This window comes from Danio rerio, chromosome 11, assembly GCF_052040795.2.
Source record: "Danio rerio strain M-AB ecotype USA chromosome 11, GRCz13ab, whole genome shotgun sequence".
NCBI lineage: Eukaryota > Metazoa > Chordata > Actinopteri > Cypriniformes > Danionidae > Danio > Danio rerio.
In genome coordinates this window covers 17,479,310-17,545,000 of record NC_141031.1, presented here as the reverse complement: position 1 = coordinate 17,545,000, position 65,691 = coordinate 17,479,310, and the positions used below count along the sequence as shown (strand labels likewise).

The 65,691-nt window shown below is 40.4% G+C and overlaps 3 long non-coding RNA genes and 1 pseudogene across 4 annotated transcripts in view; 1 reads left to right on the top strand and 3 right to left on the bottom strand.

Annotated features, from left to right (window-relative positions):
- Positions 1-7,645: 7,645 nt before the first annotated feature.
- On the bottom strand, positions 7,646-45,403 carry LOC147841721 (uncharacterized; annotated as a pseudogene). Its single transcript, XR_015502187.2, has 4 exons — positions 44,560-45,403; positions 43,472-44,476; positions 11,141-12,304; positions 7,646-10,293 (listed from the first exon to the last, which is right to left on the bottom strand). The product of XR_015502187.2 is annotated as an uncharacterized LOC147841721 (transcript).
- LOC147834773 (uncharacterized) lies at positions 20,804-22,138 on the bottom strand. The gene is made up of 2 exons (XR_015502573.1): positions 21,240-22,138; positions 20,804-21,132 (listed from the first exon to the last, which is right to left on the bottom strand). It is a non-coding gene; the product is annotated as an uncharacterized LOC147834773 (long non-coding RNA).
- A 10,403-nt stretch (positions 45,404-55,806) lies between the features above and the next one.
- LOC148679628 (uncharacterized) lies at positions 55,807-57,615 on the bottom strand. The gene is made up of 2 exons (XR_015944892.1): positions 57,419-57,615; positions 55,807-57,332 (listed from the first exon to the last, which is right to left on the bottom strand). It is a non-coding gene; the product is annotated as an uncharacterized LOC148679628 (long non-coding RNA).
- A 4,387-nt stretch (positions 57,616-62,002) lies between these two features.
- The window catches only part of LOC147841720 (uncharacterized), a 7,336-nt gene continuing 3,647 nt past the window's right edge, over positions 62,003-65,691 (top strand). The window contains exons 1-2 of the long non-coding RNA XR_015502501.1: positions 62,003-65,261; positions 65,451-65,691. The exon at positions 65,451-65,691 is cut by the window's right edge and continues 1,396 nt beyond it. This is a non-coding gene — a long non-coding RNA (uncharacterized LOC147841720). The remainder of the gene's footprint in view (positions 65,262-65,450) is intronic.

Genomic DNA, 65,691 nt, shown 5'->3' with positions numbered 1-65,691 from the left:
CAATGATCAAAATTTAACTAATCTTTTGACGTACTGCAGCCCAAAACCTCTGGATTACCCTGGAATACCAAAAACAACGAGCAAGATCCCCCTCTTCTATTTTACCTTTTGGACACAACGAAGTGTGGTCTTTTCTAAATGTGTCTCTGTGAAGTGGAAAAATATGAGCTCTGTGTATTATTTTTAGCTGTAATGCTTAGATTTAATTTCATATACTCAAGTTTTTGCATTCATCCAAGCGTTCTCTCATTCATCATTTATGATTTGTATGTTAAGAGAACTTTCCCGTTTCTCTTTCTGATGTTTTGTCTGAAGTACCACATTCCTTTAGCGTTCCATAAAAAAAAGCTTATAGCTTTGTTTCGATACAGAAAAAGCCTCTCCACAGCTGATGTCCGCTGATTCATGAACAAAATAGTGTCTCTCCTTATAAAGTCTCTTAATAGTAGGTAGCAAAGGAAATCTTGCCATGGGATGTTGTATTTTCTGCTACCTGATCAAACGCCATAAAAATGTGCCCATCAAATAGTTGTGACCATCAAATAGTTCTTGCAATGTTGTGAGGCCTTTAATTGTCCATGTTCAAAAGGCTGTGTTAGCAATCCCTGGTAAGAAATCAGCATTATCACATATAGGGGTGAAAACTGAGGTGAGTCCAGGTTTACCTTCCATCTGTCTGATATACTACCATGCCCTTACAGTACCAATTGTAATTGGGCTGCTACGGGCCATCTTTACAGATGTAAACCTTTTGAAAAACAATAAATTTAGTAACGGACATTTGCTTAATGAGCTTTCTAAATCAAACCATACCGGTTTGCATCCATTATGTATTCACTTAGCAATAACACTTAAATGGACACTAAGCTGGTATTTCAGTATATATCTGAAAGGTTAAGCCCATTCACTGAAGAAAGAAGTGATAGAGTAGAAAGCTTAAAATGTGTTTTGTTTTGTTTGCTTTTTTTTTTTTTGCCCATATAAAAGTGCTAAACCATGCATTATTTTTTATGGTTTTCTGTGTAAAATGTATCCGGATCATCTGAATGGGGTACAGTATTTTTGGAAATATATTAATTTTCAAAAGAGAGATTAGACCCAACCAGGATATAGGAAGGACATTCCACCTTTTCAAATCCATTCGGATAAGTTTAAAATAGGGATAAAATTAGCCCTGTATATCTGTTCATAAGAAGGGGTCACATTTGTGCCCAAGTAAATAAAACCGTAAACGGGAGAATGACATGCAATTATACAAATTTACAAATATAAAAGAATAAACCGACTACACCAACCTGGTATAAAAGTGAAAATAAATGAAAACAAAACACTGCCCCAAAAGGCTCAACTTAAAAGAAAACTCACTTCTCATTGGCCCCGCTTCCGATCATGCAGCTGGCAGAAGTGTTGTAAAGGAAACAAATCATCCAGCGGTCGGTCGGCACAGCATCTCCTTCAAGAGTGACAGTTAAACAGGAAGAGTTTCAAGCATATGCTTTGGTCGAGGCATCAAACAAACACTCACCTGCGAGCAGTTAAGCATTAGCATGTACACAACGGCGTCCCGTCTTGAAGCATGAAGGCGTCCACTACACACAAAGCCACCCAACCCGTCACTCTGCCACGAGAACGCAGCAAGACAGAAAGGTCACCAGTGCCCGGATATAAACAACAACTGAAAGCACGACCACTCCAAACAACCTGCTGCACACTGGAGCGCAACACTCAGCAAAGCCGCAATGCTTTGTGGATACTATAAGCTTAAGGCAATTACTCACTCCCTTGGTTACATGCACAATTTCTCCAGTCTCCTGGTCCACAATTTCCTTAGTATGGTTTGAAGCTCAGTGCAACGGCGTTTTATATGCTTCAAAAGTAATTAAAGGGGCACACCCCCTAATCTCGCAACACCCCCTAATCACCACATTTCACCCAGCCCCAACAGTCATCGTAGTCCCGACGATGAAAGTAGTAGCTTCAATTCCCATTAGACCCATGGCCTAAACCAGGGCTGTGTATTGAATGGCCCAGGAGTGAGTGTACTTGAGGTAGTCCATTGCCCACAGTTTGCGGTAAACTGTTAGGATTAGAATGCTGACCTGCCGCTTGACGGGTTAATCGCAGCAGCACCCCACTGACATATTGGGTTGACCAGCCATACTGCCTTCAGAATCTCTATCGGCTGTTTCTGCAACAGATAAATGAGGATGTTGAATCACCACAGGTTGAGCACCGTGCCCTTGTGGGTGGTGTTTGTATACAGGTAAGCTCTCAACCAACACATACCCTGGATCGCCTTCCTCTACATCCCCCAGTACACTAGAAGTTTGCAGCCCTGTATGAGCCCAGTTCTCAGGGGGTTCGGAGAAGGCAGGCATTACTTGAACGTGAGGTTTTAAAGAAACACGGTGAACACGACGGATCTTACTTAAACCCCACCATCCAGGGGAGCCTGAACAACCTGGTAAGTCTGAGAACTCCAGGGGCCTCATGTACGAAGACTTGCGTGGAAATCTTACTAAAACATTCAGATGTATGAAACACTGCGTACGCCGAATCCCACGCATATTCTTTTGTACATCAGAATGAACGTGAAACTGAGCGCAACATGCACGAGCACAAAACCCCTCCCTGCCTCCTCCCCCGTATGAATATGCTAATGACTCTACTTTGGCAAAACCCAACGAAAAAAAATTGGCAAAAGCAAGCAAAAAGAGAAACTTTGAACAGAATGTGAATTGGAGGTGCTGCTTTCGGAGGTAGACCGGAGAAAGGCTGTGTTATGTTTTCAAGTCTGTTCTCCGAAATTAAAAACAAAATAAAAAAATACAGTGGGAGAGTTTAGCTGATGCGGTTAACACCGTTGGGTCTGAACATCCCACTGAGTGGATTAAAAAAGAAATAGTGTGGTTTATAGGTGTAAAATGTTGCAGTACCCATAACTGTCTCAGTGGCGCAGCTCGTAAGACGCATGTCAACATGTTTTGACACGTTCGAGCCTGAACATTAACTCTTTCTTCCACCGCTACATATCAGATTTTGCCTACTATTTATTATGAGAAAGACAAGTAGGAATCATTAATAAGTTTGTGCATCATATTTTATTTGCACATTTATTGAGTGGAAATGTTTCTGATTCACGCATGCAAATTCAGATAGTGTCTTTATAGCAATGTGCAGTAGCTCAGATTACATTGGGAAAACAGGCGACCGCTGCAAATTGTGCTTTAATGTTTAGCTGGTCAAATGTATGGTATGGAAACCTTATATACCTGCTAGATGAACCCGTCTCATACAGCTGCCATTGCAAGGCTCAGACACTTTGTAGAGAGGAATTTAACACAACTGCCTCTAGGAGTCGCCAATGGAAATAAAACAGACACGCACAAAAAATGTGCGTATGCCAGCCATAAAGCTGGCGTGGAGCTGCGCATATTCCCACGTTCAGTTCATTGTTAGTAAATCCAAACGTGAGCGATTCTGAGCGTGAAACCTGGCGTACGCAAAGTTTTTGTGCATATGCAGCGTTGATACATGAGGCCCCAGGTCTTGGATCTTGTGCCTACCCACAAATCCACTTCACACAAGTAAACTAGCTGACCCTCCTTCAGAGTTTGTTCCCGTACTCGCTGGTCATGCCAGGCCTTACCGCCCTGGGCAGCAGTTTTCAACATTTTTCGAGGACTTTTAAAGGCCATCTCTAGCAAGGTTATAACAGTTTTGGATTTTTCATTAGTTTTAGTTTCTATTTTGTTTTGAATTTTTGTTTTCAAATTCAGTTAGTTTTAATTAGTTTTAGAGGTGGATTTTTTTTTTTTTTTTAGTTTTTATTAGTTTCTGTATTCTAAAAATGTCTTTGTTTTAGTTTATTTTTTATTAGTTTCAGTTTTTTTTCTAAGTAAGGATATTTGTTAAGTGCAAGATTCAAAATCAACAGGATATTGCATAAAAAACTCAGCCACACATTTTTTGAAACATGTATTCAGAGAACACATGAACACTATCATCTACCACAACCATCTACCCATCCTCAAGTTAAACACACAGTAGTAATGGACAGGGCCGGATTTACCAATGGGCATTATGGGCACAGGCCCAGGGGCCCGTCCGCACTTAGATTTTGCCTACTTTTCATCAAGAGGAATACAATTGGGAATTATTAATAAGTTTGTGTATTACGGAGGACTCAAATTCCTAGAACTGGATTGGAGAGGTGTTATCCAAACATGTGCATAATAAGTTTGTAGAAGTTATACATGATGAGTGATGGTGAACTTCCCATGGTGATGGGAAGTTCAGATTTTTAACGCAGATGTTAGTTCTCAACATTTTGTAGTCAGCAATAGTAGTCAGCAATAGTAATTTAACTCAATTAAAATGATCTGAAAAATGTCTTACAGTAAAGTTTTGCAACCCAACTGAGACATGATTCACTTATTTAAATTCCATTACGATTGTCTGTTATGAAATAAACGTGTTTTTTTACCAGTTCCTTTCATTTAAGCCCTCAGTTTACCTGCGCTGCAGAGTTCAGTTCTGTGGTTCAGTTCAGTCACACAGCAGGCTGAGGGCTGAACTATTTTTTTTATTTTTATTTTTTCAATGACTCACCCATGCCATTATTAACGGTTCACCGCTTCTCAAAGTAACGTTGCTGTTCTAAAAACTGAATGAGAGTAATGGATTATTTAGAGTCAGAGTGGGTATTAGGTGTAACAGAAATTAGCTCATTTTATGGATATTAATAATCAACAATAAGAGTTTATTCTTAATTATTAATATTCAGGCTTAAGCTTCAGTCAATCTGGTCAAACAAACACATGATTGTATCCGATCCTACCCGCTCAACCGAGCGGACTCTCAGATTATGAATATTAATTATCAACAATAACGAATTATTATTAATCATTAATATTCTGGATCAATTTATTGTTAACTTGACCAAACAAACATAACTAGAGCCGCCGCTCTTCCGAGCGGACACGGTAATGATCTATTCATTTAGAAAAAGGGAATTGAATTACTACTTCTTGTGAAGTAAATTAATCATTCATAAGTTTTAAACAGCTTATAATAGCTAGGCAGGGGAATCTGTATTTCAGTGACAATTTCTCGTGAGGCAAACAATACAATTCACTTGATTATAATGGAATTTATTGACTAGTCAGACAAATAACAAACAAACGCACAAATATACATTAAACACAGAACAAAGGTAAAACACGTGGAGATATCGGGTCTATAGAACGTGTAACAACAAAGAGAAATAGTAAAGCGAGGAAATAGAGATTTCAGATAAAAGAGTGACAAAACTTTCAATTCCACACGCACCATTAGGGATCACCAAGATTATAAAAAACACCTTTTTGATAAAAGGGGCACAGCTTATTCGCATAACTAAAATACCTGGACTTTCATGTCTGGAGGTCTCTCTCTTTATGCGGGTCTCTTCCTGATAAAACTCCTTTGATGTCCTTCTTGATGGGTTGAGTTTGTAATACAGTTCGGACGAACACGATCGCAAACTTTAAACTGAGTTTACTTTGCCGGAAAATAAGAAAGCGTGGCGATAAAAGTCCATGCGGCTTAGAAAGCCGCGTGGCCCTCCAAAAGGGCCACCTTTTGGTGATGTTCTTTGTTCGGACTACTCTCTGCAGGATGTTTGGGGAGAAGTCTGGTTATACCTGCGGGTCACGTGACAACCCGTTCAGCATTCTGACCAATGATTTCAGGGGAAAGTTTGAGCGCGAATCCTGAGATACAAAGTTTGCAAACATAACATTGTAGTTCTGTGCTGGTCCCTGGTTTCTCAGTCGATTTTTCTTTAGACTAGTGTCCTTTGGGTGTGGGGGGAGTTGAGTGTGTGTGTAAGAAAAGAATGTCTTTGAAGATCTAGGCTTACCTGTCCAGTCTCCCTTGATCACGTAAGTCTGTCGGGTGTACCCAGACTTGTGGAGCCAGGAGTCGTAAACCATCCTGTCGACTGAACCCAGACCAGAGTGTTTACCTCCAGCATATATGTTACAATATACATGTTACAGTCCCCCTCTTCCCAGACAACGTGGTTCGGAGAAAACCCGGTTGGTTGGGATCTAACTTAACTTGTTGGTTGGGCTGGAGGTGAGGGTCCCTCGATGTCCGTTCCTGAGTCAGCTGGACGGAGTTTCATTTTGATCAGCGTGGGTGCAGCTCCTTGGCGTTCCTTTCCTTTCCCAGCTTTCCGCTGAAAGGCTTGTGGAAGTGCAGCGGTGCACTTGTTTACTGATTCCAGTATCTTATTGAATGGCAAAGCCCTTGTTAATGTGTGCTTCCCTGCTGTCGGGAGGCATGGAGTGATATAGATGAGTATAGTTGTGAGGTTGCAGTGGTCCTCTGGTGAGACTGAGATACAGGATCGTGGCTGTATCCTGTGTAGAGAAGGAAGAGAGAGAAAGGGACCAGGGGAGAGAGTAGGTGGTGTCTGTGATGACTGTGTTTGGTCCAAGTTGTTTACATCATCAGAAGATATGCCATGGTCTGGGCTGTGTCATCGGTGCTGAGAGACACTGTACCCACTTGGTGTACTGGCATATGAGTTCAAGGGGAAGAAAAAGTGAAGGAGAGAGAAACAAACACAAAAAATAAATAAATTGTTGCTCCTTGTGAGCCCATGGAAGTGTCCCGCCCGATCCATCTGGGTGTCTGATCATGAGAGGATGGTTTCTCTGTATTGCTGTGGTGTTTGGTGAATCAGCGCCCTGGTCATGTATGCTGTGTGCTGGGTCAGTACATTAGCATTTCCCCCCTCTGGCTCTGAGGCAGCACAAACTGTGGTGGTGTGGGATCTTCAGGGACAACCCAAAAATGATTCACACGCACCTGTTTTTTAGGACGTAGGAGGTGTTGAGTGACATCTGCTATGAAGCTTAGGTCAGACAGAAGGATCGGGTGGTAGGTGGGGGGTGAGTGGAGGTGAAAACAAAACAAGAGACAACGTAAAAGTAAAAATAAACCTGGTCTGACTTGAGGAGTCAGACGCCTACGTGTTCGCAATGTTGTTTGTCGACATTTGTCGGGCTGGTGTGATTGGATGTGGCAGCTGTGTTCGGTTAGGCAGGGTTGTAGGCTGCCGGTTACAGCTGCCAGATCTCGGGGTTTTGGTTGGGTGGTGACCATGGTCCACCGTGTGATGCGCCTTCTTGGTAAGGGCATCTGTCTGGTCATTCAGGTCCTTGTCAGTGCCTGAAAGTTTGAAATGTTCGTATCTTTTTTCCGTAGACAACCATGATGTGGTTGTCAATGTTGTGGTCGCCTACTTGGGAAAAAGAAAAAGCGTTGATGTTTCACAGGCTTGTGGTGGGCAGTTCTGACGCCCTTTGTTTCCACCCTGGGAGGTGGAACGTGAAACAGAGTCTAGCGAGTTGGAGTCTGTGCAGCTAAGTGCACTCTGATGTCATGGGCTGCTGTGCTTTTAATGGTTACAATTGTGGCGCGAAGGGGGGGGGATAAGGCTTTTTGTTGGTAGCCAGACCAATACAATAGCTGGCACACTGCGGCCGAATTAACACAACCTATTGCAATTAGAGCTCGATTACGCCACCCAGTACATTACCTGGGACACAAAACACAGGTTCGTATCTCTGACAATAAGGGAATGAGATGTGGATGTAGAAAAATAGAGTTCCTTTTATTACAATGCACTTCTCATTGGACTACAAATATTAAAATGACAGGCACATGTGCTTTAAAAAGGCAGTAGAAGGCGGTTACAAAATACAAAAAACAAATCCTCATCCAACCACAGGAGCTGGGGCTTACCAAGTCGGGCAGGCTAGGCACTGGGCCCGAGAATGACCCTCAAATTTACACGTGCACACTCTTAGATTCCACAAACACCACACAGTGAACTTCAATGCACACAAGTGAGCAAAAGACTAATTCATCAAAAGAGCCACGCCACACAGCAGCCCGACTGCCCGTACTAGACACCCCCAGCTCCTAGGGAGAGAAGAAAACCACAATTAGGAAGGAAATAAAACATTTAAGAAAACACAATATTAAATGGGCTCAAAGGGGTATCAAAAACAGACTACTTGAGCAGCTACCAGCCGCCCAGGGGCACGGAGGTGACAGGCCCCTGCTAAAAAGAATCCCAAATAGTATGTAGTAAAAGTTAGAGCACAAGGTCACAATATTGGAACAGGACAACGCACCAGAATGCAGGTATATAAGCAAAGCCAAGCAGTCAGTTAGACAACACTTGTTTTAGGTGTTCCCATTTTTGTAAATGTAGAAAAAAACAATCAAAACATATGCAAAACAACAACAAAAAACACTGATACAAAAGCACCGAAAATAAATAAACGACAAAACAAAAAGCAAAACAAAAAACAATTAACAGAAACAAAAGAAACAAAACAGAATCAAAACTGAATTAACAGAAACAAAAGAAACAAAACAGAATCAAAACTGAATTAACAGAAACAAAAGAAACAAAAGAGAATCAAAACTGAATTAACAGAAACAAAACAGAATCAAAACTAAATTAACAGAAACAAAAGAAACAAAAGAGAATCAAAACTGAATTAACAGAAACAAAAGAATTAACAGAAACAAAACAGCAGCATCCAGCAAGTGTCAAGGGCAGGTGAAGACGCTCAATCCACAGTGCAATCGCTACACGAGATGCCAGTCATCCCTCCGGCAAAGCCAGGCGTCCGTACTAATAACTAACTAGAAAATATAACAGAAATCAGTTTCTACTCCTAGTAGTTTGATGTGCACAGAATGTACGAGCGGTAGCGCCCTACTTACCGATTGGGAAGACAGCAGTCACGGGAACGCACATAAGTGTCAACAGAATCACGAGGGAGAGTTCAGCTCTAGGAAACGTGACTTCTCAAAGCTCACAACGCCCCACAGTAGCCACTCTATGGTGCAACAGCAACCGAACAGACACCAGCCTTCCAGAGCAAGAAAAACTGAATCAAACCCAACACAAATTGAAACGAAAGCGAAAATAAGGCTTAAACAGCCACTACATACCAAACGCACGGCAGTGACACACCCACCACAGGGAGTCAGCTGGACAATGACGCAACTTCCACTATTCTCCGACAGGCTTTTATACACCTCTTAACAACCCGCAGTTAGTAATGGGCGTACACCAAGGCTTAATGCAAAACATCTGCTACAATCTACCCCCCACTTTTGAATCACCGACCCGGTGATTACACCAGAAAAAGAGGAAACATGCCGAAGTCACTTCCAGGGCCTAAAGATAGCAGTAATGCAGTTGGACACTGAATTAGACTGCAGGGAAGCTCCTGCCGGGCGAGGAAGGCGGTGAAGATTGGAATGGCAACCAGCAGTGGTTCTATCAGTCCGGCGTGGCATCACCTCGGACACTTCTCCCGGCTCTATTGAAGAACCCAGTCCAGTTTCAAGGCACAGCTCACTACCTTCTGCCCCCACTGCAACCAAATGTGAGGACTCCCCAGAAAGGTTAGGAGTACCTCGTGTCAAGGTAGCTGAGGATCCCTGGTCAACACTCAATCTCTCTGCACCTTGTGCCTGCACCACCCTAACCAAATCAAGCTCTTCCTCTTCAACATCCCCAGGCGACAGTGGTAGTTCCACAACTGCATCAGTTGACACACCAGAAAAGTCTTTCTGTATTCGATTTTTAAGCAATGACCGATGAACCGTAATCGCCTTACTCAGGTCCTCCACTGGTGCAATAGTATACACTGCACCACCATCTCTTGGGGCTCGCACCACTTGATAAACCACCGGACTCCACATGTCCTGGATCTTATGGCGACCTTAATAACTACAGTGACGAAGGAATACCAGCTGGCCCTCTATGAGTGGGGCATCACGAACTTGCCTGTCATGGGTTAATTTCCGCCTATCAGCAGCCGCTTGTAACCGTTCACGTGCCCCCTGAAAAGCTACACTTAAACGGCTCTGATGCTCCTCGACCCAGTCATGAACACTGCCTGCCACGGGTTCCTGGACTCTCCCCAACATGAAATCCACTGGTAGCTGTGGTTTCTGCCCAAACATCAAAAAGTAGGGTGACTCCCCAGTCGCTTGATGCGGGGTTGTGTTATAGCAAAAGACAACCTGCGGTAAACACGCTACCCAGTCCCTTTTCTTGGAAACTGGCAAGGCCCGTAATAGATTGTGCAACGTACGGTTGAAACGCTCGCACTGGCCGTTTCCAGCTGGATGATATGGTGTTGTGCGAGACTTCTTCACACCGTACAGATCACAAAGCTGCCGGATCAACAGAGATTCAAAATTACGGTCCTGGTCCGAATGCAAGCGGCTTGGAATGCCAAACTTGAAGAACCATTCGTTGACCAGGGCCTGAGCTACAGTTTCCGCCTTTTGGTCTCTAGTGAGGATAGCCAAGGTATATTTGCTAAATACATCAGTTACCACAAGAACATTCTCAATGCCTGATCTTGACGGCTCCAATACAGTAAAATCCATTGCCACGATTTCATTTGGACGAGAGGCCAGAAGATGACCCATAAAACTTTGAGCTAATGGCCTAGTGTCCTTAGCAGCCTGGCATCTCTCACACTCCAAGCTCCAGCGAGACACATCAGCCGAAAGACCTGGCCAATAGCACCGTTGTTGGACAAGCTCAGTTGTCCGTTCTATGCCCTGATGGCCATGTTGCTGGTGTAACTGCATGACCACTTCAGACTTCAAAACAGCTGGAAGAATTAACTGTAGGGTCTCTTCCCCCCCATCCGAACAGCACACGCCGATAGAGAACCCCATCCTTCACCACCAAGCGGTCCCATTGACAGAGCAATGTCAAAGCCAGAGATGACATTTGTTGGCGCTCATCTCGCCCTGGGCGGATCTTCCGCCTCCAAAATGGCAGTTCTTCCGCAATCACAGGATCCACTGACTGGAGTGATCCCAAATCTGACAAAGAATAACCTGGCATAGTAGATATCATAGACTGTTGTACATCAACTATTGGCGCCCCCTCCAAGGCTTGTCTTAAAGGTGCGGGCACTACCGTTCCTGGTACCAGGCCTCCCATCACTGGACTCTCAGAAGAATTCTGACGAGAAAGAGCATCTGCATTCAAGTTACTTTTTCCAGAGCGATAACGAATCTCAAAGTTGAATGCAGCTAACTGTGCTGCCCACCGCTGCTCAGCCGCCCCGAGTTTCGCACTCAACAGGTGACTAAGTGGATTGTTATCCGTAAAGACGACACACCGACTGCCCAACAAATACTCCCTAAACTTCTCCGTCATGGCCCACTTGAGCGCAACAAACTCCAACTTCATAGAACTGTAGTTAGACATATTGCGCTCCGTGGGCCTCAGACTACGACTCGCATACGCAATAGGGCGAACTCGCCCCTCCTGCTCTTGAGAGAGGACTGCCCCCAAGCCCCCATGGCTGGCATCCACCTCCAGAATGAATGGCTTTGAAAAATCTGCATATGCGAGTACAGGGGCAGTGGTGAGTCGTACCTTTAACTCAGCAAAACTATTCTCACACTGATCACTCCAGGCGTCCCCAAACCCTGCCCCAGAATGTTTTGACTTGCGCTTACCAGAAAACTCAGCTGCCAGTCGGTGCAGGGGGGCTGCAATCTTTGCAAACCCCTCTACGAACCGACGATAATAACTGGCAAAGCCGAGAAAAGAACGCAGGCCAGTGGCACTAGACGGACGAGGCCACTGAGCAACTGCCTGGGTCTTGTTCGGGTCAGTGGAGACACCCTTTGCTGAGATGACATGGCCTAGATAACCAACCTCTGGCCTCAAAAACGCACACTTGTCCAGCCTAGCCTTCAGCCCCTCCCTTTTTAGACGACCTAGAACAACCACCAACCGCTCTAGATGCTGCTCTACAGAGGAAGAGAACACAATTATGTCATCTAAATATAGCAATAAGGACTGACATTGATCCCCGAACAAACGCTGCATTAGCCGCTGGAACGTACTAGGAGCATTGCACAGTCCAAAGGGCATCCGATTCCATTCAAATAACCCAAATGGGGTGCAAAAAGCAGTCTTATACCTGTCCTCTTCGGTGACCGGGACTTGGTTGTACCCACTGGCTAAATCCATTGTGGAAAACCAGTGGGCCCTCGACAGGAGATCCAATGACTCCTCAATACGAGGCAGGGGAAACGCATCCTTCCTCGTTTTGGCATTTAATTGACGGTAGTCTACACACAGGCGTAGACTGCCATCCTTTTTCTTCACCAGAACTATAGGAGAGGCATAGGGACTGCAACTCTCACAAATCACCTGTGTCTCTAGCACTTGGTTTATATGAGTTCACACCACATCATATTCGGTGGGAGGTATGCGTCTGTACCGCTGCCGGACAGGGATGTCATCTAGTTGCGGGATATCATGTGAGATCATGTCAGTGCACCCTAAATCACTTTCGCATGCAGCAAAGACAGTCTGATACTTCCCCAGCAAAGCCCTCACCTTATCCTGCTCTTCCCTGGAGAGTAATGATAAATCAACCGCATCTATCCCTTCGGGCACCCGAGGAGAATCTGCCTTGGCACTAATGGCGCACGTGGTGCCAGTTAAGGGCCCAGTCCCCGCTAGAGACCTAGTTTCAATGACTCCTGGGGAGGAAGAAACAATGTACACACTAGTTAATGTACCAATCACCCTGCGAGGGAATAACAAGCCATCGGAGGTCTCAACATTTACAATAGGGACATGTACAGTACCTCTGATAACTTGAACCAGGGCAGGAGAAGCTAGTAGCCCTGCTGGAAGTCCAGTCTCCAACGGCTCAAACAGGGCCACACCGCTAGAAAATTTCTCAGAACAAGTAGCCACTACCATCTTAATCCTACTCCCTGGAACACGACTTACTTGAGGGCCACGCACCCGTACCTTTCCTATCCCCTCTGTCGGCATCTGTAATCTTGCCTGAATACAGTGTTGTAAAGCCTGGAACACCTTCCTTGAAGCACTTGACACTGGGGGAGAATCAAAAAGAGAAGATCCATATTGTCCAAAGAGCTCCTGGTAGCACCGGCCCAAAATGTTCATACCCACCACACCAGGGGCTTGGGCACTGATGCCACCAGGAGGATCCCGGACAACCAACACACCATATTTTGGAACTGCCTCACCACACAGTTCTACATCTAGTTCGATGTACCCTGTATAAGGAATAGACAACCCATTAGCAGCCCTAAACTGCAACCACTGACAGGATTTGAGCCGTTCCTGGTCCCATGGCTCAAAACATTCACGGAAACAAGTTTCCGTGATGGTAGACACCATTGAGCCAGTGTCCACCAGGCACGGCACAGACACCCCACCCATAACTACCACCAAATGGGGACAAGACAGCATTAAGTTTGGTATAGAACCATCCCTACACAACACCGAGTCTACATCTCTCCCACCTGTGCTGCGACTCAACAACACGGCGGGAGCTAGTTTTCCGACACCGGACGTGGGTTTAACTGCCTATTCTCTGGAACTCTGGTGTCTATTCGGTCTGGTGGAGGAGGGCGCGAAGGAACACGCTCCCCCTCACACTCCCTTGCAAAGTGACCACGTTTTTGACATCTTCTACATATTACAGAATCATTACGACCCAACAGAGGACCACGAGGGGGTTCATGCAGCAGAGCGATACTCCTAGTAAGCTGGTTCAGCTGCTCTTGCTGTGATTTTAAAATCTCCCTCAAATCACTTATTTCAGTCTGTTGGGCATTGCCCGGTGAATGAGCACCACCCCTAACTCCATATTGGAACCCATAGGCTAATGGAACAGAATGACTGCGGCCCCTAACACCCCCAGGCATACCCTCCCTCTCCCACCTGATAGCCTTATAGGTACTTTCATTAAGGATGTCATCAACGTAGATGAGGTTGCCTCTAACATAAACATAGGGATATGCTTTGTTCAGGAGGGTGTTGGTTTCAGCTGGTGAGTTGGCCTAGCCGACGGGCACCTCATGATCCTGGTCATTTGGATGTACAGGTATCGTCCAGAAGGCGGGGACCACATCAAGCGTTGAGAAGATGGTTGGTCCTTGAATTCTGGGCACTTCCTGTTCCAGGGGTGTCATTTGCCCTCGTGACAATGGCATTTGCTGATTTAGCTTTCTATAGCTAGGCACCCTTTGACGTTTGGCTTGAGGACGGGCCAGATGGGTGCAGAGTAGGTGTTGTTGTATTGACAGATGTCCTTTTTCCACCATGGAGTTGGGTATTTAAATATGAAGGTCAGTGGGACTTGCAGTCTAAAGAGTCTTTAGTGAGGGCACCGTTGTAGTCATACAGGATGTGCTGACGTTTGTCGGTTGGCATCATCCTGCGTGGCCTCAGCATGTCTGTTCTGTTGAGGAAAGTGCCCTGTCTTCATCCATGTTAGTGATGGGGTGACAAGTGGCTGGGCACACGGCAAGGAGTTAGTCCTCGGTGAGCTCACTTCTGCCTACCTGTTCTTTGTTTACTGGTAAGACAGACGTGAGTGTGGCGAGCTTGAATGGAACAGTATAGTCTGTGTTTCCTACGCTCCCCACTGGTGTCGTTGCATGTAGGGTGAGGCCACTAAACGGCACCAAGAGTTCAAAGTCATGGAACTCATAGCTGACCAAATCATCCCAGTCGGTAGTTTTTGGGGATTTTTATGTCAGTTGCCATGCAGCTCTTAAACAAGACATATACTGTTCATGAGGACAGTTCAATTAAGCGTGTGGCTTCCAGGTTGAGGCCCAGTTTTATGCCTTTTGTAGTTGGTTGGAAGAACACCTTAATATGTGGTTTAGAGTTCGGCCTTTTGTATGGAGAGCCATATAGGACACCTGTTTGTATAGGCTGGCACCACAGAGTCTTGTTTGCTGATGACGGAGCAGACCTCTGGCATGGTCTGGCCTGAGTGGGGCTTCTTGAGGGTGACAGCCATCATTGTTGGCTTTGAGAAGTGTGGGTGAGACCCACATGGCAAATTTGAATGGATCTTAGCATTGTGCTATATTATTAGTCTGACCGGGTTGTCAGCTAGGGGGTATGTGCCGGCTAGATGTTGGTCCTTCTAAGGATCCACTGGGGGCTGGACAACTCGGATGTCGAATTGGGGTGGCTATATAATAGTTGATATCTACGTACTGGCCTCAAGGCTTTTAGTCATGCGCCAGGCTGTACAAATTATCGATCAATTATTTAGATCACCCTGGTGGTTCTCAATAGTGTGGTATCTGAGCAGGTCAAAGTAAAAAAAATAATTAAGTAAATAAAAATAACAGTAACCCAAAAAAAAAAATAAATAAATAAATAATAAGTTAGACAAAATGGCGCCTCGCTCGGATGAACGAATGTACAGAGAAAGAAAAATGAAAGAAAGTAATACTAATAATGGATATCAGTAAACATGAATTAAAATATAAATAAAAGACAGACAAGGATGAGAAGAGAGAGAGAGAATAGCAAAACCTATGGGCATGTCTAAAACATTCGTTTTATAGTCCTGTAGTGGGCTAAGTTTAGACTAGGTTTACATGCTATTTACACTTGGTGGTGAGTGAAAGGCATTCAGATGAAGATCGCAAGAGCGTGCTATCTGGCTAGACTTTCCCCAACTCCTACTGCAGTCTAGTCTAGATCACTTGCCCATAATGTAACTCGGTTGTGAACTCACACAGCGTAGGCTTTTAGCACAATACTTAGCACTCAAGGAAGTCACTGACCGCCTGGCATGATTCAAAATTGGGTTTCGCCTGATGATTCCAGTGCCGCTCTAGGCCTATAGAATGAGGTGGCCAATCTCACTCAGGCGGGCACGTGTATGGAATCATGACAGGGTAATTAACCAAGATTGACCGTATGCCAGTTGACACGGACGGTGCTTCTTGAAGTACGATTGATGATGCCACTGTGATCCACACAAGCCGGAGTGACAAAACGCCAAGGTATCTAACGCATTCTTCAGCAGGGGTCAGTTATGTCAGACAGATGAACCCAATCTTTTGATCTGCAACCTGGATAACCTGTACGCTTAACCACACAAGCACAGAGGACTCGGGTCCGGATACGGGTAGTGAAGAAGATTTTATTCTCTCTGTATGAAGTATTTTCTAAGTGTAAAGCAGTTAATTTTCTCTTCACAAAATGTATGTAGTGTTTGCAGCAAACATGCCAGCCTGTGTTAAAAATACAGTGATATGTCTGTGTAAGATGAGTATGCCTGCACAGGAGCAACACTGGGAGAAGGCTGAGTCACTGATTGTGTAGAATAACTGAACATGCAAAGCACTGATCATATATGTATGAAGCTATATGTGTCAGAAGTTAGAATGAGTAACATATTATCAAGTTATTATTCTATCATAACAATGTATGTAAACACTTAGTTCCTTTGCATAAGTTGCATCTATACTTTGCTGACACAGACCTGTAACAACTCTGTTTACATGAGCTAGTGGGCTGAGAGCCAAGAATAGCAGGACCCCTTAGACTAAAAACCTATTCAAAAATGGTCAAGAGTTAAAAAGAGACACAAAGGGGTGTGTCATAAAAACATGTATAAAGATTTTGGAACGTTTAGAAGGAGCAGGAGGAGAATGCTATGAGGTCTGCTCGGCTCTTTCTCGGCTTTATTATGGAGAATAAAGTCTATTTTCTGATATTCAAAACCTCCGGTCTGATCATTTCTAATTAATAAGAAGTCCAATTTATGACAAATGGCGCCCAAAATTGTGGGGCTGGAAAGAGATGGACAGGTGACACTGGACATGCTGGGGCTTGGAGGAAAAACACAAATATGTGGCCACGATAAAAACGGTAAGCAATTTTCGCTTATACGTTTGTGTTTTTTCTACCAAGGACCTGCTTGTAACGGTAAAAAGTCACTTGAACTGTTTCTCCAGCTTTAACGAACTACAAGTAAAACTAAAAAAGTAAAAGTAAACATAAAAAAGGAAACAAAGAGGTTTTGAATACCAGAAGAAAATAACGATTTGCATGCAAATGATCTGTGTTTTCCTAAGAGGGCCTTGACGGATAGGATAAACGTTACCTAGTAACTGTTACTCATGTTTGGGAAATTTTTAATGATGAAGAATATGCCTAGAGCATTTTTAAGTTTTAAGAGGAAGTTCTTAAAGGGTGATGACAATTAATAAGTTAAAACAGATTAATAAAGTAGAAAGAAGCGCGCAAAGGCCTCGGAGTACCCGTTCTGTTTTAATAATAATAAATGTTATTATTCAGGAGGCTGGGGGGAAAAAGGCAAAAATCCTGTGAAATGCTATTTTTACTGTAGAACAGGAAAAACTGGAGCAGAAGTAACAGGTCACTCAAGAGGAGTGTAGTGGAGAATTCTGTGGTTACCGCTCTTAGGTTAGAGGCTGCTCGGACAGGTCACTCAAGAGGAGTGTAGTGTATTTATGTAATTGTAAGTATTTGTGTATTTGTCTGTGTTGGACAGAAGAAAAAAAAATGTGTATGCTGGGGTGCTTAGAAGCTACCACCTTTGATTTAGAGCAGTGGTCACCAAACTTGTTCTTGGAGGGCCAGTGTCCTGCAGATTTTAGCTCCAACCCTAATCAAACCCACCTGAACAAGCTAATCAAGGTCTTACTAGGTATACTTGAAACACCCAGGCAGGTGTGTTGAGGCAAGTTGGAGCTAAAGCCTGCAGGGACACCGGCCCTCTAGGACCAGGATTGGTGACCCCTGATCTAGAGAGACTAGAATAGAGGTGAGGTTCAGGTTACACAGTGTAAGAGATGAGTTAGGATGAGTGAGAAGTATGATTGTGTTTAGAAGTATGGTTGCAATAAGAGTGAGTTTAAAAGAATTATCATTTTATATTATAATATAAAAGAAAGACTGCATATGTTGTGTGATTTAAGAACAATAAGATAGAGAGTGATGCAGTTTAGGGAAGATATTGTGATACAAAGGAGGATTAAGCCTCATAAAATTAATTGAGATCATATTGCATTTGAAAGACTTGGACTGAAAAGAAGAATATACTAGTTAAACATTTTTCTGAATAATCTCTGTGTGTTTGAAGTGTTATGAGTATAAACTAGGCAGAGAGGTGACTGAAATTCCTGACATGTCGACAGTCTGGAAGAAGGTCTGCTTCAGGAGTGGTAAGAATCTGTCTATTTTAAGACAAAAACAAAAGTTTCACAGGACAGATAGAATCTAAAGAATAAAGATATATTATAAGGTATTAAATAAATAGAAATATTATAAAGTAATGTAATAAGATAAATTAAATAAGAAAATATCCATGATAGAATAAGATTTAATAAATAAAAAGTGTTAATAAAAATGCAACTAGAAGCTATACTAATAAATGTTAAGAAATAAAAAATTGAAGCATAGAAATAACTACATATGGATATAAATTGTTATATTAATAAGGAAATAAATTTTATTCATTTGTGTAAGGAAAATATGTTTAAAGAAAAATTAATAAGGTTAGGAGAAAAATAAGTAAAGCACAAGCTGAATTCAAATAAATCAATTATAAGAACATTTAACAAATTGAAAATTAGGCATATTTACATATGATAAAAATGATTGAGAATTAGAGAAAATAAGTCATTAAACAGCAAAAGAAAAAAAATTGATAAAAGGAGTCTTCATTTGATGAAAGAAAAATTGGGAAAGAGTAAAAAAAAGAAAAGATTTATTAAGTCATGAGCAAAATTCTATATATATTAATTAAGAGGACATATGGATGAACTTTGGGGGACTGTAGTCTCTACCTACCAGACATCTCTGAGTGCACTGGCAAATGGAAAGGTGTTTGGAAAAACACAAAGAGCAAAATGGTTGTGGACACTTGTGACATGAACTTTTATGCCCTGGATTTACTGAGGGCTGACCAAGCTACATTTGTTCAAAGACATTCAAAAGAGACACTAACAAGAGACTGATCAAAGAGAAAAAACGCTCCACCAGAACTATACATCAGATGAGTCAAAGAAAGAAAAATTTGGAGAATAAATAAGAATGGAATTAAGTATTTAAGTTAAAACTAAGTAAAGAAAATATCTTAGCATAATCTTATTGTGAATGGCCCAAATCAAGATGGGATATTGAAAACTGGAAAGGGATTCAAATCTAGAAAAATGATTTATAGTTAAAGGGAAGATTGAAATAACAATTTGAAATAAATTCATAGGACATAAGGTCAGAAAGTAACAGTTCTAAATTGCTATAAAAAAATTGAAAGAGAAAAGTGTTTAATATGGAAGTTTTTTCCTAACAAAATTAAAATGAAAATTCAAATGCTTAAAAGATCAAATGATAAATCAAATGCTCAAACTATAAATCAAATGCTCAAACCGACATTGCAAATGATAAATTACATCCTCAAACTGACTCTGCAAATGATAAATCAAATGCTCAAACGGACTTTGCAAATGGTGAATCAAATCCTCAAACCGAGTCCTCAAATGATAAATCAAATCCTCAAACTGACATTGCAAATGATAAATCAAATCCTCAAACTGACATCGCAAATGGTGAATCAAATGCTCAAACTATAAATCAAATCCTTAAACCGACATTGCAAATGGTGAATCAAATGCTCAAACAACTCTGCAAATGGTGAATCAAATCCTTAAACGACTCAGCAAATGGTGAATCAAATGCTCAAACTGACATCGCAAATGGTGAATCAAATCCTCAAACTGACATGGCAAATGATAAATTAAATGCAAATGAGGTGTCAATCAACCAGCATAGGCGGAGCTTTAAGGCGGAAGAGTTTGTTGTTGACAACAACCGGTAGCGCTACGACTTTTTCAAGGCGTTCAGATTTGCGTGCACTATTCCACGTCGTATCCGTATAAACTCGTGAAAGAGAAAGCGAGAAATCTCCTACTGCTTCTGTCCACATTCTGAAGTGTTCATCAGATGGGTACATCTATTAAAGGAGGCCACGAAAAACCATAAGGCAAGATGATAAAAAAAAAAAGTTGCATAACTGACGTTACAAGCGCAACTTTAAATAAATGGCAGGTTTAATAAATCTTCATTTAAATTATTATTTTATTACGTAAGATATCCTTGTCAAATTTCACCTAATTTGTTGTTACCTTTATTGTGTAACATTTTTTATCCACATGTAGAACATGCTTAAAGTTAGTTTTCCAGTCTTGTTTGATTATATAATCATATATTCTTATATCAAAAGAATACATTTGTTCTCTTTTTGCTGTTTATGTTAATTGTTAAGATACAGCAATGTTTCCCTAAGCCTGTATGAAATTTTTATTTCTGCATAATAATGATTAATAATAATTGTTATTGATAACAATCCCATAATAATACAAATAAAATAGCAGGGACAGAAGCAATAACACCTAATAGCATCAGTAACTTGATAACCCTACCTGATAGCCTTTCTAATGTTGGCACATTGGTACATCTGCACAAAGATGTCGGACAGCTGCTTGAAGATCTTCCTTTAGAGAAATTTTACACTCGAAAAATGTGAGTATTTACTCTAGACTGCACAGCCCACCCCAACACTTACAAAAATAATAAATGCTGTTCACAAACACACAAACACACACACACACACACACACACACACACACACACACACACACACACACACAAACACACACCACAGCTATGCATGAATAGTCACTAGACAAATGTAGCCAAGGTGAGTACATCTTAATTTTCAGTCAAAAAATGAAATAATGTAATTATACATTATTGAAGTTATTAATGTATTAATCAACAATTAAAGAAAATATGAATGTATGATTAAAAGAATGAATAATAATAACCATGATAAATAAATACAAGTCAACAAGATACGAAACTAAGCTTTATTCAAACTTATTCAAACAATCATGTATTTCAGACAAAACCCCTTGTTCTGCTGCATGCTGGACTTCACTTGTTTTTGCCATCACATCCCTCAGTGCTGCAGTCAGACTGGAACAGTGTTGTGAGGTGAGGCTGTCCATGCCTGAGAAACCGATTCATACTGAAGATGAAGAGACCACACCAGCATCTGGCTCAGATGAGGACACGCAGGCAGGTGGAGGGATGCAGGGTCTTGTCCACGGCACTACAGCATCTTCAACATTTACTTCATCAGCACACTGCTGTTCTTCATCATCATCACTGCACACACCAGTCTGAGGACATTTCAGATTATGCAAAGCTCTTAATAAAGAAGTCATTTAACAGCACACTTTTTGAGTTTCATTTGAGTTCTGAATTTGAAGTAATAACATGATCTTACTTCTTGTTTTGAATTCAGGTTTTCTCTGTTTTCTTGCCTTGCAAGTCCTGCTCCAGCCCAGAAATGGCATATAAATCAACATTAAAGAAATTGTTGTAATAGCGGTTTGAAACAAAAATATTTTGTTAAACAAATATGATGGTAGCATTTGTTCAGTCACTCTGCATCAGCTAACACACAAACATGTGTGCTTCCTTCTCTATAACAACCAGACAAGTCACATTACCTCTGTGATTTGTGTGCTCAAAATTATACTTTCATAAATGTATCACCAAATGAACAGAAGAAAACATTACTGTATTAATATTACATGTATCTCACCTAAGCTGTATTGACAAAAGTGCATTCTACATCAGCATAAATCAAAACTCAGACGTCTGTTTAATGTTATAATTTGCTAATCTGCAATACCTCCTATATTTTTCTGTCAGACATTGAATAATCGTCTTTATGTAAATTAACGTTTGAAACGTAACGTCATGTGCTTACAGAAGTTCCTACATGATAATTTACAGCAAGATAAAATAAATATACTGTAAAGCATCTTTACACTTTCAGTAATTCTACAGTTCACTGTACAGTAGCTCAACTATTGCTATTTTACTGTAACTTAACTCAAGGAACCGTCTTTCTGGATTTAATTACTTACATGTAAGATGTTAAATCCATCCAGTTTTCCACAATGTGACGTAGCATCATCATCTTGCCGTATGGTTTTTCGTGGCCTCCTATGATAGATGTACCCATCTGATGAACACTTCAGAATGTGGACAGAAGCAGTTGGAGATTTCTCGCTTTCTCTTTCACGAGTTTATACGGATACGACGTGGAATAGTGCACGCAATCTGAACGCCTTGAAAAAGTCGTAGCGCTACCGGTTGTTGTCAACAACAAACTCTTCCGCATAAAAAAACTTCCATAGTTTAAGAAAACAATATAAGGAATTAATAAGGAATAATAGTTAAAACAGAGCAAAAAGAAATTTACAAAACATACAGTAAGTTTTAGTCAGCTGATAAAAAAAGTGCATCAAAATTGTATAAACAGCTAGTTTAATGGGAATGCCTTAGGAAATAATTATGAGCCAAAAGAAATGACTCAAAGAAAAAAAAAAGGAATTAATATATAGATCAGAAAATAAATTAGTAAAGGAAAGAAGTGTCAAATTCCAACTAAATAATTGTCATTACAGGACTGAGATGCAGATAAAATCAGCCAACACAGTCAGGGTTAAATTGAATCAGATGAAGATCTGCCCAGAAAGAAAACCACTAAATGCTGAAATAGGTATAAAACACTATTGAAAAGTTTGTGTAAAAAAAATATAAGAGCACTAATATAAACATTTAGATACTGTAATATGCAATCTGTCCTAGACATATCTATCTAAATTCAATTTCAATGTAGTTGAAAAATTATAAGTAACTAAGAAGATTTAATTAAAGTTAATGTGATAATTAAAATAAATGGTTAATCAAGACAGATAAAAGAGGCTTAATGTTTATAATATGATTTAGGAGTAATCAATAGGAGATTTTCCAGCTGAAGTTCATATTGTATGTGAAGATATGTTCTTTTGGATGGCAAATATTTTAAGTGGTTTGGTTTCTATTGAGTTTATTTTAGGTAACTACCAGAGGAGGGTAGAAACTTGTTTGTACTTGTGTAGGCTGATGACTACCATATACTGTATACACCAGAATGCATAAAGGGTTAAAATTAGGGAGAAGATCATAGTATGGACACTGTCACAATATGTGGATGATTGAATTATCTACAGCTTCACAGAGCTCTAGTTCAATTAAAAGACTTGAGTGTAGACCATTGCTCCAAACAGTGAGATATGATGACTGTTTTTGGTGTTGATTGGATGAAGAATTATTCAGCGAAGAAGCACTGTTAAGAAACTATGATGAGTAGATGATTGGAGTAATACTAGAAGCAAATTATGAAGCAGGAACAGTTATCTGTGACAAGAGAAGTATTTCCTAAATTTTGAAATGCCTTCAGAAATAAATTCATAAAGGGTTTGCATTCATAAAGTAATTAAAATTAAAGTTAATAAGTGATCAATAAATAAAAACATCTAAAGGAGTATGAAAAATTGTGAATAAAGCAAAAGAGAGAGTAATTGTATTATACTCAATTACCAGAAATGGCTGAAAGAGATGAAGATGATCCATCAAGGCCAACGCTCTATGAAAGATGTAAAAATAATAAACTTAATGGGATTAATGTGTTAACAAGTGCATTGGTGAGTGATGGCATGGAAACTGACAGAAACAAGCATCTAACACTGCATCGCATGAACTACTATTGGGTCGACCCTTGCAAGAAACCACATGAAACTTTGCATAAAACCTGGCTTGCACGTAACTCTTGGAATGGTTTGCAAAGATATCTAATATAGTAGGGACTTTTATAAAGAAACAAATAATTGCCATGTGCATAGCGATATCTGTGCAGGAAACCAGAAAGGAGCCATGTGAGAGAGCAGTGACACAATGTCCTATTGGTCTAGGTGATTGAGTCTATCTGAGGATGCTCTGGAGAGCTCAGGAGGAAAGGACCATATCTGGATGAGGGCAAATCCAACAGCTGCCAAAGTGGATGCCATTGATGAGGTACCAATGCCTCAAAGGAGCGAAAGGAAACACCTCCAGCAAGGAAAAGCTGACCGGAAACAGAGGAGCCTGAATATTCCAAAGCTCTAAACTACGAAGTGCAACTTGTGGAAGGAGAAGTTTATCAGAACAAAGTTCTGATAAAAGAGACACAAAGGGGTGTGTCAAAAAAACATGTATAAAGATTTTGGAAACACACTGAAAGTTTAGAAGGAGCAGGAGGAGAATGCTATGAGGTCTGCTCGGCTCTTTCTCGGCTTTATTATGGAGAATAAAGTCTATTTTCTGATATTCAAAACCTCTGGTCTGATCATTTCTAATTAATAAGAAGTCGAATTTACGACAGTAGTACTATGGATCTACTATTCTGGGCGAGCCAGTTGGAGTAGGAATCTTTGTATGCTGTAGTATCTGATGGATAGAGAAGGTTATTACCCTGTGATGATGGAGGGAGGCTAAAGGAAAATTAAATCGGCATAAAAGAATTTAAAAAAATAATCATAATAATCCCCTATAGGTAAAAGTAGTACAGGACGGCTTAGAAAAAGTAGAAAGAGTGCCTTAGTATTCCGGGGCATCTACAAACATTAATGGGTTAGCCCAAAATGTTTTGATCAGATGTGGAATCTATAGATCAATACCTCTGAATTTAGCTTCAGACTAATACTTGAACCCTAATGTAAAATAATACTTTCCCTATAACCTAACCGGTGAGGGAATATGTAAGGCATGAGGGAAAGATGGAATAAAAAAAATCAAAAGGGAAGAAAAATTATGCTATTAATGATAATAGAAAGATTAAAGGCTATTCCCCAAATAGCAAAACCAACAAAATTAAAATTAACATGACCTAAGTTTAGAATAGATTATTGGGAACTTGATTTACAATCAAATAATAACAAAATAAACTGGACAACGGTATTAAAATGAAAAAGACAGAAGGCAGAAAATGTAATAAAAAAAATTAAAAGTAACAAAATAATTCATAATATCAAAAGAAATAAAAACAGACCAATAATCTATAATTGGGTAACTAAAATATTGTTTGGATAAAATATTAACAGGGAAAATGTAATGCTTAATCGAAATTAAATCAAATTAACTCCAAACTATTTGACCATTTCAGACCACTTGAGACACAATGGTGGGCGGAACTGATGTAAGAAGAGCAGAAGGAGACAGGAGGGAGATGTTTCCGAGTTGCACTTCACATTTGGTTAGCCTTGTGCTAAAGTTTGTTAATGTTACAAGATGTGAAGGGTTAGTTTGCTTAAGCTTTGGCTGGCGTTAGCCGCTAGCAAGTTGTAACGAGTTACGCTTCACATCCGGTTAGCCTTGTGCTAACAGTTTGGTAATATTAAGACGCGAAGGGTTAGTTTACTTAAGGCTAGTTGTTAGAAGCTAGCGAGTTGTTTTGCCCTGTGATGTAAGCCGCGTCACACACTCTGCCTCCTAAAGCCGGGTCTGATGCTTTAGTGTGGTGGCTACGTCATTCACGCATACGTGCGTGCACACGAGTCACGTGGACGAGGAGCCAATGAGCGCTCGAAGAGCCGTTTCATGAATGAAAGGAGCTTTCATTCATAACTTGGTATGCGGCTGACTTCACAAAGGCAAAGCACGAACCACTAAGATTAGCATAAACGGTCATTATATCATGTTGCCGTAACACTGATAATAATTTCTGACCATTACAATTAGACAAACAAACATAAAATGCGAGACGTCTCTCGAGGCAATGCACATTTGTACACTGATTTGGTCCGAACGAACATAACTGAAATATGGGAATTCACATCCATATCAGATTTTGGTACCATTTAGAAACACGCTTATGATTCTGAGAATTCCTTTCGTCAGAAAGCGGTTAATAGGCAAGCTTGCAGCTCCCAAATACATTAATTTAGAACCGTCCAGCAGATCTGAAATTAATTTCGCACGGCGGCGAAGCAGAATGGTTAAACGTTAGGCAGCTAATCAAACAGTTTGAAATCACGGGAGCAAATAGTCCAGAATGTTTCTAGCTATCAGAAGGCCTTTTAAAAGGACAGGTTTGGGGTTTCCAAACTGTCTTACAAGCGCTGAGGGAAATCTCTGTTCCGACAGGCACAATAATATATTTAAATGATTTGCGGAACGTCCGTCTCTGCAAAATCGATTTAAAATATTATGAACTGCAGTTTAAATCGTTACACTCAACACGGGGCAGCTCTCTGCTGTGCAAGTGAACAAGAGTGGCTGGGGGGAGGCTTTCATTCTTCCAGCTTTGAAGAAAAGGAAGCGCTTCTCGCGGTCTTCTTCTTCTATAGCGCGCTCCATAAATCACAATGAATTAGAAAGTTTGTTCCACAGAAAATGTTTGGAAAACTGCCCGCATTCTCTCCACCAATATGTAACAGAAATTAGCTCATTTTATGGATATTAATAATCAACAATAACGGTTTATTCTTAATTATTAATATTCCGGCTTAAGCTTCAGTCAATCTGGTCAAACAAACACATGATTGTATAAGATCATGCCCGCTCGACCGAGCAGACTCTTAGATTATGAATATTAATTATCAACAATAACAAATGATTATTAATCATTAATATTCTGGATTAATTTATTGTTAACTTGACCAAACAAACATAACTAGAGCCGCCGCTCTTCCGAGCGGACACGGTAATGATCTATTCATTTAGAAAAAGGGAATTTAATTACTACTTCTTGTTCATGGAGATATCGGGTCTATAGAACGTGTAACAACAAAGAGAAATAGTAAAGCGAGGAAATAGAGATTTCAGATAAAAGAGTGACAAAACTTTCAGTTTCACACGCACCATTAAGGATCACCAAGATTATAAAAAACACCTTTTTGATAAAAGGGGCACAGCTTATTCGCGTAACTAAAAATACCTGGACTTTCATGTCTGGAGGTCTCTCTCTTTATGCGGGTCTCTTCCTGATGAAACTCCTTTGATGTCCTTCTTGATGGGTTGAGTTTGTAATACAGTTCGGACGAACACGATCGCAAACTTTAAACTGAGTTTACTTTGCCGGAAAATAAGAAAGCGTGGCGGGAAAAGTCCATGCGGCTTAGAAAGCCGCGTGGCCCTCCAAAAGGGCCACCTTTTGGTGATGTTCTTTGTTCGGTCTACTCTCTGCAGGATGTTTGGGGAGAAGTCTGGTTCCCCTTCGGGGGGAACTCCAGCACTATAAGTGGATTGATGTTAAATCCACGTATGGGAGATTCGATTCAGAAGCTACTCGTCTGAAAGAGTATTGAACGGGCCAATTAAGAATGAATTGGCAGCGCAAGCCTGCGCAGGTGTGCTGCATAGGCAATTAACTGAGCATATAAGCACACCTGGCGCCAGCAGACGCTATCCTTTTCGCTTCAGAGACTTTTCATGTGGGTTCCTCCTGCTGTCTACAGCCACTTCGAGCGAACGAGTGTCTCCCGGTCCAGAGCGAGTCCATGCAGCGGCAGACGGTCGAGCTGGGTTTCTCCCTTGCCTGGCGTCCCTTTGGGTCCAGTCCTCCAAGAGCGGTGCGTATTGCTGCAAAGTATTTTAAAAGAGCAACACAGTCGTGCAGCACGTCCTTTTCAGGATGGCGCTCCGACTGTGCGTTTCTGGTTGCGGGGGTTTCCTGGCTCCGGATGATGGGCACGATCACTGCATTACATGTTTGGGGGTCCAGTATGTTAATGTGGTGCTCAGGGGCGGTTCATGTCGTCACTGTGATGCCATGACCGTTGCGCAGTTGAGATCGTGGTTAGCTTTCGTAAGAGAGCGAGCCACCCCAGTCGCCCCCTGCTCTGCAGCGGGCGCTCGGGCAGATCTGAGGGCTCCAGCGAGAGATAATCTACCGCCCAAGGGCTCGCGGACCTCTCGCTCCTCCAAACGCTCCATCCAAGCTTCGGGTACTGGGAGTGATCCGTCTAATCAGATGGTAGCTCTCACGCTCGCTGACACCGGAGATCAGATGTCCTCCGCGGCATCGGAGGGTGGGCTTTCATTGTCCAACGATGATCCGGACCCGCTCACCCCTCTGGGCAGATGGTTTATCCCCCAGCCCCGCGGCCGGACCGACTAGATGGGTGTTACGTAGAGGATCAAAAGGCAAAGCCTTCGAAGCCTCTCGTCCCCTTCTTCCCGGAAGTGCACAGTAGGCTCACGCAGTCCTGGAGGGCACCTTTCTCTGCCCGCGCTGCGTCCGCCTCCGCCCTCACCACCCTGGATGGTGGAGCTGCCAGGGGGTATGAGGCGATCCCGCAGGTGGAGCGCGCCATTGCGGTCAATCTTTGTCCGCGTGACGCCCCCGCTTTGCGCGGTCCGCCCCGTCTCCCGTCCAAAGCCTGTAGGTTATCTGCCTCCCTCGGAGCTAGAGCTTACAAGGCTGCGGGCCAGGCAGCTTCCGCCTTGCACGCGATGGCCACCTACCAGCGCTACCAAGCGCAGGCGCTGGCTGAGCTGCACGAGGGTGGGTCTAACCCAGGCTTTTTACACGAGCTGCGCACGGCGACCGACTATGCTCTCCGGACCACTAAGTCCGCCGCGTGCGCACTGGGGAAGACGATGTCCACACTTGTGGTCCAGGAACGCCACCTCTGGCTAACCCTGGCAGATATGCGCGATGTTGACAAAGTTCGCTTTCTTGACGCGCCCATATCCCAGGCTGGCCTGTTCGGCGACACCGTCGGTGAATTCACCCAGGAGTTCAAGGCGGTGAAGGAGCAGTCGGATGCGATGAGCAATGTCATCTATCGCCGGGGCCGTAAGCCCGCTCCATCCCCGGCCGAGCCATCCACCTCCGCTGCTCCTCGCCGGGGGCGCCCGCCAACGGCCGATGCCCCGCCCCCGCCGTCGAGCACGCCGAAAGCCGGTAGCCCCTCCTGCCCAGGGCGCCGCTAAGTCCGGTAAACGGACCGCGAAGCGTCCCTGAGACAGACCATCCGGAGAAGAGGAGACTTGCTCTTTCCTTGCTGGAGGGTGGGGCCCATATTCCAATGGTACTTTTCAGTGCCACCAAAGTTTCTATCAAAGAGCATTTTTTCCCTTCCCCGGATGTGACAGCTCAAGCCCTGCCAGTCTGGGACGTGCTGCCTCTCAGCTCGCAGGGTTTGCATGCTCCGCCAGCGGCTCTCGGGCGCTGGGGGGACGGTCTCCCTTCTCCCAGCCCCCAAGCCCCCTCTCAGGAGTCAGGGTGCAGAGCCAGAGCGAATCGCTCTATTTCAGCTCTTCTGCGGGACCCTCGCGCTCCCCGGATCAGCACACCCGCTCCGCGCTGCCCCTCCGCGGGTACGTCAATGATTGCTGCGATGACCTCATTAGCGAGGGCTCTGCCTGCCTGGTTAGCGCGGGCCAGCCTCTCGCGGTGGCTCATACGCACGATCAGACTCGGCTACGAACTACAGTTCTCCAAACGGCCTCCCAGGTTCACGGGCGTGTATTTCACCAGGGTCAATCCCCTGTCCGCCCCTGTCTTGCGAGAGGAGATTGCTGCCCTCCTAGCGAAGGGTGCAATCAAGCCTATACCTCCAGCCGAGATGGGGAGTGGGTTTTACAGCCCGTACTTCATCGTACCCAAAAAGAGCGGTGGGTCACGGCCAATCCTAGATCTGCGCGTGTTGAATCGCTGCCTTCACAAGCTGTCGTTCAGAATGCTTACGCAGAGGCGCATCCTCCGATGCGTTCGTCCTCAGGATTGGTTTGCAGCCATAGACCTGAAGGACGCGTATTTTCATCTCTCCATTCTTCCACGCCACCGTCAGTTTCTGCGGTTTGCGTTGGAAGGTCGAGCATGGCAGTACAAGGTCCTCCCCTTCGGGCTCTCTCTGTCTCCGCGGGTCTTCACCAAACTCGCGGAGGGTGCCCTAGCGCCTCTGCGGCTTGCGGGCATCCGCGTACTCAATTATCTCGATGACTGGCTGATTTTAGCTCACTCTCGGGAGCAATTGACTGCGCACAGAGACGAGGTGCTCCGGCATCTCCGCCTATTGTGGTTGCAGGTCAACTGGGAAAAGAGCAAACTCGCCCCGGTGCAGAGGACCTCTTTTCTCGGGATGGAGCTGGACTCGGTCACCATGGTAGCGCGCCTCTCCGCAGAGCGCGCTCGCCTGCTCCGAGACGCGCATGGCATGCGGGCACACACCGAGTCTCTGTTACTGCGCTGTGTCGCCGCACCCTCAGCCCCTGGAATGACCCCTCGTTCCTGCAGGACGGTGTGCCTCTGGGACAGGCGTCCAGTCATGTTGTTGTTTCAACAGATGCTTCCAGCATAGGCTGGGGAGCCGTGTGTCGCGGGCATGCAGCTGCGGGCCTGTGGGTAGGTGCCCAGCTGCATTGGCATATCAATCGCCTAGAGCTGTTGCCAGTGTTCCTTGCTCTCCGCCGTTTTTCTCAGGTGCTGGAGCAGCAACACGTGCTGGTCAGGACGGACAGTACGGCGGCGGCAGCATATATCAACCACATGGGGGGTATGCGCTCTCGCCGCATGTCTCAGCTCGCCCGCCGTCTGCTCCTCTGGAGTCATCCGCGGCTGAAGTCGCTGCACACCTCTCACATCCCAGGTATGCTCAACCGTGCAGCCGATGTGCTCTCACGGCAGCAGATTCACTCTGGAGAATGGAGACTCCACCCTAAGTCTGTCCAGCTGATATGGGCGCGATTCGGGGAGGCCCAGATCGATCTGTTTGCTTCCCCCGAGAACGCTCATTGCCAGTTGTTTTACTCCCTGACCGAGGGCTCTTTCGGCACGGATGCACTGGCCCACAGCTGGCCTCGGGGCATACGCAAGTATGCGTTTCCCCCAGTGAGCCTGATCGCACAGTTAATGTGCAAGGTCAGGGAGGACGAGGAACAGGTTCTGTTAGTTGCGCCCCTCTGGCCCAACCGGACCTGGATATCAGAGCTCTCCCTCCTCGCGACGGCCCTCCCATGGCAGATCCCTTTGAGAGAGGACCTACTTTCTCAGGGACAAGGCACCGTCTGGCACCCTCGTCCCGATCTCTGGAACCTCCACGTGTGGTCCATAGACGCGAGGAAGACTTAGGTAACCTGCCGCCCGCGGTGGTTGATACCATCACTCAGGCTAGAGCCTCCTCTACGAGGCGCGCCTACACCCTGAAGTGGAGTCTATTCACTAAGTGGTGTGTCTCTCGCAGAGAAGACCCCCGATCTTGCCAGATCAGTGTTGTGCTCTCATTCCTTCAAGAGAAGCTGGACAGTAGGCTGTCGCCCTCCACTCTCAAGGTTTACTTTGCCGCCATCTCCGCTCACCATGACGCGGTGCCTGGCTGCACAGTAGGAAAGCATAACCTCATCATCCGGTTCCTCAGAGGCGCTAGGCGAATTAATCCAACTCGCCCCCCTCTCACGCCCTCTTGGGATCTCGCCCTCGTTCTCACGAGCCTGCGATTTGATCCCTTCGAGCCACTCGATACAGTATCTTTAAGATTTCTGTCCCTGAAGACATATCTGCTGGTCGCGTTGGCCTCCATTAAGAGGGTCGGGGACCAGGAGGCATTTTCGGCCGGAATTTTCTCACGTTATCCTGAGACCCCGCCCGGGTTATGTGCCCAAAGTTCCTACCACTCCCTTAGAGATCAGGTAGTAACCCTGCAAGCGCTGCCCCCGGAGGAGGCAGACCCAGCCCTGTCCTTACTTTGTCCAGTTCGCGCTCTGCGCATTTATGTGGACCGTACTTAGAACTTTAGAACTTTCTGAGCAGCTCTTTGTCTGTTATGGCGGATGGCAGCAGGGAAGTGCCATGTCTAAACAACGTTTATCCCACTGGATTGTGGAGGCCATTTCATGTGCTTATTTGAGCAGAGGTCAGCCGCGCCCCCCGGGAGTGCGTGCGCACTCCACTCGGAGCGTTGCATCCTCTTGGGCGTGTGCGCGCGGCGCTTCTTTAACAGACATTTGTAGAGCTGCGGGCTGGGCGACACCCAACACATTTGCAAGGTTTTATAATCTGCGAGTGGAGCCGGTTTCCTCAAGGGTGTTAGGGACCTTTGGTGATTGAGGAAACAACTCGGTAGGTGTTGTACACGCTTTTTTCCCTAACACGGAGAGATTTGCACCCTCCTGTCTGTCAGTAAAGTTCCCCATTCGGTGAGCCCTGCAGATTCCTCCGAGGCCCCCAGCACTGACTCAGCGGAGGAGTCACTTACTGGCCCACTACGTTGTAGGTCTGCCCGCTGGTCAGCCCGCGTTTTGGGTATAGGTGCCTGCTATGGCCGATCCCCGCTGGTGATCCCCATATGCTTTTCCGCCACGGTTAAGTTCCCCCCCCTGGGTGGATCCGTGCTTTCCCTATCTGCTAACCACCTTCTTATGCGCACTCCCCCTTCTCAGGGTTAGTCCATATGTAATTCCATTTGTTTCCCCTATGGGGTGCGGATGGTCTCCGCAGAGTCCTCCCTACTGGGATGGCACGCTTCCCAACGTACTGTCGTATATTCCTAGAATTATCTAGACGCTAGCGACTCCCAAAAAAATATACCTATTCCGTAAAGCTTCTTTTGAAGTGGGATAAGTTAGGGCCAAGGGCACGTTGGAGGACCGCGCCTCTCATGATCTGGGTGCGTCACGCTTGCCTGACCGCTCTCTCATGCTGGGTGTTGGTAAGGTGCAGTCATTATGGCGCTTTCAATGGGCTCCCATACGTGGATTTAACATCAATCAACTTATAGTGCTGGAGTTTCCCCTGAAGGGGAACGTTCGAGGTTACTAAAGTAACCCTTCGTTCCCCGAGGAGGGGAACGGAAGCACCATACACCGTCGCCATAATGACTGTCCCTTAGCTGTTAAAAGTCTCTTCAGCTTAAAAAGGATAGCGTCTGCTGGCGCCAGGTGTGCTTATATGCTCAGTTAATTGCCTATGCAGCACACCTGCGCAGGCTTGCGCTGCCAATTCATTCTTAATTGGCCCGTTCAATACTCTTTCAGACGAGTAGCTTCTGAACCGAATCTCCCATACGTGGATTTAACATCAATCCACTTATAGTGCTTCCGTTCCCCTCCTCGGGAAACGAAGGGTTACTTTAGTAACCTCGAACGTTATACCTGCTGGTCACGTGACAACCCGTTCAGCATTCTGACCAATGATTTCAGGGGAAAGTTTGAGCTTGAATCCTTCCTTTGTCTCGAGGCTGCTCGTATGCAAATTTGAGTGTCCGCCCAAAGCATGTAGACAGGCATTTAATACAGGGATTTAAAGAATAAAGCAATGCGAGTTATAATCTTGCTCTATGCATCATGTGTTGTAAAATGTCAGCAGAAACCCATCGGTACCAAACATGGGGGGATTTATAAGAACATTAACATAATTTTTTCCATCCTCGCATTATTTATGCTTTAAAAAGGCCTAAAGGGACCACACGTACAGGTAATATGAGGGGCTATACAGGTAAGAAAAGTCAGAAATGAGATACAAAGTTTGCAAACATAACATTTTAGTTATGTGCTGGTCCCTGGTTTCTTAGTCGATTTTTCTTTAGACTAGTGTCCTATGGGTGTGGGGGGAGTTGAGTGTGTGTGTAAGAAAGGAATGTCTTTGAAGATCTAGGCTTATCTGTCCAGTCTCCCTTGATTACGTAAGTCTGTCGGGTGTACCCAGACTTGTGGAGCCAGGAGTCGTAAACCAACCTGTCGACTGAACCCAGACCAGAGTGTTTACCTCCAGCATATATGTTACAATATATATGTTACTTAGGCTTGTTTATTGGGCACAAATGTGTTAAAGTAATAGTTTTAAAGTCTCTGTATTTAATGCTGTCATCGTGCTGCTTTTATGTCCACTCATTTCTTATATTGCGGGAGCAACAGCGAGGATGACTGGGGGAGAGCCGGCTCGATCTGGCCATGTGGCAGCAGGAGACTCTGAGGTGCGAAAGGGTCAAACACAAACACCTGGAGCACGGAATATATTTACTTCTTTAAAGCTTACAGTAAGATTATGAAAATTCAGATTTTTTACGCGGATGTTAGGACTAACATTATGTAGTCAGCAGCAATAGTAATTTCAGTTAGTTAAAACATCACCATGATCTAATTTAAATACTTATTAGGCTGGCTTGTGTAGCAAGCCAGACTACTGTTATCCTATTAAACTTATTATTAGGCTGGCTTGTGTAGCAAGCCAGACTACTGTTATCCTATTAAACTTATTATTAATTTTATTATTCTTCTTCTGAGACTAAAAATTAAACTCTATCTCGTCCTAGGCCTTTCAAGCTATGACCATCAAACTCGGGTCAGACCTCCGAACTATTCTGACTCGAGTTGCTATATCTTTTCCGACTGATCCGACTTTCGGTTTTCCGAAAAACGTCCCGGGACCGTCGGAAAAATCCCATAGACGTAACATTGGATCAAACTTTGTGACCTCATAACTCCGCATCAGAATGTCACACAGATTTCTAACTGGGCTCATTTAACTCAGACTATCAAACTGCCAATGACTGACCACCTTTAAACTTTCTGGCCACGCCCTAGCAACCACTTTTGGACCCTAGAAACCGTCCCATAGACTTCCATTGCAAAATACTCTCATTGACTTTACATGGGATCAAACTTTGTGAGCTCATAACTCTGCATCAGACTGTCCTACAGACTAATGGCTGAGCTCATTTAACTCAGTCTAGCCAGCAGCCAATCACTGATGGCCTTTTAACTTTCTAGCCACACCCTAACAACCAGATACTGCACCCTAGCAACTGTCCCATAGACTGCCATTAAACAGGTTCAGACTGATATTGTCATGCTGCATTGTGATAGAGACATGGGGATTGTTTTTAACTGTTCATACTGGCAAGAAGCTTGTATACATCATCAGTCTAAGCTGTCAATCAACTCCATAGCAACAAAACAGACTAACCTAGCAACGATATGACACCAGCTATATCTCAGCATCAGAACATCGTAGAGAGGCGGGGGTTGGCTTGTTTGACTCATGCTCGCACACTATCTATCTATCTATCTATCTATCTATCTATCTATCTATCTATCTATCTATCTATCTATCTATCTACATCTTTCTATCTATCTATCTATCTATCTATCTATCTATCTATCTATCTATCTATCTATCTATCTATCTATCTATCTATCTACATCTATCTATCTATCTGTCTGTCTGTCTGTCTGTCTCTATCTATCTATCTATCTATCTATCTATCTATCTATCTATCTATCTATCTATCTATCTATCTATCTATCTATCTACCTCTATCTATCTATCTATCTATCTATCTATCTATCTATCTATCTATCTATCTATCTATCTATCTATCTGTCTGTCTGTCTGTCTGTCTGTCTGTCTGTCTCTATCTATCTATCTATCTGTCTATCTATCTATCTATCTATCATGCTAACAATATGCTAATTCATGCTAGAAACATGCTAGTTACATGCTAATTCATGCTAGAATCATGCTAGTCACATGCTAATTCATGCTAGAATCATGCTGGTCACATGCTAATTTATACTAGAATCATGCTAACAACATGCTAATTCAGGCTAGAATCATGCTAGTCACATGCTAATTCATGCTAGAATCATGCTAGTCACATGCTAATTTATACTAGAATCATGCTAACAACATGCTAATTCATGCTAGAATCATGCTATTCACATGCTAATTCATGCTAGAATCATGCTAGTAACATGCTAATTGATGTTAGAATCATGCTAACAACATGCTAATTCATGCTAGAATCATGCTAGTAACATGCTAATTCATGCTAGAATCATGCTAACAACATGCTAATTCATGCTAGAATCATGCTAGTAACATGCTAATTCATGCTAGAATCATGCTAACAACATGCTAATTCATGCTAGAATCATGCTAGTAACATGCTAATTTGTGCTAGAATCATGCTAGTAACATGCTAATTTATGCTAGAATCATGCTAGTAGCATGCTAATTCATGCTAGAATCATGCTAAAAACATGCTAATTTATGCTAGAATCATGCTAGTAACATGCTAATTCATGCTAAAATCATGCTAGTCACATGCTAATTCATGGTAGAATCATGCTAGTCACATGCTATTTATACTAGAATCATGCTAACAACATGCTAATTCAGGCTAGAATCATGCTAGTCACATGCTAATTCATGCTAGAATCATGCTAGTCACATGCTAATTCATGCTAGAATCATGCTAACAACATGCTAATTCATGCTAGAATCATGCTATTCACATGCTAATTCATGCTAGAATCATGCTAACAACATGCTAATTCATGATAGAATCGTGCTAGTAACATGCTAATTCATGCTAGAATCATGCTAGTAACATGCTAATTCATGCTAGAATCGTGCTAACACCATGCTAATTTATGCTAGAATCATGCTAGTTACATGCTAATTCATGCTAGAATCATGATAGTAACATGCTAATTCATGCTAGAATCATGCTAGTAACATGCTAAATCATGCTAGAATCATGCTAACAACATGCTAATTCATGCTAGAATCATGCTAATTAATGCTAAAATTATGCTTGTAACATGCTAATTCATGCTAGAATCATGCTAGTAACATGCTAATTCATGCTAGAATCATGCTAGTAACATACTAATTCATGCTAGAATCGTGCTAACAACATGTTATATCATGCTAGAATCATGCTAGTAACATGCTAATTCATGCTAGAATCGTGCTAGTCACATGCTAATTCATGCTAGAATCGTGCTAACAACATGCTAATTCATGCTAGAATCGTGCTAACAACATGCTAATTCATGCTAGAAACGTGCTAGTAACATGCTAATTCATGCTAGAATCATGCTAGTAACATGCCAATTCATGCTAGAATCATGCTAACAACATGCTAATTCATGCTAAAATCATGCTAACAACATTCTAATTCATGCTAAAATCATGCTAGTAACATGCTAATTCATGCTAGAATTATGCTAGCAACATGCTAATTTATGCTAGAATCATGCTAACAACATGCTAATTCATGCTAAAAACATGCTAACAACATGGTAATTCACGCTAGAATCATGCTAACAACATGCTAATTCACGTTAGAATCATGCTAATACCATGGTAATCTATCTATCTATCTATCTATCTATCTATCTATCTATCTATCTATCTATCTTTTCATACTTTTAAAAACTGTTTAAACTAAATTAACTATTACCATCAGGCTTTCACAAGCCAGCCTCAAAGTTTGTTCTCAAACTTTAAGAATCTAGTTATATTTATTATTCTTCTTCTGAGACTAAAAATTAAACTCTATCTCGTCCTAGGCCTTTCAAGCTATGACCATCAAACTCGGGTCAGACCTCCGAACTATTCTGACTCGAGTTGCTATATCCTTTCCGACTGATCCGACTTTCGGTTTCCCGAAAAACGTCCCGGGACCGTCGGAAAAATCCCATAGACGTAACATTGGATCAAACTTTGTGACCTAATAACTCCGCATCAGAATGTCACACAGACTTCTAACTGGGCTCATTTAACTCAGACTGTCAAACTGCCAATGACTGATCACCTTTAAACTTTCTGGCCACGCCCTAGCAACCACTTTTGGACCCTAGAAACCGTCCCATAGACTTCCATTGCAAAAGACTCTCATTGACTTTACATGGGATCAAACTTTGTGAGCTCATAACTCTGCATCAGACTGTCCTACAGACTAATGATTGAGCTCATTTAACTCAGTCTAGCCAGCAGCCAATCACTGATGGCCTTTTAACCTTCCAGCCACACCCTAACAACCAGATACTGCACCCTAGCAACTGTCCCATAGACTGCCATTAAAGAAGTTCAGACTGATATTGTCATGCTGCAGTGTGATAGAGACATGGGGGTTGTTTTTAACTGTTCATACTGGCAAGAAGCTTTGATACATCATCAGTCTAAGCTGTCAATCAACTCCATAGCAACAAAACAGACTAACCTAGCAACGATATAACAGCAGCTATATCTCAGCATCAGAACATCGTAGAGAGGCGGGGGTTGGCTTGTTTGAATCAGGCTCACACACCATCTATCTATCTATCTATCTATCTATCTATCTATCTATCTATCTATCTATCTATCTATCTATCTATCTATCTATCTATCTATCTACTGTTTTAATATATCTATCTATCTATCTATCTATCTATCTATCTATCTATCTATCTATCTATCTATCTATCTATCTATCTATCTATCTATCTATCTATCTATCTATCTATAAACTGCTTCTATCTATCTATCTATCTATCTATCTATCTATCTATCTATCTATCTATCTATCTATCTATCTATCTATCTATCTATCTATCTATCTATCTATCTATCTATCTACCTTTATCTATCTATCTATCTATCTATCTATCTATCTATCTATCTATCTATCTATCTATCTATCTATCTATCTACCTCTACCTATCTATCTATCTATCTATCTATCTATCTATCTATCTATCTATCCATCATGCTAACAACATGCTAATTCATGCTAGAATCATGCTAGTTACATGCTAATTCATGCTAGAATCATGCTAGTCACATGCTAATTCATGCTAGAATCATGCTAGTCACATGCTAATTCATGCTAGAATCATGCTAACAACATGCTAATTCATGCTAGAATCATGCTAATTTTTGCTAAAATCATGCTAGTAACATGCTAATCCATGCTAGAATCATGCTAACAACATGCTAATTCATGCTAGATTCATGCTAGTAACATGCTAATTCATGCTAGAATCATGCTAGTCACATGCTAATTCATGCTAGAATCATGCTAGTCACATGCTAATTCATGCTAGAATCATGCTAGTCACATGCTAATTCATGCTAGAATCATGCTAACAACATGCTAATTCATGCTAGAATCATGCTAATTTATGCTAAAATCATGCTAGTAACATGCTAATCCATGCTAGAATCATGCTAACAACATGCTAATTCATGCTAGATTCATGCTAGTAACATGCTAATTCATGCTAGAATCATGGTAGTATCATGCTAATTCATGCTAGCGTCGTGCTAACAACATGCTAATTCATGCTAGAATCATGCTAGTAACATGCTAATTCATGCTAGAATCAAGCTAACAACATGCTAATTCATGCTAGAATCATGCTAATTTTTGCTAAAATCATGCTAGTAACATGCTAATCCATGCTAGAATCATGCTAACAACATGCTAATTCATGCTAGAATCTTGCTAACAACATGCTAATTCATGCTAGAATCATGCTAACAACATGCTAATTCATGCTAAAATCATGCTAGTGAAATGCTAATTCATGCTAGAATCATGCTAACAACATGCTAATTCATGCTAGAATCATGCTAGTAACATGCTAATTCATGTTAGAATCATGCTAACAACATGCTAATTCATGCTAGAATCATGCTAGTAACATGCTAATTCATGCTAGAAGCATGCTAACAACATGCTAATTTATGCTAGAATCATGCTAGTAGCATGCTAATTCATGCTAGAATCTTGCTAGTAACATGCTAAATCATGCTAGAATCATGCTAACAACATGCTAATTCATGCTAGAATCATGCTAACAACATGCTAATTCACGCTAGAATTGTGCTAATTCATGCTAAAATCATGCTAGTAACATGCTAATTTATTCTAGAATCATGCTAGTAACATGCTAATTCATGCTAGAATCGTGCTAACAACATGCTAATTCATGTTAAAATCATGCTAACAACATGCTAATTAATGCTAAAATCATGCTAGTAACATGCTAATTCATGTTAAAATCATGCTAACAACATGCTAATTCATGCTAAAATCATGCTAGTAACATGCTAATTCATGCTAGAATCATGCTAACAACATGCTATTTCACGTTAAAATCATGGTAATAACATGCTAATCTATCTATCTATCTATCTATCTATCTATCTATCTATCTATCTATCTATCTTTTCATACTTTTTAAAACTGTTTAAACTAAATAAACTATTACCGTCAGGCTTTCACAAGCCAGCCTCAAAGTTTGTTCTCAAACTTTAAGAATCTAGTTATATTTATTATTCTTCTTCTGAGACTAAAAATTAAACTCTATCTCGTCCTAGGCCTTTCAAGCTATGACCATCAAACTCGGGTCAGACCTCCGAACTATTCTGACTCGAGTTGCTATATCCTTTCCGACTGATCCGACTTTCGGTTTCCCGAAAAACGTCCCGGGACCGTCGGAAAAATCCCATAGACGTAACATTGGATCAAACTTTGTGACCTCATAACTCCGCATCAGAATGTCACACAGACTTCTAACTGGGCTCATTTAACTCAGACTATCAAACTGCCAATGACTGATCACCTTTAAACTTTCTGGCCACGCCCTAGCAACCACTTTTGGACCCTAGAAACCGTCCCATAGACTTCCATTGCAAAAGACTCTCATTGACTTTACATGGGATCAAACTTTGTGAGCTCATAACTCTGCATCAGACTGTCCTACAGACTAATGGCTGAGCTCATTTAACTCAGTCTAGCCAGCAGCCAATCACCGATGGCCTTTTAACTTTCTAGCCACACCCTAACAACCAGATACTGCACCCTAGCAACTGTCCCATAGACTGCCATTAAAGAGGTTCAGACTGATATTGTCATGCTGCAGTGTGATAGAGACATGGGGGTTGTTTTTAACTGTTCATACTGGCAAGAAGCTTTGATACATCATCAGTCTAAGCTGTCAATCAACTCCATAGCAACAAAACAGACTAACCTAGCAACGATATAACAGCAGCTATATCTCAGCATCAGAACATCGTAGAGAGGCGGGGGTTGGCTTGTTTGACTCATGCTCGTACACCATCTATCTATCTATCTATCTATCTATCTATCTATCTATCTATCTATCTATCTATCTATCTATCTATCTATCTATCTATCTATCTATCTACCTTTATCTATCTACCTCTACCTATGTATCTATCTATGTATCTATCTATCTATCTATCTATCTATCTATCTATCTATCTATCTATCTATCTATCTATCTATCTATCTGTCTGTCTGTCTGTCTGTCTGTCTGTCTGTCTGTCTGTCTCTATCTATCTATCTATCTATCTATCTATCTATCTATCTATCTATCTATCTATCTATCTATCTATCTACCTCTACCTATCTATCTATCTATCTATCTATCTATCTATCTATCTATCTATCTTTCTATCTATCCATCATGCTAACAACATGCTAATTCATGCTAGTTACATGCTAATTCATGCTAGAATCATGCTAACAACATGCTAATTCATGCTAGAATCATGCTAATTTATGCTAAAATCATGCTAGTAACATGCTAATCCATGCTAGAATCATGCTAACAACATGCTAATTCATGCTAGATTCATGCTGGTAACATGCTAATTCATGCTAGAATCATGCTAGTATCATGCTAATTCATGCTAGCATCGTGCTAACAACATGCTAATTCATGCTAGAATCATGCTAGTAACATGCTAATTCATGCTAGAATCATGCTAACAACATGCTAATTCATGCTAGAATCATGCTAGTAACATGCTAATTCATGCTAGAATCATGCTAACAACATGCTAATTCATGCTAGAATCATGCTAGTAACATGCTAATTCATGCTAGAATCATGCTAACAACATGCTAATTCATGCTAGAATCATGCTAACAACATGCTAATTCATGCTAGAATCATGCTAACAACATGCTAATTCATGCTAGAATCATGCTAACAACATGCTAATTCATGCTAGAATCATGCTAGTAACATGCTAATTCATGTTAGAATCATGCTAACAACATGCTAATTCGTGCTAGAATTATGCTAGTAACATGCTAATTCATGCTAGAAGCATGCTAACAGCATGCTAATTTATGCTAGAATCATGCTAGTAGCATGCTAATTCATGCTAGAATCTTGCTAGTAACATGCTAAATCATGCTAGAATCATGCTAACAACATGCTAATTCATGCTAGAATCATGCTAACAACATGCTAATTCATGCTAGAATCATGCTAACAACATGCTAATTCATGCTAGAATCATGCTAGTGAAATGCTAATTCATGCTAGAATCATGGCAACAACATGCTAATTCATGCTAGAATCATGCTAGTAACATGCTAATTCATGTTAGAATCATGCTAACAACATGCTAATTCATGCTAGAATCATGCTAGTAACATGCTAATTCATGCTAGAAGCATGCTAACAACATGCTAATTTATGCTAGAATCATGCTAGTAGCATGCTAATTCATGCTAGAATCTTGCTAGTAACATGCTAAATCATGCTAGAATCATGCTAACAACATGCTAATTCATGCTAGAATCATGCTAACAACATGCTAATTCATGCTAGAATTGTGCTAATTCATGCTAAAATCATGCTAGTAACATGCTAATTCATGCTAGAATCATGCTAGTAACATGCTAATTCATGCTAGAATCGTGCTAACAACATGCTAATTCATGTTAAAATCATGCTAACAACATGCTAATTATTGCTAAAATCATGCTAGTAACATGCTAATTCATGCTAAAATCATGCTAACAACATGCTAATTCATGCTAAAATCATGCTAGTAACATGCTAATTCATGCTAGAATCATGCTAACAACATGCTATTTCACGTTAAAATCATGGTAATAACATGCTAATCTATCTACCTACCTATCTATCTATCTATCTATCTATCTATCTATCTATCTATCTATCTATCTATCTATCTATCTATCTATCTATCTATCTATATTTTCATACTTTTAAAAACTGTTTAAACTAAATAAACTATTACCGTCAGGCTTTCACAAGCCAGCCTCAAAGTTTGTTCTCAAACTTTAAGAATCTAGTTTAAATTCCATTACGATTGTCTGTTATGAAATAAACTTCATTTAAGCCCTCGGTTTACCCGCGCTGCAGTTGTTCGAGTTCAGTTCAGTCACACAGCAGACTGTGCTGTTTGTGTTTGGTTCACTGAATCCCGCATGCGCAGTATTATCGGTTCATCGCTTCTCAATGTAACGTTACTGTTTCTAATAACTGAATGAGAGTATATATTGGATTATGTACAGTCAGAGGGGGGTATTAGGCTTGTTATAAAATAAGTAGTTGGTGGATAAGTGCTTACTGGAGATGCGAATCGTTTCAAATGATTTACCTCGATTTGGAGAACTAGTTCAACCGGTTCACTTAGAAAATCAGTTAAAAAGATTTGTTCGCTCTCACGATACAGAAATAAAACCCATTATTTGGGCACAAATGTGTTTAAGTAATAGTTTTAAGTATCTGTATTTAATGCTGTCACCGTGCTTCTGTCATGTCCACTCGTTTTTTCGCGGGAGCAACAACAAGGATGACTAGAGAAGAACCGGCTCAGCGCAGCACTGATTATATTTACTTCTAAAAGGCTTACAGTAAAATTATTTATTACAGTAAATTATGTATTAAATACAGTTACAAATATAAAAACGAAGGAGGTTTTTGCTATAATTTTAGTTAGTTTCAGTTAGTTTTGTGTGTACATAATACAGTTTCAGTTAGTTCTAGTTTTTTAAAAAAGCTTGTTTTTTATTTTAGTTAACAACAAATATTTTACATTTTAGTTTTTGTTTTTTGTTCGTTTTCGTTAACTATAATAACCTTGATCTCCAGGCATGCCTGGTGCTCTTCTACCCAATGATGGATGCTCCACCTGAGCCAACGAGAAGTCCCTTGGCAACCGTGGTTCTCTACCGAACATCAGAAGGTAAGGCATTTCTCCAGTGCTCTGATGGGGATTAGTATTATAGCAGAACAATACCTGGACTAAACAGAAAGCCCAATCTCTTTTTCTATCAGGGGCAAAGTCCGCAGGAGGTTGTGCATGGTTCAATTGAACCGTTCGCTCTGCCCATTCCCTGCTGGGTGGTATGGAGTGGTACGTGACTTACCCACCTGATAAAGACTACAGAGTTGGTGAATCAAATGTGCCTCAAACTGGTGGCTCTGGTTGGAATAAATCTGACTGCGAATAGCAAATTTGAAAAACCATTCATGCACTAGAACACGGGCCACTGTTTTAGCTCTCTGATCCAGAGTGGGAATCGCTAAAGTAAATTTACTAAAAACATCGGTCATAACAAGCACATTCTCAATTCCTTAATGAGATGGTTTGAGGACTGTAAAATCCAAGGCCACAATCTCATTAGGGCTGGATGCCAGTAAATGACCCATGTAGATCCGGGCAACTGGTGTTATCTCCTTGGCCATTTGACAACGTTCACATTTCTGAACCCAGTGAGCAACATCGGTGGCTATCCCTGACAAATAACATTTTTGCCGCACCAGCTCCAGGGTACACTTCGTACCCTAGTGTCCATGATTTTGATGGAGCTGGGTCAAAACTTCAGCTTGCAGCTTAATGGGCAAAATGAGCTGCAGCACCTCCTCACCCCTATCGGGCCCATGAATGTGACGATACAACAACCCATTTTGCAGTTTTAATTGGTCCCACTGCCGAAGCAGTACCACAAGCACCCTGGGCAATAACTGTAGCTCTCGAGGTCCTGGGCCTTTTCCTTTGCGAAGAAACTTAAGGGCTGCCCCAATTACGTGGTCATCCTCCTTTACAACCACAAGTTCAGGCTCCGACCGGCTTGGCATGGCCTTGATAGCCCCAGAAGTAGCAGACCCTAACAACCACTGCACGTCTAAACAGCTCAGGAACTCTAGTTCCTAAATGGATTGGCATTTTGATTTGACCTACCGCAGCAATACTGGACTTCAAAATCAAAAGCAGCCAACTTTGCTGCCCACCACTGCTCGGTGGCCCCCAGTTTGGCTGTGGCCAAATGGCTCAGGGGATTATCATCAGTCCATACTATATAACCATGCTCTGGCAAATACTCCCAGGATTTTTCTGCCATAGCCCATTTTAAGGCCAAAAACTCCAGCCGCATTGAGCTGAAAGTTGCAGTATTACGCTCTGAGAGTTGAAGACTGCGGCTGGCATAAGCCACTGGTCTTACCTTACCCTCAAATTCTTGTGACAATATGGCCCAGTCTCTAAAATAAAGTGCTTAGTGAAGTCTGCATAGATTAAAATGGGTGCTTCAAAAGGCTCTGTTTAAGAGTCTTGAAAGCTAACTCGCATACATCTGACCACAGTTTCCCCAAGTCCTGTCCCCATTTAGCACCTTTTCCTTTCGCACTCCCAGCCAACAGATGATGTAATGGTGCCGCTATTCTAGCAAACTCTTTAATGAACCACCGATAGCACCTGGCAAAGACAAGGAAAGTTCACAATTCGGAAGTAGTTTTAGGCAAGGTCATTGAGCTACGACTTCTATCTTGCTTGGGCAACCCCCTGTGCTGAGATGACATGTCCCAAGTACTGAACTTCTTTCTGGAAGAACATGCACTTCTCCAGCTTAACTTTAAGACCAGCAACTCTGAGGCACTCAAGTACCAGCCTCAACCTTTGTAAATACTAATATCTAGATACAAGAGGACAGACTGGTGGCGCTCATCCCCAAACAGCCGCTCCATTAGGCGCTAAAAGGTGCTGGGAGCATTGAACAACCCAAAGGGCATATAACTTCTGTATTTTTCTTTTGGATAGTTAGGGTAGAGGTTGGGCCAAATAGATTGTTTTTTTTTTCTCTAATGTTTGGACGCCGCCCGTGACTCATTTCTCCAACTCTCCCATATCTGGTCAAACGTCTTATGTCTCAGTTGTTATCTGTGAAATTCAATGTGTCTTTGTAAATATTTAATGATCTTTCTATATACATATTTTAGCATTTATTATTATCACTATCTTTGTAAATAAACTCACTTTATTGCATTTAGCTGGTCTTGGTATGTTTGTCCCTCACTTGTTGATATTGCGTGTTTGCTTATGTGTTTCACCCAAAAATTATTGTTTCTCCTCTTCCCCTTAAATTACCATCTTTAAAATCGTAACAGTTCCATTTATATAGCCCAAAGGGTGTGCAAAATGCAGTGGGTGGTCAGGCTCAGCCACTGGGACCTGGTTATAACCACTAGACAGGTCCAAGGTGCTAAACCAACCCACCCCAGCCAAAGAATCTAGCGTCTCCTCAATTCTGGGAAATGGGAATGTGTCCTTCCAGGTGTTGACGTTGATTTGCTGTTAGTCCACGCACATACGCAGACTGCCATCCTTCTTCACCAAGACCACGGGGGTGGTATAAGGACTACTCTCGCAGATCATTCCAGACTCCAATACCTGGCCTAACTGGCCATAACTGGCTTAAGACGAGTACACGTACAGTGTTCCCCTTTACAGGCACAAGAGTTGGGGAGGCTATTATGCCTGCAGGTAAACCACTCGGCCACTCTGTGACTGTCAAAGCAGAAGAACAATTAGCAGGGACTCATTTCATAGTAATTGTTTTAACTGCCTTCTAAGTAAATTATCGGACACGCCCTAAACAAATTGATCTCGCATCACCACATCAGCATTCAAAATAGCATTTGAGGATTGTTGTTTTAGTTTCTCAAACAAACCCAATAATGCCAATGAAAACTCCTGGAGGGTCTCTCCCTCAGTCTGACGACGAGAATAAAATGCCTCCTGCAGTACGATATAAGAGTCAGCACACCTATACAGTTCACGTAAAGCAGAAAAAAAAATGTTCTGGATCATTTCTATCTACACTGGGCCAATACTTTATTTCATCACGGGCTTCAGCTTCAATGTGATAAAACAGAAATAATGCTTGTTCACTAACGGTCATAGTTTGCACGCGCATAGATACCCGAGCCTTTTCGACCCATTCATCGATACTCATACTGGACCACCCGTTAAATTTTGGACACCGCCACTCTTGAGGAGCAAACACAAAACGCTCAACAGTATTAGAATTAGTTGAACAAGAGGTTGCCGGTTGTGACATACTCTCAAGAGGCAGTGCCAGCATCAGCCTGCTCCATGGGCAGCCTTTCTTGATGCAGCCTCTCATTATCAGCTGGCAGCTGAGCCACAAGCTTCATTTCTTGAAGTTCAGCTTCCATGATCAAAGGATTCCTACCAATGGGAAGTTTTGAAGGAAGTTAAAGTCACAAGGAAAAGAAATGTATAAACAATTGTACACAAACACAGATTCTGGACCTGCGCCTTGTCTTAACCCTGCCGACTGCGCCAGGTGTGGACGGGCAGTAGGGATTTTTAGAATGAAAAGCAATTAATTAACTTTACAAATACAAAATAATAAACAGACTATGCCACCCTGGTATAATAGGGACCAGAGACCTGTCACGCTCTGAAAGTAAGATGTTTCTGTTCCGGACAGAGCGGCTGTGTGACATAATCTGCAGCCCAATGGTTCTTTCTTTATTGACATTGGGCTGACCCAATCACAAACTTCCATGTTGGGCTCTTTGTAACGTAAGTGTGTATTTGTCAGAATAGTCGAGAGCCACGCCTGTTTCTTATGCGTGGGTCTGCGGGAGAGCCAGCGCCCGGCATTTGCCCATATATATATATATATATATATATATATATATATATATATATATATATATATATATATATGTCCTGTCCAACTGCTTGTTAACGCAAATTTCTTATCATCCAATCACATGATAGTAACTCAATGCATTTAGGCATGTACATATGGTCAAGATGATCTGCTACAGTTCAAACAGCATAAAATTGAGAAGAAAGGTGATTTAAGTGGCTTTGGATGTGGCATGGTTGTTTGTGCCAGATGGGCTGGTCTGAGTATTTCAGAAACTGCTGATCTAATAGGATTTTCACGCACAGCATCTCTAGCGTAGAATAGTGCAAAAAAGAAAAAAGGATATAGTGAGCTGCAATTCTGTGGGCACAAATGCCTTGAATGGCCAGACTGGTTCCAGCTGATAAAAAGGCACAGGTAACTCAAATAAGCACTCGTTACAACCGAGGTCTGCTGAAGTGCATCTCTGAATGTACAACACGTCCAACCTTGAGGTGGATAGGCTACAGCAGGAGAAGACCACCAGGGGATTCAACCAGGTATTCCTAAAAGATTTGAGAGCTCTCTTTATCTATAATATTAATAAGAATTATACCCTTAATGACCCCCTCTCTAAGGTTGGGTAATTGTCACATGATAGAGATAAGCAAATTGACTATTTAATAAATTTAAGTAATTTTTTTTTTTACTTTACATGTTATGATTTTATTCGTTTTTCATTAACTCTTGATGAAACATGTGACATTAAATATAAAATTTGCTGCTAATACGGGTGCCATGTCTGATATAAGATTGTGTCAAAGTTTAAGTAAAAACATGGCTTTAAATGTTATATCAGTGACCAAAAAAAAAAGTTTTAGTAAGTATACATTTATAAATTTTTATTAATTATTAAAATTCTTGATAAATTAGGTGAATATCTCAATCCTGTCACAAATTTACAACCCCAAAACAATGATATGTGTAAAGGGGCTTGAGTGTGATGGGGCTGAGTTTTTAAAATAAAATGACCTCTGCTCCTTGTGTGGTTTAAAAGAGAAGGTCCACATGGCAGCAATAAAACATGAATATGTTACATTGTTTTGAAATAAATAAAATAAAAAAAACAGTCATATTCCATCTTAGTTTTACGTTACGGGGTTGAATTGTTATGCTTGACCATACCCTTCCTAACCATAATAAGCCTCAAAAAAATAAAATAAAATAAAAAAAAAATAAACAAATGAAAATATACATTGCCTTCTTTTGCACCATGCTGTTAAAAGGCTCGTTTGAGGTGCGCCTTGCCTTGGCTGCATTGTAAACGAGAGCAGGCGTGCGCAGTAAGAGGAGGGCTCAAAAATTACATCAGAAGTCGGACACTTGCCGAATCTTGCTGTTTAGCCACCTGGAAACATCACCAGTGGCGGAGATCTCGTTCGCGTTTTTTTTTGCAGACGAATGACCTCATGAAAAAATACTATGGTGATTTTTAGTAAATATTATAGCATTTTTGAACATGTTTATTCAGTATTGGGTTGTGTTTATAGTTGTTGTGATACCAGAGCAACTATAAAATTTAAATAGGCTATTTTATAACATGGTTCAAAAGCACTACAGTATACATTACTATAGTATTTTTTAATGTGTGAGTGGATGCAATAGAAATATCACTTTTTTACAAAAAGATGGTCAGAATTATAAAAGATGAACAGCTCATTAACTAAAAGGGTGTATTTAAAATATAATTCTGTATATTCAACAAACGTTAAAACAATAACAAAATAAACAGCTTATACAGCAAGAAAGCTTTCAAGAAACCTAATTTGGCTACATTATAAATGATGTAGCCATAGCAAGATGCTTTTGAGTGACGGGTCATGACAAATGTTTGTTTGACAAATAAATTCTTAGGGGGTTAATTATATTGACATGCTTATTAGGTCTATATAAACTGCTTTTACTCCAGCCACACTAAAATAAACAGCCCAAGACTTTCTCCAGAATAAAAACTATTAGACTGTAGGAAAAACTGTGGAAATGTTCTTGGTCTATTAAACATGACTTTTGACTTCACATACATATACATATGTGTGTGTGTGTGTGTGTGTGTGTGTGTGTGTGTGTGTGTGTGTCTTGTTTACTACACCCTTTTCACTTCTCATATGAAACCACACAAAGATGAGGCATAATGACAAAACAGTCTGATTACCTTTGTATTTCTGAATATATGTATATATTGGATTGACTTTCATGGAATAACGCTGCATAAAAATTACAATACAAAATTCACACAAACATACAAAAAGTGAAAATGACAACAAACAGGACTTAAAACTGAGAGAGAAATATAATACAGCACACACACATCTTAATGATTTATTTGTAACATTTAGTTATAATGGATAGGTCACGTTATGTTTTACAAAGATGTGTTTTTGTTTGCGTGTAAATCTAAATAAATAACCATATGTAATGCTCTTTATGACTTCTTTTTTAATTATCAATGAAAATACAAAAAAAAGGTATTCAACAAATTCAGGTATAAACCTTAGTAAAACAAGATAATAAAGTGTAATGTATCAGTCTCATCCAATGAGCATTCAGCTGTGTCGTCAGCCAGTCGTTTCTCATCATGCTTTTGGTAACGCAGTCTTTTGAGAGCAACTGCGGCCGACTGCTTAATCCGAGGTACCCGCCTCGCGTTTGCGAGAGTTTTTTGGCGCACGTCAGCGTGACATCAGAGCGAGGCGAAGGCAAGGCAGACACATTTCTAACCGGCATGCATCTTGCGGTGATCACCGGTGATCGATTCTGCGCAGATTTTGTCCAAGTCAAAGGAGCCTAATGAGAGCCAAATGATGTCACTTCCTGTCTGTGATGTCATATAAGAGTGGAGTCTAAATTGATATAGGTGGAGAATTGCTGGCAAGATAAAGTTGAGTTTATATTGATGGACATAACTTTGTGGTGTTTTTTTTAAATCTTATTTATTTTATTTTATTTATCACCAAAAAGAACACAAAAACATAGTTGTAATACTGAAAAAAAATTTGACACTAGCCCCTTTCACACAGTAATAACGGTAAATTTATGGTAAATTTCAGGAACGACTTTACCAGTAAATTCAAAATAGCACTGTTCACACAGGCGAGGACGTTACGGAATTTTTCCGGAAAAGAGCATTCACACATCCATTCCAAAATACCGGTAAATTCTGACATCATTAACCAGAAATTACCTCTAAACGGCTACGCTTGTATTTGTAAACATTTGACTACATCACAAACTCTGTGGATGGATCAGTATTGTCAAAACGGATCCTAAAATGGACATGTTAGCGGTGCTTTCCCGGGCTGCTTCGGTCGTGGGGTTGGAGATGGTTTATTACCCAGCTTTGCGACTGGACCGACTAGATGGGTGCCTTCGAAGCCTCTCGTCCCCTTCTTCTTGGAGGTGCACAGTAGGCTCGCGCAGTCTTGGAGGGCACCTTTTTCTGCCCGTGCTGCATGTCCCTCCGCCCTCACCACTCTTGATGGTGGAGCAGCCAGGGGGTAGGAAGCTATTCCTCAGGTCGAGCGCGCCTTTGCGGTCAATCTTTGTCCACGTGGCGCCTCTTTTTGACGGGGTCTGCCTCGTCTCCCGTCCAAAGCCTGTAAGTTATCTGCCTCCCTCGGAGCCAGAGCTTACAAGGCTGCGGGCTAGGCTGCTTCCGCCTTGCACGCTATGGCCACCTACCAGAGCTACCAGGCACAGGTGCTGGCCCTGCTGCACGAGGGTGGGTCCTACCCAAGCTTGCTTCGCGGGCTCCGCATCTCAACCGACTATGCTCTTTGGACCATTAAGTTTGCTATGTGTGCGTTGGGGAGGACGATGCCCACATTAGTGGTCCAGGAGCGCCACCTCTGGCTAAAACTGGCTGATATGCGCAAAGTCGACAAAGTCCGTTTTCTTGACTCCCCCATATCTCAGGCTGACCTGTTCGGCAACACAGTTGGTGAATTCACCCAGGAATTCAAGGCAGTGAGAGAGCAGTCGGATGTGACAGCCCAAACTTCGCTTCTGGGACGCTATGCCTTCTAGCTCACGGGTTCTGTGCATTTCGTCAGTGGCTCACAGGCGCTGGGAGGATGGTCTACTTTCTCCCACACCACACCACGGGCATCCGCATACTCAATTATTTGGATGACTGGCAGAGGATCTCTTTTGTCGGGCTGGAGCTGGACTCTGTCACCATGACAGCGCACCTCTCCGGAGAGCGTGCTCAGCTAATGCTGAACTGTCTGAGAGAGTTAGACAGTTAGACCAGGTAGTGAGACAGAAAGACCAGGTAGTGAGCCTGCAAGCATTGCCCCCGGAAGAGGCAGACCCAGCTCTTTCATTACTTTGTCCAGTTCGCGCTTTGCGAATTTATCTGGACCGCACTCAGAGCTTTAGATCATCTGAGCAGTTCTTCGTCTGTTATGGCAGTCGGCAGCAGGGAAGTGTCGTATTGAAACAGAGGTTGCCCCACTGGATAGTGGATGCCATCTCCCTGGCGTATCAGATCCAGGGCGAGCCGTGTCCCCCAGAAGTGCGTGCACACTCCACTCGGAGCATTGCATCCTTTTGGGCGCGTGCATTTGGCACCTCTCTAACAGACATCTGTAGAGCACATTTGCAAGGTTTTACAATCTGCTAGTGGAGCCTTTCTCAAGCTTATTAGGTAACCCTTGGTGATTGAGGAAACAACTCGGTTAAGGTGTTGAAACACGCTTGCTGCGCTATTCTCCCTTACATGGAGATGCGTGTGCTTATTCACTCTGTCAGTAAAGTTCCTCGCTTAGGTGAGCCCTGCAGATTCCTCCGAGGCCCCCAGCACTGACTCAATAGAGTAGTCACTCGCTGGCCCATTATATTGTAGGTCTGCCCACTAGTTAGCCCACATTTTGGATATAGGTGCCCGCAATGCGTGATCCCCACTAGGCAATCCCATATGCTTACTCAGACACGGTGCAGTCCCCCCTCACAGGCGGTCTCGTGTCTTCCCTCTCCGCTAACCATCTTATTACATGCGTACTCCTCCTTTTCAGGGCTAGACCATATATTCTGCCATCATATCTCCCCATTGGGTAGCAGGTGGCCTTTGCAGCGTCTTCCCTATCGGCACTGCATGCTTAGATTAGATTAGATTAGAATTTTTTTTATTATCCCAGAAGGGAAATTAGGTTTACAGCAATAGCTGACAGTTGACACCAACAAGTCACAATCGACAAAATAAAATAACAGTACAAAATACAATTATCACTTAAACCTTATTTAGTAACCCAACTGCAGTTGGAACAAATTAATACAAATATCTGTTGGACCTTGCCTGTCTGGAATAAGTATACCTTCTGCCTGATGGCAGGAGGCAAAACTTTAAATAAAGTCGGTGGTTCTCATCTGCTAAAATGGACATAGCCTTCTTTATGACTCTCTCCTCATGCACTTGTCCAATACTGTTAAGATTTATGCCCAAGATCTTTTGAGATTGATAAACAATTTTTGAAAGTCTGTTTTTACTTGTCACCCTCAAATTACCATACATGCATATTACTACAAAAGTTAAAAGAGACTAGTAGTAATTATGGGGGACTACCTGTCAAAAAGTTTGATGGAATGTAACCCCGCCCCTAAGGCGGGACTTCCGGTCTAAGCCCCGTCCCTTTTATATAAACTTTATAGTTCCGTTAATTAGATTCTTATCGGTTTAATATAAAATGATAATTCTGGTAATTAGATTTTTATCGGTTTATTATAAATTATATTTCCGGTAATTCGATTTTTATCAGACTAATTAAATTAATGATTCCGGTAATTAGATTTTAATCAAACAAAAATAAAATTTATTTAATAATAATAACTATGATTAAATTACTGTTATTAGAACCATTATTTAATATTTAATTAGTGCTGTAAATTATATTTATTATATTACATCAAATTATATTATATTAAGTTGTATAAAATTAATATTTTATTAAATAATATTATGTATTGTATTATATTATATCATATTAAGTTATATTAAATCATTATTTTATTAACTTATATTATATTATATTATATTATATTATATTATATTATATTATATTATAATTAATAAACTATTAACATAAACATTTCTTTATGTTCATACCGATGTTTCCTCTGTGTGTCAGTCTGGGCCTGAGCGTGTGAGTGATTATAAGGAAAACTTTGGATAACATCCCGTCAACTGCTTGTGAAAGATAGATTTATATCAGATGTAGAATATGTATATCTGATTGTATGTGGTGGGTGTCTCCCACTAAATACTATATGTTGTTAGGTGATTAGAAAGTGTGCTGATATCTATATATCCACATGCAGTCAACTGTATGCATATGTATGTATGTGTGTGTCTTGGGTCTGGCTTTGTATGTTTGAATACATGACACAGTATTTACTAAATATGTTCATTAATTGATTATGTTGTTTTTTACATTATTACTACATTTATACATATTTAAAGACACACAAACTTTTTAATGTATCTTTGTCTGACTATTAAATTTAAATATGTTTACAATATTTCTTGTCGGCTTAGTCCCTTTATTAATCCGCGGTCGCCACAGCGGAATGAGCCGCCATCTTATCCAGCAAGTTTTTACGCAGCGGATCCCCTTCCAGCCGCAACCAATACCTGGGAAAATGTTTACAATATTAATCCAGTAAATAACAAATCTTAATCATTATTGACAATAAATTGTCACTCCTTTTAAAACAACGTTATCTAAAATGTAATATTCTAAAATGTTGAAAAACACAGATGTAAATTCAAGTTGTCTTTATAATTAATGAAAACTTTTATTATGAAAAACAATTTAAAATGAAAGTTTTTCCTTTGACTAACATGTTTTCAATTTATTTACATGCATGACCTGTAATTTATGGCACAAATTGTAATACAGTTAATCCAAAGCCTAATGTTTTGAGCACTGGTCATCACTGGTGTTGGTTTAAAAAATCAACATAAAATATTTACTAAAAAGGACTTATCAGTCTTTAGACATTATTGTTATTTCTGTTTCAAAAGATAAATAAAATGTAATTTTATTACAATAAATTGTAGTAATTGCATTTCTAGACAACTTAGTTACTGAATTTTAAATTCAAACTGTTTTTAATTCATTGCAAATACTTGATCATATAAAGAGAAATATGTATATTATTCAGAATAATGGAATAACACTGATATTTATTTTAAGAAGAACAATTGGCTCTCAGTTTATCTAAAAACAGTACAGCTCCAGCCCTTAGTTAAATCTACTTAATGTTTTATAGTAAAATTTTCTAGTTTAACTACTGAATCCACCATTTACATGTTCATACAATAGTGTCAAATCTAGTAAGGTTACAAATTTGTCAAAATTAGTCAAGTTTAAAAGTAGTTCTTGAAAGTAGACTGATTACTTTTTTACAGGGTAAATGATGCTTTTCTTCTACCAATAGATTTAATCAAGATTATTGTCACTACACACAATTTGTTGGGAGTGTATATACTTCTTTAAACAATGTTTTTTTTTTATTGGCAAACACATTTTCAATTGATCAAACTAAAATCTAGCATAATGTTTTTCACTCTGAATATAAAAACATTATCTCTGCATTTCACTTGGAAAAGTGATGTTTAAAATACTATTCATTAAACTTACTGCATGACTGGAGTTTTATTTTTACAAACCAATAGCATTGACCTAATTCAAGCTTTTGATTTTGCACTCTGTAGCAGTTTTTCAACACAAAATGTTTTATGCATGTGTTAAAAATCTGTAATTTTGCACAACTGTTTGTATGTAACAAAGCATACATGTTTTTACAACTGTCAGTTTTCAAAAGTTACTTAACGTTGTTCCCTTTCTTCAGGAGTTTTTAGGAACAACGATGTTTCATTTGGGGGAAAGAAAAAAAAAGTGATGTTTTGAAGTACATTGGTTACACTAATATGGTGTAAAGGTTAGAAGTTGGGGTTTCATCCAGACGGCTGGGGCTCAACTCATGATTTAAGAATATTTTTTAACCTCTAAAGTGTCCCAAGTAACATTAATAACAACACTTAGCCACAATTATTTGTATTCTAGTTGAATGCTACACTCAATACTGTCAGCAAAGCACAATAATAACAAAGAGTAAACACTTTTTTATTTTAAGAATACTTTGCAGTAAACTTTAATCCATGAATAAGTTTATTTTTCAACCTTCTAATGCAGAATGTTTTTGAAACATTAAATTATGTTTTTACCACCACTGACATCATACCAAATTATATGACCTAATTCAAGTAACCAGTGCTGTAGTTTTTAACTCAAAATGTCTTTACAAACTTTTTTTGCATATGTGTTAAAAGTCTAATTTTACACAACTCTCATAGCATCTGTCGCGATGCATACAGTAAAAGTCACAATATCCATTTCTACTGACAATTTTCTTTAGTTCTCTCATTCTTCACAGTATATATTTATTTTTCACAAGAAGTTTGACTCTACAAAGGCAAGGCAAGGCAAGTTTATTTATATAGTACATTTCATACATAGTGTCAATTCAAATTGCTTAATATAAACAGGAATAAAAGAGACATGTTTAAGAAAGATAAAAACAAATGATAAAAAAATATTTTAAAAAATGATAAAAACAGATCAAATGTGTTAAAACAAGTTATAAAAGAATAAAAAAGAAGAGAAAAACATAATACTGTGATCTGTCAATAGTGCGATCTGTCTACAAAACTAAATGAATATTTGCCACTAAATCTGCATTAATATCTTTTTGCAACAGTGTCTAATGTACTGTGTATTAGAAATGTTTTCTTTTGAACTGTCATGAAAGTTTGAGATGTAAATTTTTTGGTTTTAAACCAGACACAACCAACAATATCATGTATACCTTTTGTTCATTCTCTTTTTCAAATGAAAGAGAAATTATCAAATTGTACGTCAGTGCATCTTTAAAACTAAATTGGGCGAAAATTTTAAGGTTGTCTTTCTAAACTGACTACAAACCCGTTATACATGAGAACTGTGTGTTATTGGGTTGTTTTAAACGTTAACCAACTTTAATAAATGATCTACAGTTTATACCTTTATGCTTTAGACAAGTAACCAATCCTTGACACACTTTGCAACATTCTAATTTTCTAAATATTTAATTATACATTTGGCATAAATACAGGACTTTAATCAGTTTCGACAATGTTTCTATGATTTGTTTCACACCATCATGTTTTGCACATAGCGCAATTTTTAACTTTTTTACAGGAAAGTCATAGACACTTGAGTTGATAAACTTTTATTTCAAGTAAATATACACTGAAATAGAGTAGTACATAATGAACAAACATGGATTGCATTACCATAATAAAGACAAATTAAATAAGAAAAAAAATACATATATACAGTCATACATTGAAGAAAAAACAGGGTACACCAGAACAATAAAGACATTACTGAATATTACCAAACAACAAAGAAATGCTGCTAAAAGCATTCTGTCATGTTCTAGTATGTGGCTGGTCATAACTTACACAATCTCAGCAATATTTGTTATTTTGTTTTGTGAAACCAGTGACACACAAATATCTGTTATATATGTGGACATACATAGAACCTGCGTTACCCCCATCTCATCTCTCAATTCAGTCAGCACCACCAGAATTTATGTATTGGTTGCACAGACAGCAACATTGCTATGAAAACACAGGTGTGTCAATTGATTTATCGTATCGGCCCATGAGTTTAAGGCCCCTCTCACAACGTCCATTTCTCTCTTGAGATTTTTCCACACGTTTGCCATCTCCTGTACAATCATGTTTAGAATCACACGCATCATTAATGATCTTCTCCAGAAGAAAAACCATATGGTCCCTATAATGCTGTTTAAACATGTTGTCCACAATAGACCTTATTTGACAATCAAAAACAGGGTTGCACTCGTACTCGGGCATTTCATGCGCATTACCGTCAGTATTTTGAGAACAATAGCAATCAACCATCTTTGCATGGTGGCTGTCAGAAAAAAATCTGAAAATATTTTTAAGAAAACGTTTTTTCTTTAATCACAACACAAAGTTTGTCCCATAATCTGTGTAGATCATATAAAGTAGTACCTTAAAGATGCGGCCTGTGTCCTTAAACAGCGATAGTTCAGCCCTAATAGTTCAGTGCAAACAAGACCAAAGTAGGGGCTGTGGTCCTCAAAGATAGTACCTTTTTATGTCTTTAATCTTCTTTTTACTCCTGATCAATTGGTTCTTGTAGAAAGCTTTAGGATCAGTGACTGTAGCCAGAAGCATTACTCCTTGGTAGCTAGAAGTAATAATGGGTGCTTTATCTACACATTCAAACAGGCCCGCCTTCACTCACAGGGCGGTACTATGAACATCTGCTATGGTGTCATAAAACTCATGATAGTTGACATCTTGTCTTTTATTTAAGACATAGGCGTGATGATGTAGGTATACCTATTTTAAAAATAAAAATAAAAATACAGAGTCATACCGTAAATATATTCACAATGAAAGATTTTAGAGAACTAATATTATAGATTTTTTACATTTCATGGAAGTTTTAGGTTGACAAAATATAATGCTCAGCTGAAGTCATCTCAAAACTCATTGCCAAAATGGTCAATAAAATAAATTTGAATATTTTCACGCAAATATGTACAGTCTTCAACATTATTCTGCAGTTTAAATTGTTCAATACAGTTGTTTATTTGGTTTCCTATTAAGGCTCAAAGCAGTCACATATTTAACTGAAATTTGCATCTTTCATGATAGTGTTCTTTTTCAAAGAATGATTGAGAAGAAATACGCTTACATCTACACTTACATGTTCATTTTGGAATTAAAAATTTAACAAGACCAGACATGCTATTTATTTGAGGTGAAATACACTTGTAAGAAAATACAATTACATTTATAAAATAACCCATATTCCATAACTTATTACAATGCCTTTGAGGTCAAGAAAGAGATCAAGTTTAGGAGCCATTACCCATAATTGATTATTAGATTAAAGTCAAGTTAAAAAGTCAAGTTTGGTTAAAAACCTAGGCTTACTTCAATAAAACATTAAGTAATTAAAAAATTAAGTTAGGCATTATACGTTCTGGAGATATATAAACATACACTTTACCATCACATAATCTACGAACACCAACATTCACCAATTTGACACAAAGGGTACCAAAACTGTTTACTTATGTTTGTTGCAGAGTAGCAACAAGATTATTTGTTTTATTTTTGTTATGTGATACTAAATCTATTTTCTGACCTATAATTTTACACTGTAAAAAAAAAAAGTTGAATAAACTTAAAATAATAAGGCAACCTATCACACACAGCTTTTTGAGTTAACTAAGTCGACTTAAAATATTTTGTTGAATTCCTTGTTTAACCAACAACATATTTTTGTTTGCTGAACAAATATTATCATGTTTACTCAACAAGATCTTTTGTTTGCTGAACAAAAATTTTCACGTTTATTCAACAAGATCTTTTGTTTACTGAACAAAAATGATCATGTTTACTCAACAAGATCTTTTGTTTGCTGAACAAAAATTTTCACGTTTATTCAACAAGATCTTTTGTTTACTGAACAAAAATGATCATGTTTACTCAACAAGATCTTTTGTTTGCTGAACAAAAATTTTCACGTTTATTCAACAAGATCTTTTGTTTACTGAACAAAAATGATCATGTTTACTCAACAAGATCTTTTGTTTGCTGAACAAAAATTTTCACGTTTATTCAACAAGATCTTTTGTTTACTGAACAAAAATGATCATGTTTACTCAACAAGATCTTTTGTTTGCTGAACAAAAATTTTCACGTTTATTCAACAAGATCTTTTGTTTACTGAACAAAAATGATCATGTTTACTCAACAAGATTTTTTTAATTTACTGAACAAAATAAAATAAACTGATTCATTATGCATTTACTATTAATTTTTAGGATTCAAATTAAATACACAAGAATAGTCAATTCACTTTTTTTATTTTTAACTGTGTTCAAATCACAATCCAAAACATTTGCATACAAAATCAGCATTTGACATTAGCCGTGTTCAGCATTGGGCTAGTTTGTACACAACTAGTACTGAATGTTTCCAGATTTGAAAAGATTGTACACTGCCTCAACATAAAATAACTGGCAACCTTACTAAAACCAAGCTGTTAGTGTGTCCAAACACTCAAACCAGGTGAATATACAATCATCTAATCAGAGTAAACCCTAAAAGCCACTCCATTCAAACAGTCTTTAAAGTGTACTGCACTTTTGTCAACAAAGTACATCAAGTCCAAAAACAGACCTCAAAACATTCAAACAGTGGCACAGTAGGAAGTGCTTTCGCCTCCCACCAAGGTCGCTGGTTCGAGTCTCAGCTGGGTCAGTTGCCGTTACTGTGTGGAGTTTGAATGTTCTCCCTGCGTTCACGTGGGTTTCCTTTGGGTTCTCCGGTTTCTCCCACAGTCCAAAGAAGTGTGGCACAGGTGAATTGGGTAGGCTAAAATTGTCCGTAGTGTATGTGTGAATGAGTGTGTATGGATGTTTTCCAGAGATGGGTTGCAGCCGGAAGGGCATCCGCTGCGTAAAACAAGTTCATTGCGCTGTGGCGACCCCAGATTAATAAAGGGACTAAGCCGAAAAGAAAATGAATGAATGAATGAACTGAACTCTCGCAGATCATGTGCCACCAACCTCCATAAAACATGCTGAATCACTTAAAAAGTATATTTGAGTTCTTTTGGGTGTTCCATATTCAGTCTATACAAGAGGCTGAACAAGTAAGCGAAGGCTGCAGGCAGATGTGTGATATCCTGAAGTACTATGGCCTCCTCCAAGATTTTAGCGAGGTTCATCACATATTGCAGGGATGCAGAAGTGCCATTATCATCTTCCACCACAGTGAAGATTCCAATCCTTTAATCTCTGGTGCTGTGGTCTTCAGGGTCCGTGTCCTTATAGGAGATTAAATAATGGGAAAATTAATTGATGTGTAATATTAATTATGTAACATATTGTAACCTGCATTCTGGAGATAAACATTCCATTTAACATTCCAGAAAACAATCTGGGTGAATCGCCAGGACAATAAAATCACTTGGCGACGAAAAGTCTGGCTTAGTAATCCGTGGTGACATGTTAACAAGTCTGGGAGACTTTACAGAACCACTCTCTGCCTACTTCAAAAGAACATGACAGATAAGATAAGAAAGAAAAAAAAAACCTCTTTAGCCAACGTTCTGCTCACAGACAAGACATTCCTCAAAATTAAACAAAGACATTTAGAACCCAAATCTTTTGTTTAATTTCATTTAACTTTTGTAATGTGTACAATCCCTGATATAGACTATACACATTCGTACTTTCAGGCCTTTTTAAAAGCATCAATGATGTAAGGATATGGGAACTATGTGAATGTACCTTTAATGTTGGTGTCCTTGTAGAGTGTTTGGTGTCAATAGAATGCCCTCGACATTTTATAACACTTGATGCATAGATCGAGACCATAACTCGCATTGCTTTATTCTTTAAAGCCCTGTATTAAATGCCTGTCCGCATGCTTTAGGCATGCTTTAGGCGGGCGCTCAAATTTGCATACGCGCAGCCCAGAGACAAAGGAAGGTTCGCGCGCAAACTTTCCCCTGAAATCATTGGTCAGAATGCTGTACGGGTTGTCACGTGACCCGCAGGTATAAGCACACTTCCCCCCAAACATCTGGGCAGAAAGAGAACGTCCTAAAAAGAACATCATTGTCGGTGGCCTTCGGGCCTCGCGGCTTTCCTACGCCGCATGGACTTTCCCGCCACGTTTCTTTAATTTCCGGCAAAGTAAATTCAGTTTAAAGTTTGCGATCGTGTTCGTCCGAACTGCATTACAAACTCCACGCATCAAAGGACATCAAGAGTAGTTTTCATCACGACGGAAGAGAGACGCATAAAAGAGACCTCCAGACATGAAAAACCAGGTGATTTTAGTTATGCGATTAAGCTGTGCCCCTTTTATCAAAAAGGTGTTTTTTATAACCTTGGTGGTCCTTAATGGTGCGGGTGGAACTGAAAGTTTTGTCACTCTTTTATCTGAAATCTCAATCTCCTCGCTTTACTATTTCTCTTTGTTGTTACACGTTCTATAGACCCGATATCTCCGCGTAGTTTACCTTTGTTCTGTGTTAAATGTATGTTTGTGGGTTTGTTTGTTCGCTACGTCTGACTAGTCAATAAATTCCATTATAATCAAATGAATTGTATTGTTTGCCTCACGAGAAAATGTCACTGAAATACAGATTCCCCTGCCTTGCTATTATAAGTTGTTTAAAACTTTTGAATGATTAATCTACTTCACAAGAAGTAGCAATTAAATTCCCTTTTTCTAAATGAATAGATTACCGTGTCCGCTCGGAAGAGCGGCGGCTCTGCTTGTGCTTGTTTGGTCAAATTAACAATAAATTGATCCGGAATATTAATGATTAATAATAATTCGTTATTGTTGATAATTAATATTCATAATCTGGGAATCCGCTCGGTCGCGCGAGCATGATCATTTACAATCATATGTTTGTTTGACCAAACTGACTGAAGCTTAAGCCGGAATATTAATAATTAAGAATAAACCATTATTGTTGATTATTAATATTCAAAAAATGAGCTAATTTCATGTTACATATATTGGTGGAGAGAATGTGGGCAGTTTTCCAAACATTTTCTGTGGAACAAACTTTCCAATTCAATGTGATTTATGAAGCGCGCTATAGAAGAAAAAAGGACCGCGAGAAGCATTTCCTTTTCTTCAAAACTGGAAGGACGAAAAGCCTCCTTCAGCCGTTCTGTTCACTAAACACAGCAGAGAGCTGCCCGTGTAGAGTGTAACAATTTAAACTGCAGTTCATATATATTTTAAATCGATTTTGCTGAGACGCACGTTCCGCAAATCATTTAAATATATTAGTGTGCCTGTCGGAGGAAAAGACACCTCTCTCAGCGCTAAACTTAAACTTCTCTGGTTGAACAGAGGTTAAACAAAAGAAAAGAAAAGAAAATAGCACGTAAGGCTTAACTTCTCTGAAGAGAAGATAACTTTTTAAAAGAAAATAGCACGTAAGGCTTTACTTCTCTGTCTGAACAGAGGATAAACTGTTACTTCTCTATTGAAATAGAGAATAACTTTTTGTTAAACAAACCCTGCAGCTGTTTGTTAACTTTTCTCTGATGGAGCAGAGAATAACCATGTGTATAGACTGGTCTGTATGGTTCTTTTGATAGAGTGAAACTCACCAAATCAAGGTTGAGCTGAAAAGATTCAGTCTGGAGTGATCTGATCTTTGTATTCAGGTAGCTTCAATGTTCATCAGGGTTGCAGTAAGCAAATAGTTGAGAATTTGTGACGTCCGCTGAGTGACTTCAAATTGCCGTTGAGCTGAAGATTCGTCTGAAGAAGTTTCCTTGATCTTGAAGCTTCAAGTTGAATTCCAGGAAGATTTCAGTCTTCTGTGGCAAATTGTTGAGAATTTGATAATTTCAGTCTCTATCCGGTTCACGGCACCAAGTTGTTGTAAAAAAAATAAATGAGTGAAAAGGAAGAGAGAACCCAGTCCAGGAGACTTGAAACAAGCAGAATTCCTTTATTGAGACGTGTTGGTTAATCTGCAGTCATACAGCATCTTTAAGATGTTCATGTGTCTGCAAGAGCCTACTAGAGGTCCGCAGTCTGCAAGTTCTTTCACAAGTCTCTCACAAGTCTCACACAATTCTGAATTAAGACAAAGATTTCATGTCTATATTGTGTTCTTAGGAGGAGGGGATATAACTAAACAAAGCATGCAAATTCAGTATCGGATTCAGCATGGCATAGGTGTTAAAAAACGGCCCAGCTACTGACCACACAAGTTAATCAACATAGGGTTTCTGTAGGATAAAAGCAACACCCGAAGACAAAGACAGAGTCGTTTAAAGCATTTGCATCACTGGCTTAGCCTGTAGTCAGAGAGATAAAGGTTAAATGTCCCTCCTAGCTGGGATGTTAATGAAATTATATAAGTAAAAAACCTAAGAATATAACTTTTCAGTTATACGTAGATTATTGTCCATTTGGAATTAGATGATAGAAATTTATATTTCCACAACAGCCAGCAAAGAGGTCAAAATGAGCAGTTTTGCAAACTCAGTCAGAGACACAGATTTTCACTTGCAACTTGCTTTAACATGTATAACAGCGCATGAAAAGTTGTCTAAAATAAAAAGAATAATGCTTTTTAGTGGCTGAAGGTGTTTTTATCACTTTCTGTATTGGACGTTGAAAATGAGCTTTTGCCAGCCAGCAGAGAGGTCAGAATAAGCAGTAATGCAAATTGAGTCAGACACACAGATTTTTTACTTGCAACTTGCTTTAACATGTTTAACAGTGCATGAAATGTTGTCTAAAACAAAAAAGAATAATGCTTTTTAGTGGCTGAAGCTGTTTTTATCACTTTATGTGTTGGACCTTGAAAATGAGCTTTTCTCAGCGAGCAGAGAGGTCAAAATAAGCAGTAATGCAAACTCAGTCAGAGACACAGATTTACACTTGCAACTTGCTTTAACATGTTTAACAGTGCATGAAATGTTGTCTAAAATAAAAAGAAAATGCTTTTTAGTGGCTGGATCTGTCTTTATAACTTTCTGTATTGGACCTTGAAAATGAGCTTTTCTCAGCCAGAAGAGGGGTCAAAATAAGCAGTAATGCAAACTCAGTCAGAGACACAGATTTTCACTTGCAACTTGCTTTAACATGTTTAACAGTGCATGAAATGTTGTCTAAATTAAAAAGAAAATGATTTTTAGTGGCTGGATCTGTTTTTATCACTTTCCGTATTGGACCTTGAAAATGAGCTTTTCTCAGCCAGCAGAGAGGTCAAAATAAGCGGTAATGCAAATTCAGTGAGAGACACAGATTTTCACTTGCAACTTGCTTTAACATGTTTAACAGTGCATGAAATGTTGTCTAAAACAAAAAGATTAATTCTTTTTAGTGGCTGGATCTGTTTTTATCACTTTCTGTATTGGACCTTGAAAATGAGCTATTCTCAGCCAGCAGATAGATCAAAATAAGCTGTTATGCAAACTCAGTCAGAGACACAGATTTTCACTTGCAACTTACTTTAACATGTTTAACAGTGCATGAAATGTTGTCTTAAACAAAAAGAAAGATGCTTTTTAGTGGCTGGATCTGTTTTTATCACTTTCTGTATTGGACCTTGAAAATGAACTTTTCTCAGCCAACAGAGGTCAAAATAAGCAGTAATGCAAACTCAGTCAGAGACACAGATTTTCACGTGCAACTTGCTTTAACATGTTTAACAGTGCATGAAATGTTGTCTAAAACAAAAAGAATGATGCTTTTTAGTGGCTGGATCTGTTTTTATCACTTTCTGTATTGGACCTTGAAAACCAGCTTTTCCCAGCCAGCAAAGAGGTCAAAATAAGCAGTTTTGCAAACTCAGTCAGAGACACAGATTTTCACTTGCAACTTGCTTTAACATGTATAACAGCGCATGAAATGTTGTCTAAAATAAAAAGAATAATGCTTTTTAGTGGCTGAAGCTGTTTTTATCACTTTCTGTATTGGACATTTAAAATGAGCTTTTACCAGCCAGCAGAGAGGTCAGAATATCAGGAATGCAAATTCAGTCAGAGACATAGATTTTTTACTTGCAACTTGCTTTAACATGTTTAAAAGTGCATGAAATGTTGTCCAAAACAAAAAGAATAATGCTTTTTAGTGGCTGAAGCTGTTTTTTTCACTTTATGTGTTGGATCTTGAAAATGAGCTTTTCTCAGCGAGCAGAGAGGTCAAAATAAGCAGTAATGCAAACTCAGTCAGAGACACAGATTTTCACTTGCAATTTGCTTTAACATGTTTAACAGTGCATGAATTGTTGTCTAAAATAAAAAGAAAATGCTTTTTAGTGGCTGGATCTGTTTTTATCACTTTCTGTATTGGACCTTGAAAATGAGCTTTTCTCAGCCAGCAGAGAGGTCAAAATAAGCGGTAATGCAAACTCAGTCAGAGACACAGATTTTCACTTGCAACTTGCTTTAACATGTTTAACAGTGCATGAAATGTTGTCTAAAACAAAAAGATTAATTCTTTTTAGTGGCTGGATCTGTTTTTATCACTTTCTGTATTGGACCTTGAAAATTAGCTATTCTCAGCCAGCAGAGAGATCAAAATAAGCAGTTATGCAAACTCAGTCAGAGACACAGATTTTCACTTGCAACTTGCTTTAACTTGTTTAACAGTGCATGAAATGTTGTCTAAAACAAAAAAAATGACGCTTTTTCAGGGGCTGGATCTGTTTCTATCATTTTCTGTATTGGAACTTGAAAATGAGCTTT